This window comes from Lytechinus variegatus, chromosome 6, assembly GCF_018143015.1.
Source record: "Lytechinus variegatus isolate NC3 chromosome 6, Lvar_3.0, whole genome shotgun sequence".
Lineage (NCBI taxonomy): Eukaryota > Metazoa > Echinodermata > Echinoidea > Temnopleuroida > Toxopneustidae > Lytechinus > Lytechinus variegatus.
Window position 1 is genome coordinate 11,379,032 of NC_054745.1, and position 60,948 is coordinate 11,439,979.

The 60,948-nt window shown below is 37.6% G+C and overlaps 3 protein-coding genes and 1 long non-coding RNA gene across 4 annotated transcripts; 2 read left to right on the top strand and 2 right to left on the bottom strand.

Moving 5' to 3' along the window:
• Window positions 1-6,276: 6,276 nt before the first annotated feature.
• LOC121416997 (zinc finger protein 91-like) lies at window positions 6,277-21,084 on the bottom strand. Its single transcript, XM_041610537.1, has 3 exons — window positions 20,998-21,084; window positions 20,637-20,870; window positions 6,277-12,940 (listed from the first exon to the last, which is right to left on the bottom strand). Exon 3 carries the CDS (start codon window positions 12,915-12,917, stop codon window positions 7,725-7,727), a length of 5,193 nt encoding a protein of 1,730 aa, XP_041466471.1. The 5' UTR covers window positions 12,918-12,940; window positions 20,637-20,870; window positions 20,998-21,084; the 3' UTR covers window positions 6,277-7,724.
• A 3,145-nt stretch (window positions 21,085-24,229) lies between these two features.
• Window positions 24,230-33,442, top strand: LOC121416998. The gene is made up of 4 exons (XM_041610539.1): window positions 24,230-24,363; window positions 27,407-27,690; window positions 31,289-31,599; window positions 32,123-33,442. Exons 2-4 carry the CDS (start codon window positions 27,408-27,410, stop codon window positions 32,255-32,257), a joined length of 729 nt encoding a protein of 242 aa, XP_041466473.1. The 5' UTR covers window positions 24,230-24,363; window position 27,407; the 3' UTR covers window positions 32,258-33,442.
• Window positions 33,443-37,918: 4,476 nt separating this feature from the next.
• LOC121416999 (very-long-chain 3-oxoacyl-CoA reductase-B-like) lies at window positions 37,919-57,010 on the bottom strand. Its single transcript, XM_041610540.1, has 9 exons — window positions 56,752-57,010; window positions 55,120-55,166; window positions 54,717-54,792; window positions 53,667-53,842; window positions 51,596-51,640; window positions 45,902-45,936; window positions 44,322-44,403; window positions 42,387-42,452; window positions 37,919-40,192 (listed from the first exon to the last, which is right to left on the bottom strand). The coding sequence occupies exons 1-9, from the start codon at window positions 56,927-56,929 to the stop codon at window positions 39,929-39,931; spliced, it is 969 nt and encodes a 322-aa protein (XP_041466474.1). The 5' UTR covers window positions 56,930-57,010; the 3' UTR covers window positions 37,919-39,928.
• A 1,858-nt stretch (window positions 57,011-58,868) lies between these two features.
• Window positions 58,869-60,659, top strand: LOC121417000. The gene is made up of 2 exons (XR_005970291.1): window positions 58,869-60,191; window positions 60,398-60,659. It is a non-coding gene; the product is annotated as an uncharacterized LOC121417000 (long non-coding RNA).
• The last annotated feature ends 289 nt before the right edge of the window (window positions 60,660-60,948 follow it).

Below are 60,948 nucleotides of genomic sequence, written 5' to 3' on the forward strand. Positions count from 1 at the left end.
TTCATTACAGGGAATACTTGCCAAGAGTATCATTTCGTTTACTTGTTAAGGGTATGGTTTCACACGCCAATACTTGTTAAGGGGTGCATTTTCAGAATATGGGAATTAGGTGTTTAGGGTGCTTTTCGAGACCCCATGGTCACGCATGGTATCCACTTGTCAATGGAAGTGGCCCCCTGAGCACTGGACCGATTTCTATGATTGATTGCATTAATTATTGTGCATCGATTATTGATCCATAGTAGAAATAGGCTCCATGATCAATCGATAAGCTTCATGTGGCCCGTATTTTGAAGTCGGGTTTAATTTAAACTTGTTTAAAGTTGTGGGTTAACTATGAATAGCCAATAGTGGCATAAATCTCTTGCAGTATTATTTCAATGTATCGGCTCCCCTTTCTCTGGAATCATTCTGAACTGTTTCAGAAGGATAAATATGATAGTTTTCTTCACACCTCATGAGTAAGGCAAGAGCAAACATAAAAAACATACAATGTAAGAAAAATTTTGACATTATTTAAGCAGAGTAAGACCGTGACCCAAGTTAAACCCAACTTTAGAATACGGGCAAGTATATACCAATGCATAAGCCATTTTGTCTCTTGTAATTCTTGCAATTAAGGATTTGATTTCTTGACATCAAGAAATATGGCTTTCCACATGCCGGCTTAATTTCCGGGACCTTAAATAGCACCAACTAATTACATCTTTGAACCTGGACCCGTTGCATATAAGTTACTAATAAGGTAAATTTGCCATCCAACGGTAACTACCATGGTAATGCTGATCTCAAACCAATCAGAATCTAGGATTCCATACAAGTTATCATTGGTTGTTAAGTTACCATACTGGTAACTTTATGCAATGGAGCCCCAAATATTCCCAAATGATAGGCCAGTTGTAGAATGATTTGAATCACGACATATTGGAGTACACATTTGGAACACATATATTTTATATTGTACCGTATAGCGGGAAGACATCCACACATCTTTTCAGCATTCTCATAAAATTACAAAATATTCTCCAAACTTTTAGATAAAAAAAACCCTGGACTATCACTCTAGAGGTAATTGTTGCCAGTATTATTGGATAGCTTGTACGGCAAAGTAGGTCTACAGCGATTCAACTTCAACAACAAATATTTCCATTTTTAGAATGAATGCTTATTCTATTTATTGCGAAGCAAATACTTGAATAAACAAAGAGATCATAATCCATAATGGTTCCAGTAATACATTGACATTCCCACAGAGGCAGGGGCAGATCCAGAATTTTGAAAGAGAAGGGGCATAAATTTGGGAAAACAGGGAGCAGATGACTAGAGTTAGCTATATTAACCCATTGCCTGCTGCAACAGGATAATCCCTGTACAAATCCTATGGGAATCTCATGATCAAGTATTCCAAAGGATAAATATTTATGTTCGATAAATAATTAATCCTCAACATTTAAAGGGAGAGTGCACCCCTCAAGCCCCATCTGGATCTGCCACGGGTCTCATATTCTGGAACAGATTATAGTTTTCACATTAACTAGGAAGACCAACATCACTTGACAATAATAAATATGAAACTCACAACCTCACGAGGATTGACTGTTTATAAAATCACTGTAATACTAAAGCTCCTCGAGTTCAATGCCCCTTTAGCCCCAATAATTGTTCCAAATCTTAGTAACATTTGATGCGAATGTTGAGACAAGAAACATCTCACTATGCAAAGTTTTATATCATTGTACAAATACATGTGTTCATTTCAAGGACTAAGCTGCCCTCGTTAAGAATAGAAGCAAATTCAATAACTAATCGTAACAATGTCATAACAATCATATGATCGACTACGATATTAATGCACTTTGGCTTTTACTAAAAAGAAATGAAGCTTACAATTATCAAAATTCAGGACATTAGTATTCTTGCAGCTATTCTGAACCTCAAATTTTAACCAAAAAAATATATTCATTCATATTTAAAGGGGAATGAAACCTTTGGAATAAGTAGGCTTGTGTCGAAACAGGAAAATCAAAGAAACTGTTCAACAAAAGTTTGAGAAAAATCAGACAAATAATGAGAAAGTAATGAGCATTTGTATTGCAATCACTAATGCTAAGGATATACTCGCATTGGCAATGCGACAAGGATGTGTGATGTCACATGTGAACAACTTTCCCTTTGATGGACTATAAAATACCCCCAAAATGTCTCTTTTTGCTTGTTCTTTTGGTGATACAAATTAACTCTTTATTCATGATGTATTCTTTAAAAATCTGTATTACATGCCCTCCTATAGGAAGAATACATGATCTATTAATAGATGTGATGAAAGAGGTAATTTAAGTGAAATATATACTAATGTAATGGGGAGTTGTTCACAAGTGACATGACACATCTCTGTCGCATTGCCAATGTGAGGATCTCCATTACCAGGCATTAGTGATCGCAATATTCAAATGCTCATAACCTCCTCATTTTTTTGTCCGATTCTTCTCAAACTTTTGTTGATCTGTTTCTTTGATTTTTCTATTTTCACACAAGCTATCTTGTTCTAAAAACAGATCGTAGACAAGTCGGAAGGTGTGTGGTTGCATTTATGAAACAGATTGTAGAACACAGCTATAGTTTCACAGAAACAAGATCATACTGCACGTACAGTACTGTATAAACAAACATCACATTGTATATTTCATATTCTATACATTCATACCTGAAAGTCAATCATTTTTTGTCCGCTAAATCGAATCTCTTGAGAAGTGAGCAGTATGTCCGAGTTGGATGAATTCCGACTAATAAGTGAATAGTTTGCAAATGAATATGGGCAAGAAAGCACAAAGCTATTTTTGGCAAGGTCCCCCCCCCCCCCAAATTTTTTCAAGAATTGGAGGACAGAGAGATAGATTATCAAAGGGGGAGACAGGGTAGAATGAAGAGTGCACAGAGAGGTTGGGGATGTGTAACGTGTACTACCCCTGTAATTCAACTGAGAAATCACACATCTTGTACGTATCTCCTATGGGGAGTCTTGCTCCCCCCCCCCCCCCCCCACCCCACCCCCCATTATAATGTCCTGGTGCCCATTTCATAAAGGACTTGCAAATGTTGTGACTTTGCCATTACGGCAACTGCCATGGTAACCTTGATTTTGATTGGCTGCTGAGCCAGGTTACAATGGTAGTTGCCATATATGGCAAAGTTACAATGGTTGCAAGTCGTTTATGAAATGGACCCCTGGTGCCACGCTAGCATCAATGCGAATCCCATACAAACATGGAAAAACCCAACCAAACATGCATGGAATCAATTCTGATATTATGCCAATACCATAAGGCCTACAATGACAGTCCTAGTGAACCGCACCAGAAAGTGAACATATTATATTAAAAGTGTTTAAAAAGTTTTGGCATGTTTTTAGATATTTCAACAGCGAAGTCGGGTGATAATGTATTACATTCACTAAAGTTTGCTTCCCAGGGGGGTTCGCCGAATGTCGTAGTTTTGTTGTCTCCATAAAACACTCAATATGAAGGGGCGCATTTTGTGATAGGATTCACTAACTTATGAGCACAACTGATATCATCAGCAGAATTTGAGAGTTTCAACTTTGCAAACAATATTCCATCAAATCAATAACTTATTTCATGTTTTTTCTGTGTTGAGAGAATAATCCTTCTTTCTGGTGTTCTTTTGGGGGGGGGGTGTCATGAGGTTGCATATATTAACCTCCTCACTGTTTGGTTCTCTACGATAATTCTTGTCAAAGAAATCTGCGAACATGCCCTATTTCTTTGGGAAAGAAAAGACAGGCACAAAATAAGCTAGACTTTTGCCTCCGTTCCAGCCAAGCAATGCAGAGGTCGCAATTTTATATAGTCGCTCTTCAGTCAAATACCCGATATTTTGGGTTAGGGAGAATTATTAAAAACTTATCACATACTTCTCAAAGAGAATTCCTAGTGCTATGCAAATATTGCAATTATTTACATTCGTAATACAATTATATTCAACCTCGGTAATACATTGTTCAATCAAATTAAAAAATCATAATAATGCAACTAACAAATGGCTATAAATGCTTAATGTAACGTCATTAGATGAGTATCATAAGTACAATAAGAAAAGATTCATAAAAAATATCAGGAAACAATTATCATCATTATCGCCTTTGCTTTGTAGAAAGCAAAACATAAGCATTACCCACCTAAGGCACAATAAAAATCAACCGATTTTGCACATAATAAACTATTTAAATATATGTATATGGAATAAGAGTTGTATTTACAAGGAGTTAAATGTAATTAAATTTGAAAAAAGGCAACAATTAGTTCTTAATGAAAAATCATCAAATTCTTCAAGGTCACAAACTCACAATAAACTATGAACTCTCTTTTAGCGTGTGTCATGAGAATATAGGTTATATAAGATGAATAGTATACACTGTCAATACAGACAATGTAGGGAACAGTGATCATCATCAAATGAAAATGGCGCAAAATGTTTTTGTTATAAATGTATCAAATGTGATTAATATGAACAAGCATCATTATTTTACAGAAAATTGTCAAAAATGATCTAGGGTGGACAAGCAGGGGATTATCTTTTGTATGGGGGGGGGGGGTGATGCAACAATAGACGTTCCCGTCTTACAAAGAGTTATGATTGATCCAATCAAACGTATCTATGGAAATCTATCAGTGTCATAATCGTTTCTACAGGATATTTACAAAATGTCCTTTGTAAACAATGAACACACCAAATTCTCAAGAAATCGATGAATTTATGGATATACATTCATATTTAGATTTAAACAAAAAAATATACATGCATTCTATATGTTGACTTTGCTGGCTTTCCATAGTTGTGATTGATCGGATCAATCGCAACTCTTTAAAAGACGGGGCCCAGATTAGCAGAGAAACATCGCATTTCCACTGGTAGGATTAACAAGCATGAATTCCAATGCATCATCCACAAAACTAGAATTGGTAACCCTTATCTAATATAACCTATAATTGAACAAGAAGTTCATTGCTTCGATTCAGGTCAGTGTTTCAAAATATCCAAATTGAATTGCATAATATGTGTATTCCCTCTCAAACACTGGATCTAATATAAGATTTATTACAGAATGGTCAAAGAGGGGGAAATGCCCCTGTTCAAAAATATAAAATTAACCTCTTCATGGGAGCACACTTATTTTTCAAATCATGTATTTTTAAGATCTGGGCCCCGTCTTACAAAGAGTTCCGATTTATCCGATGAATTGCAACTATGGACGGCCAGCAGTGTCAACATGTATTATGCACGTTTGTTCAAAATATGATGTATATTCAGGCATTCATTGTTTTCTTGAAAATTCACTGTGCTTCTCTTTGTTTACAAAGGACATTGTGCCAACCTCCTATAGAAAAAATTATGACACTGATGGATTTCCATATACTTACGATTGATTGGATCAACGGTAACTCTTTGTAAGACGGGGCACTGATGTCCATGAAATATTCAGAAAAATAAAGTTCTAAATACGGGAATGACTGAACGAAGAGATCGTACACAGTTTTATCAAATAAACCCCTGATTTTTTTTTCCTCCTGAATCAGAATGCTGGGAAGCCTGAATACATTCTACTTTGAATGGGGAATGAAATCTTTGGAAGTTTTTTGAGTTTGTCTGTAAGAGAATAATCAAAGAACAAGATCAAAGAAATTCCGAGAAAAATCGGACAAATAATGAGAATGTTATGAGCATTTGAATACTGCGATCACTTATGCCATGGGGATCCTCCCATCGGCAATGAGACAAGGATGTGTGATGTCACATATGAACAACTCTTCCTGTGATGGACTATAAAATACCCCCAAAATGCCTCTTTCTTAATATGGCGATAGAAACTCTTTATCTATAATGTATTCTTTGAAAATCTGTATTACATGCCCTCCTATAAAGAATACATGATCTACAAATAGAAAAAAGGCAATTTAAGTGAAATATATACATAAGTAATGGGAAAGTTGTTCACGTGTGACATCCCACATATTTGTCGCATTGCCAACTGGAGGATCTACATTAAAATAATGATCCAAACTTCAAATGCTCATACCTTTCTTATTATTCATTCAATTTTTCTCAAACTTTCGTTGATCTGTTTCTCTGATTTTTTTTAATCTTTTTTGATCTTGTTTCAAAATTTTCATTTTCCTACAAATAGTGCCCTATCACTCCATATTCATTGCACAGGAATAACACACTAACAAAAAGTTTTTTGTAAAAATACCAGAAAAAATATAAATATTGGTGAAGGTTTGAGGCATATCCATAAAAAGATTAAGTTATTAGAATTTGATATTTGGAATTTGTGATGCCACATATGTTATGTTGAATAAAATGTGTAAATTTCTAAATATGAATGTTTTATGATGACTCATATTTTTATTTCTTTTGAGAGCAAGTGTGAAATTATTTGTCTATATACTGAATATACAAATAAAAACCATTGTCAATTTTCTGAGAAAATGACATTTCACAACATTTGTTACCACATGATACGTGGGAAAGCTGCTTGCATGTGAAGTCGCAATTCAAAAAAATAAAAATTCTAAACTTTTTTAATCCTTGATGGCCTTTCTTCAATACTTAAGCAGCATTTTTTTGTCAGGGCGAACTTCCCCTTTAAACCTTCAAAACATGTTTGGTGCTCCGGGTGAAGATGCCAATGTTTGACTTTGGCTTAAATGAATTTTTTTTACTTCAAAGCAGGAGAGAACACATATTTTTTGCTCGTGTGGCCAAATTATTTCCAAACACTCACTATTAAAACACGTTTTTATCTGTGTGCAAAATAAACCCCTAAACAAGTTTTTTTGTGGGTTTATTTACACATTTTGGCCCCTAAATAAGTTGTCACCAGAACATGACCCAGGGGAAAAAACATACCATAAACAAATTTGGCTAGTCTTAAAAAAATAAGCTTTGGACAAAAAATATACCCTAAATGCATTTGACCATGCGATTGACCACTTGACCAGTCTTTCAAAACTACACATTTTTTTTTTGAAAATCAGTGTTTTTTTTATACCCTTAACGAGTGCACATGCGGCCCTTTAAATCAGTTTTGGGGTCACGCATGTGTACAGCAATATATTTGACTTCCCCCCCCCCGATTTTTTGTCTTGAAGAAAGCTCTGACTTAGGATAATTATGCGACTTATGATCGACCAATGCAGATTGAAATGTATTTTGTCTGGGAAGAAACTAAAATTGTAATTGAACTTCTGTTTTGAAGGGAAATTCAATCATCAAAATAGGCATGGGGGGCATACAGACAAACAAATAGGGAATAGTATGAAGAGTAAAAAATATGATGAAATACCTTTCACAAAAACTCTTGTGCAGGGTTGGAACTTTTGAAATTGGGAGCATATCGACCACCAATGTCATGTGAAATTGGAGTTCAAAGTTGTGAATATAGATATTATGTAACATAATTTTGGTCTAAAAAAGAGGCTCAGATTAAGAAGATTATGCAATTTATGCAGATTGAAATGTATTATGTCTAAAAAGCAACAAAAATGCATTTGTACTTTCCTGTTTTAAAGGGGCATTCAATCAATTAAAAATGCATATTGGGGGGAAAGCATCCATACATATGAAAATAGTATGCAAAAAAAAAAATAATTAAATTATAAATAACATCGGTTTTCCTGCAACCTTTGATATTTGAAGATTTTTTTTCATGAAAAATGTGAGCGCTCATGATTATGAACTGCTTCTATTGATGTGAACACTTTAAAGCAGACTCTACAGGTAAGGAAAATTTCTGGTATCGCTGAAGCACTCTCTGACTCCTTTGGTTTTTCTGTACTGGTATTGCTAGTGGGTAGAGTGCCCTGATCCTCATCATCAAGAGTATGCGTCTCTTGATGTGCCTCAAGTTCTTTGATACTCGAAAAGGATTTATCGCAAAGCCCACAATTGTGACAAACCTTCTTTGGTTTTGAGCGATGTGAATCACCTCGTGGGGATACACCACACTCTATTTTTGCAGGGTCACGTTTCTTCTGCGGAGAGTCACGTTTCTTTTGCGGACAGTCATGTTCGTCCAAGCTCTTGCGGTTTGTAAAGAATCGGTTGCAACAAAAACACATAAAGACATGGGTATCCTCGTGTCTCCTTAGGTCGGGCCTGCTTGAAAACTCTTTGCCACATTCGGAGCATTTCCATTCAATTCTCGAGTGGCGTCCTTCATCCGATGATGATGATTGCCCAGATGTGTCTTCTGCATTGCCATGTGTCGAACCAGCATCAGAGTCTGAACCTGCTTCGTCAGACGCTGCCTCTGAGGCTTCTTGGTCTGTTGCATCTGGACTCTCACTTTGCAAATGTTCAGAGTCCATGTGCTTTTCAAGAGAGCTTTTCTTCCTGAAGGACCTTGTGCACTCGCTGCACCTGAACAATTTTGAATCTGAAGAATTCTCAGGTGAACCGGACCTGCTCTGACACAGTTGCTTACACTCACTAACATGTTTTGAGTAGTCCTCCTGCTTAAGGAATGACTTGGAACATCGAGGACATTTGCCAGCAGTGGACATTTCCACATTGGCCAGTGTGATACCAGTCAGGCTCGGATGATCACGTGTCATGTGCTCTTGTAACTTCCACATAGACGCAAATGAAATTGGGCACTTGGGACACTGGAAATAGGTATGTTCTTGGCCCTCCACCCGATGGCACATTTTCAAGTGCACAGTTAGTTCACACTTCCTAGGAAATAGTCGAGGGCACTTTTCACAGAGAAAAAAGGGCGTCTCGAGACTCCCTTCTTGGGAATTTGAGTCCTCATGTTCCTTCTGATTCTTGGACCTAATGTGCTTTCCCAACTTAATATGTGTCGTCAAGCTAAATCCAGAAGTGAACTTCTTCGGGCATTGAGGACATTGGTAAACCTCTGATGAAGCATCCAAGGGTCGCTTCTCTTGAGCTTGACTGGACTTCTTTCTTTGAATCTGGTATTTCTGATCCATCTTCTTCATGGACTGACTGGTTTCTTGGCTGGGTACCTCTGGATGTCTGTTCTTAACGTGTGCCCTCAAGGAACGTATGGATGGCAAGAACTTCAGACACGTTTTACATTGATTCATTGGATGTTTGAAAGTCATGTGCTGCAACAAACAACTTTTTCTGGTGCACACGCGAGGACACAGGGTACAATGGTAGGGTTGATACTGAGACACTGACAGGTTTGTGTTGAGAGGAACTTTTTCTGATAATGCGTGCTGTTTATTCACATGCCTCATTAAGTAAGATCTTTTAGTAAATACTTTATCACACTTTGTACACTTGTATTCAGATGGTGTATTGTTTTTCTGGTGCTTTTGTCTCATGTGTTCAGCCAAGTATCCAGGCTTCGCAAAGACTTTGTTGCATTTCTGGCAGAAATTATTCAGCTTGGTATCATCCCTAAAGACGCCCGATCTGTGCTTGAGGATAAAGTGTCTATTCGCATCGCACTTCCTGGAATATGTCTTCACACATACCTTGCACCTGTATACTGAACCTGTAGAAGATGGGTCAAGAATTGGTGTCCTGATATCTGGATGCTTTGCTCTGGTGTGCTTATACAATCCAGAGTATGTATTGTATACTGCTGAACAACTTCTGCATTTGTAACTCTTTTCCCTTTCTGGTCCTGGAGAGTTCTTGAACATTTTCCCTGGCTGGTCAGGTTTGACATGCTTTCCGATACGCATGTGTCTGGAGAGGTCTGACTTTCTATCAAATTCTGTTTTACAAATCCTGCAGACCTGCGGCTCAGGATGCTCCTGAAGGTTGTGTTTCCAGAGGTCTAGTCTGTTTGAAAAGGATTGAGAACATGTCTTGCACTTATACCAAAGTACTGAGGAGGTGACAATATCCCAATCGCTGCCTGGATGTTTCTTTTCAAAGTGCCTTTTGACGTTGGCCTTTGAAGAATATGCATTTGGGCATCTTGGGCAACTGAATTCATTTAAATTGACACCCTCAGGTCCTCTCCTGTGACTATTTGGCCACACCCCCTTCTTTGAACCTACTCTGCTCTGAGTTGCACTACTTTTGTGTTTTCCTAATTTCATGTGAATGTCCAGAGTATACTTCCCTGAGAATGTCTTTGAACAGATCTTACAACTCCAGACAGAATTTGAAGTCCTTGCGGACTGATCATCCTTGCTTTTTACCTCCTTAGGAAGTGTATGATGCTGTTGATTTGAACTATTAGAACTCATGGCTCCGTTTGATTTAACAGTGTTCAGTTTAGCCTCTGGGTGATATTGCTTGATGTGGCGTAAAAGGTACCTCTTCTGTTTAAAGACACGTGAACATATGCTGCATCGGATTACACTGTTGTTATCATGCTTTCCAAGTTTCATATGGATAGTAAGGGCATATTTACTTGAAAATATCTTTGAACAAACCTTGCAGCTCAACCTCAAATCGGAATGTGGCAATTTCAGAGACTGTCTCCTGCTCCACTCGACTGGATGCTTAATTTTGATGTGCTCACTTAAATGCTTTCTCCTCACATAGGCCTTTGGACATTTGGTACACTTGAACAACCTTGGATGGATCAGTGCCATGTGTTGACTAAGATTACGCTGAAGAACAAACACTTTAGAACAGAACTTGCATGGGAAATCTGTGCTGGTTTCAGTACCTGGCAAGTTGTCTTGTATGAGCTTAGCATGATCACCAAGTCTCGAGTGATCATGGTGACCTGGTTTGGGTATTTTCTTGCCACTGAGGACCTTGTGAGAGGGATGCTTGCTGTTCATGTGCTGTGTCAGATCAAACATTCTAGGGAACGATTTCGTACAAATCCTACAGGATAATTCCTTCAATTTCACCTCCTCAAAGGCATTTGACTTCTTTTTTAAAGTCAAACGTTTAATTGATTGTCGCCTCTTCCACTCGCTCAGATGACAGCGTTTTAAATGTTCTGTCAAACGATAGTTCTTTGAGTATGCCTTTGGACATTTTGTACATCTGAAAGGCTTTGGAGGCACTTCCGCTACAGAATCACTCTTTGCATCAAAGGCCTTTAAAGAGGCGACCATGTGTTTACCTTTCTTAATATGCCTATATAAGGAAGACTTATTTTCATATACTTTTGGACAGCTTGGGCAACGGACTCGCTTCGAACGTGACTTCTTAGTTGGTGCAAACTCCGTTTCCTTGATCAGCACTTGATGTTTTAGTTTAGTATGTCGACAAAGATCACTCTCACGAGCAAATGTCTTTGAACAAACGTTGCACTGGAATATCCTACAGGTGTAGATTAATGGCCTTTCTGCTGTGCTGTCTTGCGGTTTATGAGGCTTGTTTTCCTTCCTGTATGGTTCACTCTTACTCATTTCACAACGTTTTCTAAAATCAGTAGAATCTTGAGGATCTCTAGAGCTTGGCTGCAAGGCTGGTTTTTCAGGATGTTGCAGCAATCTATGAGATTTTGACTGCTCACAGAGTTCTCCCTTGTCGTCACTGGGGACTCTTTCACAATGTTTTCTAAAGTCAATAGATTGACGATCTCTAATGCTTGGCTGCGAGCCTGGTTTCTCAGCATGTTGCAGCAATCTATGAGATTTTGACTGCTCACAGAGTTCTTCCTTTTCGTCACTTGGGACTCTGGGGAGAGCCTTGGTTGAACTTATTCCAGTCTCCGGAGCTTTATCTTTCGAACCACCATTATGCTCTTTCAGGATGTGTGCCCTCAGGTAGTGCTGCTTCTTGTACTCTCGCTCACAATGCAGGCACCGGAAGATTAGGTTATGGCTATTCCGGTGAACCTTGAACTTTTTTATATTTGTGAAGGTCCTATCGCAAAGGTCACAGGGGTATTTGTGTTTCAGGTAATGACTTTGCAATGCTTCTATGGTAGGGTACGATTTCGCACACTCTTTACACTCAAATGCATTGGTTGAAGTATCAGGGCTGAGTAAGCGACCATCTACTTGATGAACGAGCTGATGTTGTACAAAGTCAGCTTCATTACCGAAAGCCTTTGGACACTCTGAACAATGGAAGTACATATCCCTGTCCCGCTCAAAACCAATGAATTTCCCAGCCGCAAGGTTAGGTTTAGATTTTCCCAAGGAAGAGTTCAAAGTTTTCTTGTCATTGCTACTATCAAGCAATGCTTTACTCTGGATGTCTACTGTTTTTTTTCCAATGCAATGCTTATTTTGATGAACTTTCAGGTTGCTCAATCGGGTGAATATCTTCCCGCACTCTTCACAGCTTATGTTCGAACCTCCATGGCCTTGCTCATGGTTTGACAGCGCCAACTCATTGGTGAAGGTCTTTCGGCAATGGGTGCACGCGTACACGTGTTCGGCATAGTGGGTCTCAAGCGAATCACGACTACCAAAGACAATGTTGCATTCTTCACAGACATATTCCTTCCCCTCTTCATGTATTTCTTCATGCTTCAGCAACGCAAGGTCTGAGGGGAATTCCCGAGAGCAAAACCGACAGACAAACATGTGTTTCCTCATATGGCGGGAGCGGTGGTGCTCTTGCGTGAAGACCATGCCACAGACGTCGCACTCAAACAAGGGCTTCTCCAGACTATTCAGTAATAGATTCTTCCTCGGATCCGTGGCATTTGTCGAAGACATCCCTGCCTCTTCCTCTGAGGTTGACTGAACGACAGATTCAGAAGCGGCAGGTGACCGACCGATACCCTCGTCAGACAAACCCTCTTCAGGTTCTTCATCTTCCAAAGACCTAGACGACTCAGGAACAGCGGGCAGTCCTGGTCCATCTCGGCTGGCTTCTGAAGTAGGAGTTCCATCTTCTGTCTTGACAATGGTGGGAAACAAGGAATGAGATCCACTCCCTCCGTTATATCCTTCTTCTTGATACACTGGTTCCTGCTTTATAAACCGATCCATCCCGTTTCAATTGCTGCTTCATCCTGGAAATTGAAGGGGAAAAAAAAGAGAAATGAAAATAAAGAATTGGAACTGATTAACATTATTCATACAACAAAATATCCTAACACTGCTCAACTGGTAAAATATCACTTTGTATTGTTGTATCTCTAGGACGTTCTAATTCATTGAGTATGAAAGTAATATACAACAAAAAGTTTCAATATTTTACTTTTTAGTAAAAAGTTAATTCAAGAAGCGTTACGTATGGGACAATATGTTAGATACATGTATGACATTCGTCAAAACAAAGCTAATGATGAGAGCAATGCAGTCATACCCAAAAAAATTGAAAGTAATGTTGTTTCCCCTTTTAATTATTGATTAATGAACAATATATGCAGGGTGGAGGATGATAAGGAGGAGCAAATTATCCTTGAAGCATACACAGACAACACTCACCAGTCCATGCTAACTTTTATTGATTAATGATGATAGTAGTTTACATGTAATAGATTAATTGTAACTCATTAATAATTTCAAAGTGTAATTAAGCTTTATAATTAATTATTTTAATAATCCATCTTATTTAATAGCAATATACCTGGCAATATACCTGGCTGTATGCAAGCAAAGTGTCATTTCCTAATAAGCAATGTGTAAACACTCTTGATATGGTTGCTTACAGGAAGATGTTACAGGCCTTCACGTTTATAATTTCTTGGAGCTCAATAAATCGCTCTCCTGATTTTTTTGAGGAGCTCAATTGAGCTCCTCAGAATCGCTCTCTGTGAGGAGCTCAAATCAATTCATTACAATACATGTATGATAAATTGTAGATTTTTCTTAACATTGTATGCAATAGATGTGCTATTAATTAATCTGTGGTGAAACTAGGCCTGGGTCACGTCAATATGTTTACAAGATCTCGTACGCGCTCCTGCTAAAAAAAAAAAAATTGCAAAAATTTCACATTTTACATCTTTAAATCCATGAAATGGCCTTCTTTTTCCCATAATTCCTTGAAATTACTTTGATTTTTATAGTTGAAAACTATCAGAAAAATGAAGAATATTCACCACTTTCCCGACTCTGATTTGAACTTACCTCGGTAAATATTGTAGTCCCACATGTAGACTTCCATGGTGTTGCCATGAAAATCTACATATGGGACTACATGGGACTGCAATATTTACAGAGATTAAATTAAAATCAGAGTCAGGAAAGAGATGAATATTCTTCATTTTTCTGATAGATTTCAACTAAATCAAAGTAATTTCAAGGAATTATGGAAAAAAGAAGGCTATTTCATGGATTTAAAGATGTGAAATGTGAAATTTTTTCAATTTTTTTTTTTTTTTTTTGAGGAGCGCGATTTTTTGCTCTCCCCATTTTTTTAAGGAGCGCGGTAGGAGCGCCGGCGCGATCGCGCTCCTCAAAAATGAAGGTCTGATGTTAGTAATCAGAAAGGGTTGTTTAAACAGTATAATCAATTAACAAACAATATAAACAGTAAAAATTGTGATTTCAGCATCAAGGCGATGGTTGAGAGTTACAGCAAGTTTGACGAAAGGACAATCAGATTTTATGTCTTCATGAAATTGAAAAAAATTGCATACTTTTTTTGTACACTGAAAATCAAGTTTGATGAAACAATTTTGCTTGAAATTATAGGGCTGCTATTAATTAATCAATTTAGAGACTTCATTCAGCAATGAATGCTCATGATATGGTAGTCCCCAACAGATTCCTTTGACATCCTTCTCTGTTTAGCATTGGAATCACCAAAAATATGTTGGTTTGACCCCCGGTGGCGTCACTCGCCGGCAGAGGGGGACACGTATGACCGTTACCACAAATGCAAGAAACCCCCTATTGCAGTCAATTTCAAGGACATTTTCTGAAATTTACCCCCCTATTTTCACGCAAAACAAGGACAAAATTGCGGTAAAATGGTACCTTGAAACACCCCTAATTAAAAGATTGTAAGGAAACTTTTTCCCATTTCGCAAACTTACCCCTATTTACCGTATTTCAAGGACAGGGCATTTATACCCTTTCCTCATTAGAGGAAATTGCAACACATGCGTTAGAGTGCTCAGGCCTCAAAGATGACCAAGAGCCATGTCATACTGATACAATAATCCAAAAGAACTTTATTTTTCTTGAAAAATAAGAAAAGTAGAATTCTTTGTTAAAATAAATGTAGAGTTGTCCATATTAAGATACAGAGCATCATGCGCGCGCCCTCTGCGGCTGGTGACTTGGCTACAGATTTTACTTCCCGTGATCGTTCTCCCTTTTTCCTGACCCCTATTTCCATCAGATCGAGGACGGTGAGCAACCCTATTTTCACTACTTCGAGGAGTGTTCTGTCCGCGGACGTTCCGTGAAATTGACCCCTTTTCCCGCGATTTTGTTAACGGTCATGCGGTCCCCAAGTAATATTGAGTGACCCCACCAGGGTTTGACCATGGACCTATTTGGTAATAATAATAATAATACTATAGGGTATTTATATTGCGCACATACATGTATCCACCTTGTTAGGTGCTCAAGGCGCTCCTATATTACCCGGCTAAGCTAGGCGTTCGTAGCGCACACAGCTTTTTAAGGATTTTACTTCCTACCGGTACCTATTTACCTCACCTGGGCTCGTAACACAGGGTTTGCGATGAATCGCAAATATGAAAGAACCGCACTGATTGGTCCCTGGTCAGTATTTCAAACCTAATGCGTGTGTAACATTGATATTGATTGGTCAGTTCATTTAGCGATTGATCGCTAATTTTTGTGTTACGGAGCCCTGGGTTGAGTGCAGCACATTGTGGATCAGTTTCTTGCTGAAGGAAAATATGCCATGGCTGGGATTCGAACCCACGACCCTCTGTTTTAACGTCCGAAGACTTATCCACTTGACAATTCTTGATGGAATTACACTGTACAGTAGACCTATTTGAACTACCAAAGAAATTCAAGAGGTGGGTCGCAGCTTGCTCAACAAATAAAGCACTGAAGATGCTATTGTACCAAAAATTTATGGAATAGATCTTTGCGGGAAAGATAACTTTTACGTTCTTGAAAAAAGGATCATGACGTCTTTTGATGAGGACTGTGGACAATTGCCTTGTGACTTTCATCCAACCTAGACTACTGTATTTACTTTGAACGGCATGGAGATCACACCTTTAAACCATAATGAAATGTTTACTTGATTATAAAATGATATACAAAATTACTCTCTCTATTAATGTTAAGTTGTTTGATTACATACACCAGAATCTAATACAATCATTTTGATCACGGCTAAATTCAGATGGGTCACATAAATACTACATGTAGTTTGATGCTAGATAATGCATTTCTTATGTTTTTAATTTATTTATTACGAATTCATGTGTTGATAGTTGGTTTAACCCTATCTACATGTAGGCCAGGGGGGGGGCCTCCGAGACCCCCCTCAACAATTCGCACGATATTTTTGCTGCGCAAAAAGTTTTGACTGTATCGCTCCCTGACTTTTTACTTTCAAGTCTTGCGCAACTTTTGAGACCACTTTTGCGTCACCCGGGTACGTGGTTCCGAAATTACGCAACATGTAAGTGCATGTCAGACCGAAAATTGCTCAAAAACATGATTTCGTGTACAAAGTCAATGCAAATGGTGTTTTCAACCAAATTCATTTATGCATGATTATTTTTAGTTTTGCTGGTCTAAATGTATTTATTTTATGCTTTTTATGATCACAGAAAAGTCCCCAACAAATTTCATTGAAAAAACAATGAAAAACAGAAGGTAAAAAAACAAGGAAATACATAAGAAATTGCAAAAAACAATATAATACATAAGAAAATTATTTGATATTGCAATATTTTCATGTACACTTGCTAAGAACACCACAAAGAGTTTCTATACCAAAAATGAGTACATTTGGAGCTTTATTTAGGGAGTTAGAGGAAAAAGTATGATTTTGCATACTAATTATGCATAAATTAGCTTGATAGCGATTTGCATGAAATAAAGTACTATACATTCTTGTAGATTATGTCCCAGGCAACCAGCGTGCCAATTTTCGGCGCGATTGCGCGTTCGACGGCCGAGATCTTAAGGGGGGCCTGGGAGCCCCCCCCCCAGCCATATGAACTCCCAAAATACCCCGGCCTAGATAGGGTTAAGATTTTTATTTTCTTGTATGATTTTGAGTGTTTTACATGTAAAATGCTTATTTTTATACAGATAATGCATGCAGCTGAGTGCGTTAGTGGAAACGCAGAGCACGCGAGGTTTCTTTAGATAGGTGCCGCACTGTGCACGAGCAGCTTGCGGCGAGTGCCCAGTGTGCATCATCTGAAGAAACCGAGTTTTCTCTTTAACGCATGACCGAGCAAGTGCATTATTTGTTTTATAAAATAGCAACACAGAAACAAATTTTAAAAAAGTTACAGTACAGTTTTGTTGGACTTCTCCCGCACTGGTTTGCTCGAACGTGCAATATCAATTTTCGTTGCGAACCTTTTGCACTGCCGTGCAGTGCACCAAAAGATGAATGTCATAAGACGGGTATTGGCTAATCACGATGCTTGAAATAATACACCTATCTTTACAAAATGATACAATTCTAAGATCATATTAGGAGTGAGCTATACATGGGTCAAAAATACTTTTATTTCTTATTTTAATGGCAACAGTTTTTATTCCTTGTTATGTATCTCAACATGAAATGACAATATTTTTAGTCTCGGGTCAGAGAAAAAGTGTGTAGGGCGAATATCCAAAATAGTTGCCAAAACCCCCCAAAATCGCAATTTTGACCACAACTTCTTTATTTGGTGGTCTTTTTCTCTGGTTTTGGTGTGTTCGTATGTTTTGGTGGGCAGGCAATTTGTTTTTCCTAAAATTATTATTTTTAAACCATTATTTGTAGAGTTATAAGGTGATTTTATTAAAATTTATAAATTCTTAGACCCCCTTTTCAGCCACAAAGTAGGTGTCATTGTCTTGTGGTTCTTGGATATTAGATAATACCAGTTGAACAGTAGTAAGCAGCTTCATACTATATTGCTTATATTACTCTTAACTGGGTCTTATCAAATAAAAGGGAATTCATTTATCAATAGGGGCTATACGGGGCTATACTGTATATACTACACTGCATATGCATAGACCACCATGATATACACTGTATAACAAGGCCTGTACACAGTGTCATAGAAATGAGCTCCTGAGGTTTAGAATTACATTGTGATTGTCAGCTAATAGGTAATGATATGCTGTAACACGCTTTGAGCCATTCTGGGAAATCGCTTTATAAAAATTGGCTATATTTTATTACTATTATATTGCTTTTATTCCTCTACTTTTGGTTTACAGATATTTGCGAAAAACATCTTCTTTCAAGGACAAGTCCACCCCAACAAAAAGTTGATTAGAATAAAAAGAACAAAAGCACAACACTGAGAATTTCATCAAAATAGGATGTAAAATATGAAAGTCTATACATCAGGTTGTACATCATGTCCATTAGCTGTTTTTATTCATGAGTTCCACTCTTCAAACAGTGGACTCATGAATAAAGTAGCGTATCTAACCATGGTAAAGGCGTCAATTAGGCGCACTATGACAAAAGCGCGCATCAGCATTGGACATGTTTTATACACATACCCGATATGCGGTATATTAAGCGTAATTTATGCAGGAAATCTGCATAAACCATGGACTCAACCGTGGGTTTTCAAAACCACCTTTGTGAATTTGGGCCTATAATGCTATATACGAAAAGCACCGGTTGAGGAATTCAAAAATGGCAATTTTAAAGTTGTTGGGCACACCAATACTTCTTTTTCTTTGGCTCAAAGTTTGGTATTTTTTGCCAAGATATTTTGTTCCATAACTTCTAATGCATACACCCTGTGCCATTTTCAATTTCCTATCAAAAATCTATACTTTTATATGTACAATGGGTATGAATGTCAAAGGTACAAAGGTTCAAATGAAAAATTATGCAATTTTCATGTCGCGAACACATGTCACACAAAACTGGCCCAACTCGTAACGGACGGACTAAATATGTACCTAACAAAATACTCCTTCCATAGTTTTCCTGTCGATAACTTTACAAAATAAATCAATTAGGCCTACATACAGGCTTTATGAAAAATTGGTGTTGAACAGGCCAGGGGGCTGTTTCATAAAGCTGTTCGTAAGTTAAGAGTGACTTTAAGAACGACTGGTGATCCTTTCTTAACCATCGCCAATGAATATATCATTTACCACACGAAAGGATCACCAATCATTCTTAAAGTCACTCTTAACTTAAAAACAGCTTTATGAAACGGACCCCTTAATTATTTCTTTTCTCTTTGCTCCCACTCTCTTCTCTTTTTTCTTTCCTCTATACTTGTCTCATTTCTCTTCTCTCTGCTCTTGATTTTCTCCTCAAAGACAAAGCTCATTTTACTTTAGACCAAAAGCTTTGGTCTCGGTTATGTTTGTTGTTACACTGAACTCCGTTGGCTCCACTCACCAAATACAGAGACCGAAGTTCTAGCTTGATCTGTACAGGGAACTCAATGGCCATACGCTTATGTATTAAAGGTCAAGTCCACCCCAGAAAATTGTTGATTTGAATCAATAGAGAAAAATCAAATGAACATAACGCTGGAAATTTCATCAAAATTTTCGCTTATTTTTCACAAAATAGTTCAATGCGCAACTCAGCGATATGCAAATGAGAGAGTCGATATTTCTTATTGCTTGAATAATACAATATTTCAATTTTCACGGATTTGACAAGAAGGACCAACTTAACTTAACCATAAACTGTTAAAATAATGATAATTGCACATGTTCAGGGAGAAATAAAACTTTGTTTCACTTGACAAGGAGGAGAAAATTAGAATATTTCATATTTCATATGATAATATACAAAAGAAATAGTGAGTGGGTGATGTCATCAGTCTGCCAATTTGCACACCGACCAGTATGTGCATAAAACTATATTGTGAAATTAAGCGAAACTTTGAAATTATTGTACATACGATTTTGATGAAATTTTCAGTTTTTTGCTTGTTGGATTTTTCTCCTTTTTTCAAATCAATTTTTGTTGTGGTGGACTTGTCCTTTAAGTTTGGATAAAACAGGGAAGTGCAGTTGCGTGACAGCCAAGGTAAGTCACTGTTCTTACCACTTTTAAGTTTATTTTTCCGCGTTTTGGTGCATTTGAGGCCAAAACGGTATAATAATCTGTATTTTGGTACCGGTAGTTCTTTTTATATATTTTTATGAAATACAAAAATTGACAAGCCCCGTCGGGGGGATTTTGCCTTGTTAACCCCCAAATGGTGGCAGCACGATAGCGAGCCGTCTGTGTACAAGGAAAAATTTAAAAAAATTAAAAATGTTTTTTAAAAACTCCTCGAAACAGACGGCTGCCAGCAGTCTAATTTTACTTCCCCTTTTCTTGCCTTTGAGTTTGACAGGGGGGATGAACCCAACCAAACCAACCAAACAACCCACCCCCTCCTCTCCAAGAACAAGTATAGTACAGGCCTCTATCATTTTTTATACTTACAGGTTGAAATGCCCCCCCCCCCCCTCCAAAAAAAATATATTATGTAGGCCTATGGCTAGGCGGGCCTATTATAATTTAAAATTGTCATGTCATCATCTTTTCAATCATGGCTTTCATGCATCAGTTATTTTTATGATATTAAATTGAACTGAAGTTTAGTTCAGGCTTACCGGTGACAATTCAGCATTTATTGACAACTGGCAGGACTGGACGATACACAGTCATAAGGTAAAGCCTTCTCTAAAAACCAACACAGATCCAGCGCCAGCATCTCTGTTCAGACTGTAGGCCCAATTAACTTTTACGGCGCAGCCAATGCAATGTGCACCGCACCGCTGCTCTGCAGGAACTTCGGGAACCTCGTCACGCCATAGTCCATACGGTGGAGTCGAATCGAGTCGTACCTAAAAAATAAAGAAAACATCATCATGACAATAGAAACAAAAGAGTACCATTATTCAATTCTATTGTAACGATTCATTCATAATTAGATTACCGGGTGTCATTTTAAATGATAAATAAAGAACGCACCTGAAGGCTGATTACTTGGCTTTGGAAGTCAACTTTCATGTGCCAGATGCAGTGCTAGCTCGCGCTCAGGGATCAATGCTTTGTTGCGTTGGCATATGGCGAACGATTATAAAGATGATGGCGCTATACAAAATGATGCTCGCGGGTATAATGGAGCCGAATAATATGCTCATTTTGAGGGGGCACAACATAGTAATGTGGGGAATTGTGTAAAAAGTCGCCAGCGAGCAAAGCGAGCCTGAAAAAAACATATGCCTAATAAAATCTAATTCTAATTATGTGAAAGATTTTTCAATTATATTCAGCAAAACAAAATACACTGTATTTCATTGTTTCCATTTATTTCATTACATTGCACCCAATAATTACTTTTATTTCCCCTTTTGTGTGAAACGATCAGACCACCCCCCCCCCGCCTGTACGCCTGCCCAGTGCCTTAATGTAGGAATGGTCCCTAAAGGGGGGGGGTTGAAGAGCCCCTCAATGCTTGATATCTGGGGACTGGGGCAGAGTGGCCCCCGTTAGCTTTTTTGCATAAAAATGTTGTATATGCAGTCCATTCCCCCCTCCCCCCGCTCTTTCAATCCTCGGCAGCGTGTTATTAAGCACTTTTTCTTGGGGGGGGGGGTTCTTTTCCTTTTCTTTGTTTTCTAATTTCACTTTTTGCCAAGTCCATTCTTATTTTATTTCCTGCTTTTGTCATATTTTATTTCCTTTCCCTCTCTTCCTAATCATGCTATATGTTTATTGTAGATCTATTTCGGAATGATTTGTTCTTTCTTTAAACGACTTATTCTGCAGACTGGTGCTTAAGCTTGGAGCTTGAAAGTGATGGAGGCCACCCTTTTACCCAAGAAAAAATTGTTCCTACAAAGGTATTCAGTGTCCAATGAACACTCGTTAGACTGGTCCAAAGGAAATATGGACACTGTCCATATTTCCTTTCAGAAGGACCTGTCCAGTTTTAAATTAAAATGAAAAGGAGCCGTTTCTCTTGTCTCTAGTACCTCCAATTCGGTTGACTATATTGCGATTTTGAACCTTGTTTTCAAAAGTAATTGTGAACGCACAAAATACATGTATTAAAATGATAATAACTCCGCGCGAAGCGCGGAAGCTTAAGTGTTTTATCAATTTTTCTTGCCATAAAAAGGGTCCCGAGAAAAGGGTATTCTCAAATATATATTGAAACTTTCTTTGGAAAGATCAGATTTGATTACAAACAATTTAGCATCAGTGCATATTTTTAACTCGCAAAACAGAGGAGGAGATTGGTAAAGGAAGATATTCCTCCCCGCGCAGAGCAATGAAACTCTGAATTTTCAAAGGGCGGACGTTTCATCAAATGTAGATATCTCTAATACCCAATCGTCTCTAATTCAATTGATTTTCTAAGATTATTGAACTTCATTACAAGGAAAATAGTGCGCATGAAGTTGAAACTTCTGTGATTTATTGAAATTATCTATCTATATAATAAAGGATGATTATTTTTTTTTACTTATCCTGAAGCGCTTCATTTTGAATATAAAGAAACTTAAGTGTCATTCAAAATTTCAAACTGAGGGCGCAAAACAGGACAGGAGATGAATGTATACAGGGAAATGACATGAAGTTTAATACAATTTGATAAAAAAATATTGTACTTTTTTTTATACGACACGAATTCCATACCTTCCTCTTTTTGAATTAGGAACCTGTTAATTTGCCCCCAAATTATGGTTGTTTATAGTAATGAGCTGAAAAGCGGGAGGACTGAGCTGACTTTATGGAGGTGACGGCAGAAACTGATATAAAGATTTTACCCGCTCGGAGCCGACCAGACCAGAAGTTGCGCGATCAATTGAAAAAAAAAAGATAACTTCATATATTTACTTCGGCCTAACCTTACTCAAATTCATGCCCTAATGTATACAATTTTAACTTTAACTGGCAAGAAGCACATAGCTGACGTGGAAAAACAGGGTTAGAGAAAAGGTAGGGGAACAATGGAGAACTTCAATATTGTCATTTAACCGCGCGCAGCGCGGAAGCAAAATTCATATGTGATTTTAGAGCAAGAAGAGTGAAGGAGTTTCTCTTTTGAGAAAAAAATAAAGAATAAAAAGAAAAAAAACACAAAGCTACCTTTCTTCCCTTTCCTCCCTTCCCTTTTCCTTTTCTCCTCTCTTTTTTCCTTTTTTTTTCTTTTTGGGGACGTTTTTTTTTTTTGGGGGGGGGGGGCGACCGCCCCCACCGCCCCCCTGGCTACGCACCTGGCTCATACACCCGAGAGAGTGAGCGAGCAAGAATCTTGACCATTTTGTATTTGAATTTCCAATATCATCATTAATATCATCGTCAATAATTATTATCATTTTTATTGTTATCATTATTATTATCATTATTATCACTATTATCTATTATTACCATATTTTATTTCATTTCATTTTATCATTATTGTTTATTTATTTATTTATCTATATTTAAAAAAAAAGTTTATTGGGGGGGATATAAGAAAAGAGGTGCCTCTTCATTGCACCTCATGATACCCCGCAGGTTGTGTGTGTCATCAAGTTATGTCTGGATCAATCTTTAACGTATAACCATCTCATTTTTTGATGTGTGATTTCATTCTTTTTTCTAATTTACTGTTGAATTAATTGTCAGGCACCTTGATCATTCTTTGGAGTGGATAGGTGAGCATATGATGATAACAATAATGATAATACAAACAACAAATAAATTAGAATTCGACGATCAAACGGTCAATTTTTTTCCGTATCCGAAAGACGTGACCAGGGGAGCGTTTCATCAATATTTTTGTCCGACAAGTTGTCAGATCTGACAAGTTTCTTGGTTTTTGATTGGCTGAGAAGGATTGTTATTATGGCAACTGTCGGATAAAACAGGACTTCTAAGACAAAATATCCGACAACTCGTTTCATGAAATGCTCCACAGGCTAGGGCTCGAACCTCGAACCTAATTCCAGTACCCCCCCAATACCTCATCATGAATATGGGGGTTCCCCTTATTTACTTAGTCTTAAACTAGTCAAAATTACAAATTCAAACAATTTTTTGTCAAGCAAAAATTATGAATATGATTTTTTAAAGTAAACATTCATAAAAATTGGATTTCAATATTATTGATGAGTAGAGTCTCCCACAAATTTACAGAAAATGTAAATTACATTTTTTTCAATAGAGAAAACGACTGTTCTTCTAAGTTAAGCCTTTTTACTTTTTGATCGATCGATCAATGATGTGTCATCAGTGAGGAAGTGGCAGCATTCGGAAGCGATATTTATCTCACTTAGTCCACTGAATTCCCCTTGAATTCTGACTTAATTTGCGTCTACCCGATGGATTTTAGTGAAACTTCAGGTAAGTTGATACCACCTTCGTTTGTCCTTGTCTTATATGACGTTTTGCGAAGCTGTGACTTGCACAGCTTTGATTGTGAATGTGATTCCTGGTGCATGCTGGTTGTTCAAGTCAACATGTTATTTAGTGTGTGGGACTGCACGGAATGCGGTGAAGGGGGCATGCCATAGGGCCTAGGCATTAACTGTTTTTACTGTTAGACTTAGTGGATCTGACACGACTGGATCTTCTAATCTTCTTCTTCAGGTTACATCTGCCTCCTTCAGGATTGAAGATTCTGCAGATGGGGATCGGATCTGGATGGTTTGATATACAAACACCTGGGCTCCGTAACACAAACTTTACTTTGCGATGAATTGCAAATATGAAAAAGGCAAAAAGGCAGTGTATACAGCCACACGCGTGTGTCTTTACCATCCAGCCACACGCGTGTGGTTATATCCAGAACACCTATCTGTGGATACCGCCACACGCCGCCAGTAATAACAGTAAAACACGTACCGGTATGTAGGTCTGACCGTCTATCACGATCAAATAACCTCATTTCGTCATTAAATTCTTACATTCTAAACCACTCTGATTTCTTTAAATCATTTCAATTTCATTCTCACCGTCTTCTTTCCTTGCTTTTCTTGACTTGTCTTGTTAGAAAAGGCCGCAAGTTAAATAGCAAATTTCCACACTTTTTCTACTTGTGTCGATTCTCTACTGACTCTAGGCTATGTGCGCGTACGTGCGTACGTACGAAACCCAAACTGTGTATGTCTACTACTGCGCTGCGCTAACGCTGTATGGGTCTGCCACCGCGAAGGAAGCCAGAATCGACACAAGTAGAAAAAGAGAATTTGCTGTTAAACAGACGACCGTTTGTAACAAGACAAGAAAAGCAAGGAGAGAAGACGGTGAGAATGAAATTGAAACGATCTAAGGATATCAAAGGGGTTTAGAATGTAAGAATTTAATGAAGAAATGAGGTTATTTTGATCGTGATATAGACGGTCAGACCTACATACCGGTACGTGTTTTACTGTTATTACTGGCGGCGTGTGGCGGTATCCACAGATAGGTGTTCTGGATATAACCACACGCGTGTGGCTGGATGGTAAAGACACACGCGTGTGGCTGTATACACTGCCTATGAAAAAACCGCTCTGATTGGTCCCTGGTCAATATTTTAATTAATGCGCGTGTAACATTGATAATGCTTGGTCAGTTCATTTAGCGATTGATCGCTAATCTTTGTGTTACGGAGCCCAGGTGTCATGTGTAGCTATCCCGCTCATTAAACATTTTTGTTGTTGAAATTATGATTAACAAGTTAGATTACTATGACTACCCACTCACACACTACGAGGTATGTATGTCTATGACGTATGACTATGTCCATGATTTAAATTTGAATTAATTTAATCATCAATATAGTAACTATAAGTTAGATGTTCTCCCCCAAAATTATTTTCTTTGACTTCGTATAATCATGAATTGAAGGGGAAGTTAAGAAATGTAAAAATACCATAAAGAATTATATTGCTGAACAATAACTGTATAAAAGTGTATAAATTGTTATTAATTTGAATGATAAGATGACTGAGTCAAGTCTCACTTAATTAGATCAAATTCCAGATCCAATCTACATGTATAAACATGTAAACATGGTAAACTTTTGGATTTGTGACATCATATTTTGACATATAAAACGTTAGATTTTTGCAGCTGCCCCATATATAATTGTTGTATAATAAAGTGTATGGATTTTAATTTTTTTATTGTTCATGATGACTATGGGTAGATCTTGTTTTCTCCCAGAAGCGGGTGTGAATTTCTGTGAAATTGTCCAATTTTGGAATAAACCTACTGAAGCGAAGGGAGTCTTGAGGACTCTATGATGATGTGTTTTTTAAATCCTTTGGCATATGCTTCTTCATCATTGGAATCTTGAATCCCATCCCATGTATGTATAAACGACACATGTAAACACAGATGGATTTCCCTAGGAAAACCATCTTTTTTATTAAAAATCACGTAAATGGTCGTGAATTTATTAATCTCTACACCTTCCGCCTGATGCCGAGGAAGGTTTAAAAAATAGTAAATTAAAATATTAAAAATAGAGGTTTCTTACCAGACTGATGTCATGTAGATCCCTCGATCCAAATGTACCGGTACACAACGCAAATACAATAGGGTCGTCCCTTGAACCGCTAACATACATGTAGGACGGTTAGCTATGCCGTTTGGAAGAACAATTTATAGATAAAAATGGTTATTTCACTTGATAAATAATTAGCACTATTATACTAATTTTTCATAATCACATAATAAATATTACTTGTGAAATGATAATTTTTATTTATAAATTGTTCTTCCGAATGGCAACTCTTTATGCAATAGGCCTGTGGGTGGAGAGAGAGGTAAATGTAGACAAAGTCTTGCCAAAGGACATGAGTGTTACAGTGGTTGTGAACCCCGGACTAATCAACTGAGTCATAGCACAGATCTCCACTATTTGTATTTTAGAATGACGTCACTTGACCCAACACCTCGAGATGCCTTGGAGATCAGCTATATCAGAGAGCAGCTGGATCCTTACATGTACTTGTGATTGGAGGAGGCTCGGTCTATTATCATATCCTTCCTCCACAAAAAAAACCCTGATGACTGAAGAGTCTTTTTATATTTTGTTCTAGTATCATGTCATTGGATCCTGAAACTCCTCCAGATACTTCGGACCTCAATTACATCAGTAATACCACGGTCACATTTGATCTACAACGGCCGTACGGCGAGTCGAAAACAGCCGTTTTATTCATTTTTACTAAAACCACTTATATGTATATGGAGCTGGTACAAACAAATGTTGAAATAACTGTTTTCATCTCGCTGTACGGCAGCCGTAGAACAAATGTGACCAAGGTTTAAGCAGCTCGGTTCTTACTCCTTACTTTTTTTTTGGGGGGGGGGCGAGATTAGAAACCAAGCCTTGGCAATTTTACAATACACCAATAATCCACAAGACTTTTTATCTATGAATGTTTTTTTTCAGGATGACATCACTTGACCCTAAAACTCCTTTGGATGCCTTGGAGCTGAGCTACATCAGCGAGCAGCTCGGTCCTTACGATTGGAGAAAACTCGGTCTCTACCTTGGCATCACAGAAGCTCGACTATCCAACTGGGAGATGCAGTACATGAGGAACATAGAACAGGCCGCCAGTCAGATGTTGTACACATGGCATAATAACCAGCATCCATCACAGGAACGTGGGTTGCTGATAGAGGCGCTGAATAAGACTAAGCTCAGGTGCCTTGCTGAGAAAGTCAGAACGGGTGAGGCTTGATATCAGTACTCGCTCTTACTTTTTTTTCTCCCCCCCCCCCCCCCCCCGGTCCAGAGATGCCAAGTTCAAAGACCAGCTATGCATGAGATTTTCTGTGAATCTGAGTGAGATCACAGACATTGTGTACAATGTATATGGGGATAGGCTGTGATAGTTGCATTAGACAGAGATTTGAGGGTTGAACAAGAGTCCAAAATGCATGAGTCTCACGCATAATGCGTGAAACTTGGTAGCTCTGCTGGTCTTTCCTTCCCTCCCTGTTTTTTTTATTACGTAACACAAAATATGGAGAAGGGCAATTCCACAGGTTGGTGGACATGAGCTTAAAAATTCAAATTCAATATTTTCTTGATTTTTTTTAATTTTTAAAGTCCTTCATACATGATAGTTTCAGGAACAAGAAATAAAAAGTTTATTTTCATATGTATACTTTGGAAAAAAATGGTCAGAAGTTGTGTCTTTCATTGTGTACCAAAATACAAGAAAAAAAGTGAAAAGTGAAACATGCCTTATTACCATTTGTTATTGCAACAACATACCACTTTATATATTTCTGAAGTTTAGAAGAGTCAAATTACTTAAAATACACAACCGCTTTTCAAATAAATTTGTAGTACTCATTAAAAAAATGAATATTGCAACCTGCTCAGGTGATGTAACGTGAGTAACCGAAAAAATGACTTTGTTTTCTGAGAGAAAAATTCTTCACAGTTAATTGGTGGGATTTTAAATTCTCTTCCTTCAAACAATCTTTGACACAGTGATGACTATAAAGATTATTAAAAAATACTATTTTTTTATAAAAATGATGAAGAAAAACTGTAAAGTGAGTAACTTTGTAACGTGAGTACCCATCATGTAATGTGAGTAACAAGTAAAAATTATTCAGTTCGGTAACATTTTCTGTGGGATGTCAAGTTTTAAGTGTTATGGTGAGTTGAGAAGTTATATTTGATTAATTAAAAGCAAAATGAGGGTACATCTCTTTGATGCGACTCTTTGTTCATCAAAATATCAGTGGTCATACGATTACTCAAAAAATTGAATATTAGTAGAAGTATTCACAATGCGAGAGTGCATTAGTAAGACTTGGTTTTGATTAACCAAACTTTAAAGAGTGTTCGAACAACACATTGAATGCCCTTACCTGTAACCCTATCTAGGCCGGGGTATTTTGGGAGTTGATATGGCCCGGGGGGGGGGGGCTCCCAGGCCCCCTTGAGATCTCGGCCATTGGCCGCACGATCACGCCGAAAATTTGCGTGCAGGTTGTTTTGGACATAATCTACAATATTATACAGTAATTCATTTCATGCAAAATGTTATGAAGCGATTATGCTAATTTATGCATAATTAGTAAGCGAAATCATACTTTTCCCTCCTACTCCCTAATAAAGCTCCAATTGTTCCAATTTTTGGTATAAAATCTCTTTTTGATGTTCCTAGCAATGAATTTTACACACATTATTAAATTTTTATTTACATGTGTGTTGTTAATCATACATGGACAAAATGTAACATGAGTAACCGTAACGTGAGTAACCATATTATCTGCACCCCAAGAAAAAACCATGTGTTCTTTATTTTTTTAATTATATACAAAGTTTGTCTCCCTAATATACTTCTTTGAAATGGATATAATCAACTTTCATAAAAGCCTTGTATGAGGAGACTTTTCACTTATGTCGACTTTTCATTTTATGCATGTCAAAATCATGTAACGTGAGTAACCGACACATTCCAAAGATTTGCCAGGTGCATAATAGAATTTCCCACGTTTTGTTTTTATACAAAGGAAAGTCAGACTGTGTACTTTGTTGTGATAAGGAGATGTTTAGAACTATCAATAATAATGGAGTTACAGCTCCAAGTATGAGTCAAGGTGTCTCCAAATGTAATGTGAGTAACCGTGGAATAGCCCAGAAGCTGCTTGTCTTTGATGTCATAAAGTACAAAAATGATATAATCCTCTTATTCTTTGACAATTTTTTTCCACTTTCTATTACATCCCTCTATTCCCGGCTTTAAGAGTACTCTCCCTACAACCCCTTCAAGATGATAGATAGATAATAATAATAATACCATCATGCTCATATAGCGCATATCACCTTCAAATGCGTCTCTGTGCGCTTAACTGGATATTATTACCCTGGCATTAGCCTCGCAGCCTTTTACAGCGCGATGGCATTTCTAGGAATAAGTTCTTGCCAGGTACCCATGTACCTCACCTGGGTCGAGTGCAGCACAATGTGGATGAATTTCTTGCTGAAGGAAATTACGCCATGGCTGGGATTCGAACCCACGACCCTCTGTTTCAAAGTTCGAAGACTAATCCACTGGGCTACAACGCTCCACTAGATAGATGGATAGATAGATAGATACATGTAGATAGATAGATAGCTTAGATAGATAGATACGTAGATAGATAGATATAGCTTAGATAGATAGATTGTGTTGTGGAATTCTAGAAAGAAATTTTAACTGAAAGTGAATTGTGTGTCTGGGAAATGACTAGTGTGTATCATTGTAGCATTCAATTATATAAACCCCTCAAAAAAAGTTTTGCAACTCAGTTTTGGGGGATGATATCTTTTTGGTTAATGAAGTATAAAAGATGAAACTGGTATCATTAGAAAGCTGAATTATTCTTCTTTACAATGACATGCCATTTGCTATGATTATGTAATCATGAAATATGCAATCACCCTGAACATCGAGAAAAGTCAGAATTGAATTGTTGCAAAATGCATTGATTTCTAACAAGAGTCTCCATTTCTATAGAATTTCTACCATGCAGGCGACAGTGAATGCACTCGGTCCATCCTCGAAACAATTGGAAATTCGCTATTGCAAACGACGCATTTTGCAACATTTCATGTCTAACATTGCTGCATATTTATTATGTCTGTGTATTTCATGATAACACTAGCATTACAAATGACACATGATCGCAAAGAGGAATAATCATACTTTCCAATGATACCACTTTTACATATGATGATGGCACACTAAGAAATTTATTAGCACTCAAACTTGAGTTGTGGAATTTTTTTTGAGGGGTTTACTTCAACTCCTATTCCAGCCTGTATCCCCTTGTGTGATATCTGTCATGATTTGAAGATGTTATGATTGTTTTATGTATATTGATTCATTTGTTGTATTTCATCATACGATGTAAATTTTACCCAATTCAGCCTTGGGCTGTCTTGTGATTATTAATAAATACCTTTTCAAATTCAAACTTTCACCAATGTATTCAATTATTTGTATGCTTTTATTGAAGCCAACTTATTGGAGGTGCGATAGCTCAGTCGGTAGAGCGGGGATTCGTATTCCGGTGACCTGGGTTCGATTCCCACTTGGTGCACTAGTGCCCTTTGGTAAGGCATTGCCATTAGTCCTCATTACCAGGTCCTTCGGGGAAGGACCTTAAGCCGTCGTTCCTCTGGTTGCTTGCTTACAAGCATTCATGCTTTCTTAGCAATCGGGTAAAAAATCCCCACCAATCACCTTTTTTTGTAAGGGTGAACTTGAACATCGTATGATCCTTGAATATATTATGACCTTGAATTTTTATCCCTACACAGGTGAATGTCGGCGCTCTGTTCCCCAGGGCATGAGACCGATACCTCCAGAGCCGATGAACCACCACCAACAGCAGCCCAACTACCCTCCTGCGCAGGCCTATGAACCCCTGGCTAACGTTCCCCCAGCCCAGCCCCAGCCCTACAATGCCCCAATGCCACGAGCCCCCCATCAGATGAGCCACGAAATCACTGAAATCAAGTTACGGGACCTCTCTCACAAGCTTGGTGCGGAATGGAGAATGGTGGGAACTTTCCTCGGCTTTAACAACTCGGAAATTCAAGTTATGCAAGAACAGCATCCAGTAGTAAAGGTAAGGTCTTCTTGAAGTTCTTGAATGCTAGCTTTGATCTTTGTACAGATAATGCACCAAATTATTGATTCTGTTATATAGGAACTAGGCAGGAACAGCTTTCTGTGTGATATCAACTGTAAAAATTGTTGTTCTAAAAATTGAAATTGAATTAATTTGTGCATGGAATTTATCGTTAGCCATATAATTTCTTACCCCTTCTGTAAGAAAGAAAACTCTTTTTATCATGTTCTATGAAAGAATGATGATTTTGATGATCCACAGCATTCATATTGCACTATTTTTAAAACATTCATAGGTGTAGGATATGATAAACCTTTATGGTGGAGCTGCTCACACGATGTCACAAATAAGAAAAAAAAATAATTTCCCTTAGTCTTTAATAGATTTTCACGAAACCTACTGGTACCAATATATATTTTTCTAAATTTTCTGCTTTGATTAAACACGGCAACAAGAAAACCAACCCTTATTCCTGACTTTAAAACATCACTTCCTCTTGTTCTCTGTCTTCCCTCTACAGGAATGTATATTCCAGATGTTACTTCAATGGCGAAACGTAAAGGGCGTCGAGGCTACCAAGGAGAAATTAAAGAAGGTACTGAAGCGATCGCAACGTGAAGATATAGTAGATTTTGTTGATGAGCCCGATGATTGATTCATACTTTACTGAAACATTGACCATGAGAACACTTCAAACCCTGCAATATGATATTGATAATATCGTTATCTGTTATCTTACGGAAAGCTGCTGATCTGTACATCAAAGCCTTTAGGAACGAAGGAAGGTCCGCAAGTTGCGATGGGACGATCGCACGAAAGGGCTTATGCAAGAACCGTCTTTCCATTTATTATGATGCACCATGTGAAACGCATTTTTAAAAAAGGACCGAGAGATCTACCTGCAATCATATTTCATTCGTCCGTTAAAGTAAACAAAATCTTTGTTTATAAAAAGATGGGATATCTCATGAAATTGTATGAAAATTGATTTAATAGCTAGCTAATGAATTTTATTTGTTTATCATGAATTTCAGAAATATCCTGCATACAGTGCATCATAAAACATGGGCAACACGAAAGACAGTCCTTGGAAAGACCCTTTCGTGCATTCGGCCACTGTATATTACATTATGACTGGGCGGTATGACAACAGGGATTTTTTTGCTCTGCGACAGACGGAGGGAGGGTTCAAGAACATAGAAAATGTATTGAGAATGACCGTCAAATGACAAAGAACAGCTGGGAGGTCTTTGTAGAAAATGGATGAATCAAAACAAAAGTTTTGTCTTTGACTCGGGACAAACGGCAAATTTGCAATTTTTTGTCAGCTCCGAAATTTCATCAATTTTCGTCCAAGACCTCCCATCAGTTTTATACTGTGTTGAACGATCCGGAGTCCAGACTAATTTGGTTTCCCATTGGAACATTATTATGCCAAGAAGAGGCCTGCGGGTCACAGTGATTGACTTCACTTTTCGCCTCCCAGGTACAGGTGACGCCAATGTTTTAAAGGACCCCTAGAGATAACCAGCTCATTTAACAAAATTGATTTTCTTGTCTCAAATGGTTGGTCTCTTTAGACAGGTTTTTTACTGTATCATGGCACAGATATTTTATTTAATAGACGATCCTCTATTATGACAGTGGTGTATGATATTATTATAATGACTTTATTTCTTTAAATACATTACGAGAATTCAGCCAAAAATTGGCTGAATCGAGTCACGTGAAAGCCGTTCCACGGGCAAACTCCATTTTTGTTTCTACCGCAGCTACTGCCAAAAAATGTTTGCTTGATTGGGAAAATTAAAGGCTTTTATCTCTTAGCCTCCCTTTAACAAATTTCATTTTCTCTTTTAATTTGCTATTATTATTTTTTATTATTAGTACAATGAGTTCAATGACAGAACATCACAAGACCCAGAGTTCAGTATAGCACCTGACAAAGGTCTGATCTGATGGAAAGGATCATAAATATGTTACATCAGCATAGGAAATACATGAAAGCAAGAGGATATATTCCATCGCGGAAGAGGTTTACAGTACACCATGCATGCAGTCCTGGAGGGACCGAGATGAGAAAAGTGGATTAGAATTGGAGGTGAATTGGAAGGCAAGAAAGTGGAAGTTTGAAAGTACTAGTATAGTAATCTTTCCAAATGAGTTTCGTCCTTAAAAGGACTGTAAACCAGGTGGGCGTTTCATGAAAGGACTTGTCGGACATTTTATCCGACAGTTACCATAGGAACAGTGCCTCTCAACCAACAGAATCATGGAAAGATGTCAGATCTGACAACTTGTCGGATGAAAATATTGATGAAACGCTCCCCAGAACGAGTGGAAAGCCGAGTAGTAGGCAGGCTTGAATAGATGAGAGAAGGCTGGGTTGAGACGGCAAATAGAGTGGTAGCAGGAGCAAGAGAGTAGACTCAACGTTTCGGGCAGGTTGACTACTACTCGGCTTTCCACTCCCGGTTTACAGTAGTGCTTTTAAGGACTACACTCATTTCAGAAAAGAATACTCTACTTTCAAACTTCCACTTTCTTGCCTTTTCAATTCACCTGACATTTCTATCCACTTTTCTTATCTCGGTCCTTCTTGGACTTCACACATGGTGTACTGTAAACCTCTTCTGCGATTGCTCATACCACCATCCAAACCTTCAAACATCATCAGGATATATTCTTCCTCATGACAGCCAAAATCACAGTTAAAATTTGCAAACTGGAATAACTTTGGGAGAACCATCTTTTCTAAAGTTGCCTCCAAGATCTCCCAGGATCAATATTCAAGATCATTTAGAAATACCAATATTCTACGCACTGCAAAGTAACGAGATAATGTAGAATATTGTTCATTTAGCAAAAATTAAATAGCCTTTGAAATGAAAGAAGCCCACTAAAATTCAGCAGTCACCCAAATTTTGAAAAAATAGCCCATAAATAAATGAAAAAAAAGCCCCTAAATCAAAAGTATTTCCTAATATGTTCTGATCCAAATGCTGTCATAAATGGGTTTTGAATTTCAGGTGACCGGGGGGTGGGGGGTTTCACAAAGATTTAAGTCTGACTTAAGAGTCGCACTTAAAATGCCGACTTGTATAAGATATTTACATGAAATCTTTTCGATTTATACGAGGTAGTGCGAGTCCTCTTGACATGATATGTGATCAACTGTTTTATACTGCGTGTAACTAGGCATTTAAGTATGACTTTTAAAGAGTATGTAAGTCTTACGGTACTTAAAATCTTTGTGAACCCCCCCGGTCACCTTAACACGAAGCGTATTATAATCATTAATCATATAGCCGACTTTCATGATTGATCATGTGTAATAATTCAGTCATAGCCTGTATATAATCAATAACTCTTTGTTTCAGAGAGCCCAGGCCTCATGCAAAGCTATAAACAAATACTTAAGTTGTGAAACTTATCTGCATATATTTTGTTGCTTTTTTTTTTAAATACCTGTATGTACTATGTCAGATTTTTATGCTTCATTGTACTATATTATTGACAATTGTTATGTATGTGAGTTGGTTGTATGTTGTTTGTTTTGATCAAGTCACACCATGTAATGATGAAAACATTTTTCAAATATTTAGCAGATGTTCATGTTTGTACATTATTAAAATCGATTATTATTACACAAAGTTCTCTGAGAATCACTTATGTTTTAATGTCATGACATTTAGAGATGATCCGAAAGCTTTTGACTCAGTGAAGGAGGGTACCCCTTATCATCAAATCATAGAAAAATATATTTCATATGAACACCTTTGAAAGATTGAGTGTATGACAACAGTTCATACATCATTTGTATTCTGTGTGTATAACAAGTAATTCTTGAACATGCCTTAACATCAATATTTGCTTTTTATGTGCATAAAACAAGATATACTAATACTTTAAAAAGCCTTAATCTCCTTATAAAATAAGTTTCCATACCAGCCTGGTGCAATTGGTATAAAAAAAAAACTGATTAAAAAAAAAGTGGTTTGAAAGACTGGTCAATGTTCAGTCGCGGGGTCAAACGTATTTAGGATATGTTTCTTTTTTAGAATAGCTAAATGTTTTCCCCATGCTTTTTCTTTGTTTCTTGTTTTTCCTTGTTTCAGAAAAGTGTTCGGGCCCACGAGACAAAACTTGTCTAAGGGGTGTTTGGAAATAATTTGTTCTCGCATGTGTACAGCGATACATTTGACTTTGAAGTTTATGCAACTCTAACCATATCTACATGTAGATCCATATAAAAATGATATTGTAGTAATTATTAAGACTTCTCATGAAACCGGGGGATGGGGCTGATGATCTCAACCGTCGACCGCGACGAAATTGACATGTTCATTACCCATGGCATTCTCTACGCAAAGAATTCATGGTCTTTTTAGAGCTATAATGTGAAAGGGTGAAATTTATTATTCATCATAACTGCTATCATTAGTAGGATGGTTGACTGGTGAAAAACTGTCTTCTTTTGAAACACATGCTTCTGAGCTACAGTGCCTTTTTACCAAAACTACAATGCACAAACAAATAACAAGATTATCATTTTCAATTTTCTTTTAATTTATTCCCAAATCACAAAAAATCTCATATCATTCAAGATATACATCAATCCCAATACATAACTTGATAACACTGCATTTAAGTTTAGTTGACACTACATAAAACAAATGATGCACAGTCAACGTACAATGTATATGAAAAATACATTAGTATTCCCTTACAAGAAAAGAGAATCATCTTCTCCATATTTCATCCATTAAAAACAATTATTTTAAACATTACATTAAAAAGATATCTGAAAGCATGATTCCTCATATCTTAACAAATCAGTTTGGAATTTTTCATAAATCATCCCAATTTTCATCCATGAAAAACAAATTCAACATTACTTAAAAAAAAAATCTCAATGCATGATTCTACACATAGTCTCACAAAATTGATTAAAATTTCCATTGCTCAGTAAAAATACAAAATTTAACGTGTTTTTCTTCCCCTCCTACCTAACTTCATTATTTTCCTCCTCCATTCTTCTCTTTCTTTTTCCCTATCTCCCCCTTTTCCTCCTCTATTCTTCTCTTTCTTTTTCCCTATCTCCCCCTTTTCCTCTATTCTTCTCTTCTTCCCTATCTCCCCCTTTTCCTCCTCTATTCTTCTCTTCTTCCCTATCTCCCCCTTTTCCTCCTCTATTCTCTTCTTCCCTATCTTCCCCTTTTCCTCCTCTATTCTTCTCTTCTTCCCTATCTTCCCCTTTTCCTCCTCTATTCTTCTCTTCTTCCCTATCTTCCCCTTTTCCTCCTCTATTCTTCTCTTCTTCCCTATCTTCCCCTTTTCCTCCTCTATTCTTCTCTTCTTCCCTATCTTCCCCTTTTCCTCCTCTGTTCTTCTCTTCTTCCCTATCTCCCCTTTTTCCTCCTCTATTCTTCTCTTCTTCCCTATCTTCCCCTTTTCCTCCTCTATTCTTCTCTTCTTCCCTATCTTCCCCTTTTCCTCCTCTATTCTTCTCTTCTTCCCTATCTTCCCCTTTTCCTCCTCTATTCTTCTCTTCTTCCCTATCTTCCCCTTTTCCTCCTCTATTCTTCTCTTCTTCCCTATCTCCCCTTTTTCCTCCTCTATTCTTCTCTTCTTCCCTATCTTCCCCTTTTCCTCCTCTATTCTCTTCTTCCCTATCTTCCCCTTTTCCTCCTCTATTCTTCTCTTTCTTCTTCCCTATCTCCCCCTTCTCCTCTTCCTCTTCATTCTGTTCGTTCCTCTCTTCTCCCCACCTCTTCCTCTCCTCTTTTCAAAAATGAAATCATCTCTAAAGTGTTTACATCAATTTCATTATTCTCTGTGGGCGCGTCGTGGTCTAGTGGTTCTGACTCTCGCCGTTGAACAGAGGGTTGTGGGTTCGAATCCCAGCCATGGCGTGATTTCCTTCAGCAAGAAATTTATCCACACTTTGCTGCACTCGACCCAGGTGAGGTGAATGGGTACCCGGTAGGAGTAATTCCTTGCATGCACTGAGCGCCGGTGATGGTTGCTAATAATAATAATAATAGCAGCGCTTTGTATCCTCAGGCAAAAAGCGCTTTATAAATCCAGCTATTATTATTATATTATTTGTTTAGGATTTAGTAAAATACCTCAAACCATGTACTGAAAAAAAACCCATAACATAACACCCTGTTCAAAACAATACTTACATTGATCACAAAATGAAATCTTTTAAACACATGTATTAAAAATTTCTCTCTTTAAATTTACCATTTAGTGCACCATATCTCACATTACGGTTACTTGCATGAAATGCTTGGTTTTGATTGGTTGACGTTCTGTGTTACCATGGTACCTACCATTGGATGTCAAAGTTACCATAATAGTCACTTTTATGCAACAGGGCCCAGGTTTATAATAGACATGCATATAAGCAAATTTGATATTTATTCTTGACTTACACATTTTTACCCGCATACAGACCCCTAATTTTGCCATGAATTCAACTCCATGTAATCTCTTATTTGTCTCTTCATACAGTATGCACAAGTCTTATATTGCAATCAGTCAAAGTTCTGGATAATTTGAAGTCAATTTGACGTAATATGCAAGGAAATCGACAATATCACCAAGTATAATCAGGAATTTACAATAAAAATAGAATATCAGGCACGTGAGGAAAATAATTGACAGCCGTATCACATATCACACGAGAGAAAATTTCATATTTCAATTGTGCAAACCAACATTTTCTAAACCATTATTTCTGTACTTTGTGCGCTTGAGTACAAATATACCTTCCCAAAATTTAGATATTTAATTTATGTGCCTTTTAAAAGCCTAAAAATTATTGAAAAAAAAATGAATAAAAAAATTAAATAATGATTGGATTATTTCCTTAATTTGAATAGAACTTAATAGAGTACTAGACTTGGTCTAAAAGCAGTTGGTATACATCTCAGATAGTCTGATACCGCATGGTCTTAGTCCAATTGGTCTACTCATAGCCTAATTACTGTCTGGTCTACACTTGGGGGGTGTTTCACAAAGATTTAAGCATGACTTAGGTCGCACTTAAATGTCGACGCGTACATGATATGCAACGCGCAATCTTATTGATCAATACGCAGTAGTGCGCGTCCTCTTGGCATGATCTGACCAATGCTGTCATGCCTTTTATACTGCGTGCAACTAGACATTTAAGTGCGACTCTAAGCCATACTTAAATCTTTGTGAAACACCCCCTTGGTCTAATACCCACTTCATCTTATTTTTATTTAGTCTAAAGCCAAGTTCGTCTCATTTCCACTATGTCTCATTTCATGTGGTGGTAGACCTTGTGGAAATAGACAAAATGGGTATTGCCCAACTTGGAAATAGACAAAATGGTAAGTGGGCTAAATAGTAATTAGACCAAGTGGCTGGTAGACAAACTGGTGGGTGATTCATAAAGCTACTTGTAAAGTAACATGTTCTTATATATCCTAAATGAATGACATAGGGATGCATCACCTAGCACAAGAAAGGATCGCAGTCGTGCGTAAAGTCATTCGTATCTTACGAACAGCTTTATGAAACACCCACCTGATTGTAGAAGTAGGACTGGGTCATATGAGATTAGACCAAACAGAAATTAGTCAATGTTAAAGTCTAAGTGGAACTTAGACATAATGGAATAAGGAACTGAATGGTAATTGGACCAAACGGTTGGTAGACAAACTGATTTTAGACAAACTAGACCAAGTGGGAACAAAATGGTAAGTGGGTTAAATGGTTTATATTATTTTAGACCAAACAAAAGGTAGAAAGAACGGTTGTAGACCAATTGGTAAAATAACGACTGAGAAGACAGTCATTTGGTCTTATTGAAGACTAACACGGATTAGATCAAGTGGGACAAGACCAAACAAATAGTAGACAAAGCAGTTGTAGACCAAGTGGCAATCTATCGACTAAGGGGGAGTTACAAGAAAATATTTGCAAACGTTCCATTGCCATTTTACAACTGATAGATCAATGTTAAATATATCCAATCAGATTACACTCCATGCTGCAAAAAGCAGCTCAACAATCACTCACAAATTTACGATCAATTACACAACATATGATCAATTCAGGGACCACAAGTAGACTTGCAATTGATCACAGGTTTCTTGTAACTTCCCCGAAAGATGGTGATCATTAATAGTCTTCTTCTCTGCTAGTTCTTGAACAAGAAGCAGATGAGAAATCAATCAGAAATTTACAATCAATTACAAGACATACAATTGATTTAGGGACCACAAGTAGCCTTGCAATTGATCGCAAGTTTCTTGAAACTCCCCCTCCAAAAAAAAGATGGTGATCATTTGGTCTTCTTCTCTGCTAGTTTCTTGAGGCTAACCTTCCTAATGGCATTATGTATTGACATCTGAACACTATCTAAAACCCACTCAGGGACAGACCCAACAACCCATCCCTGAAGATTGTGCATTAGACAGCCGTTGGTGCGATTCCCTGACCCTAACGCAGCGAGGGCGCTGTTCACGTACGACGTCGGGCTGGGGATGGTCATCGTCTCGCGTCTGAGCTTGCTCAGTTTGGTTGTAACGTAGAACGGCATTACGCACTACATAAAGAGACAGATTAAGAGCAGTGTATTACTGTTATGAAAAACCCCTAACAACACAAAATTACATTATCATGTTAATCATGTCCCTGGGTAAAATATGATGTTATCCTTATTATTACTACAGATGGAATTGCTTAAATATTTTATTGAAGTGGCTTCCCTTGGTAAAATATGATATTATTATCATTATTAATACAGATGGAATTGTTAAAATTGTTGTTTATGCATTTTCTTTACCTTATTCAACTTCGGGAACCCTCGGCTATCAATTTTGATTACAAACAACACAAAATCATCGCTAGAGGGTATTCATTTGTCTCGCAATCTACTATGGTCAACAAGGAAATTCGTGATCACTCTCGCAAAAAGTGTTCACTAGCTTACAAGTTCACGAGCTTTCGAGTGCCGCTGCAACTCTTTATCAAGTGACAAAGATAAAGAGTTGCAGCGGCACTCGAAAGCTCGTGAACTTGTAAGCTAGTGAACACTTTTTGCGAGAGTGATCACGAATTTCCTAGAAAGCCAGTGAACACTTTTTGCGAGAGTGATCACGAATTTCCTTGTTGATCATAGTAGATTGCGAGACGAATGAATACCCTATAGCGATTATTTCAATCCGCAATAATGAACCTATTTAGTAACACAAAATCAATTTACATTAATTAGAAGAACTATAAAAATCCTATAAATTATTAATTTTGGCTTGGAGCAGAGTTTGCGTTATATGAAATTTAATGATTAGTGGCAAGGAGTTCAGTTTTACTGACTAGTGTTATATTTCCATTACGAAAACACAAATTTAGACAGTGGTTTTTAGTTGAACTCGACTGTAAAATCATAGGCTTATAACTTTTATTCCAATCACTCTAATGCTTGCCCCCCTCAACATTTTTCACAATAAATCATTAACGCAAAAGATTCACGCCACAAAGTTTCAGGACTATTTCTCTAAAGTATCACTTTAGAAACAAAATTCATGATGCCTGGCCATGCAGTTAACAAATTACCCAACATTATGTAAGTGTGTGTCAGGCCCAAAGTTGCTCAAATATCAATTCAATTCAATTCAATAATGGTATTAAAAACATGCCTCGCAGCCAAAGGCTGAATAAAAACATGTGTACAATTTACATGAAATGATATTAAATTACTAGTACTTCTTAATACAAGAAAATAAATTGTTGAAATTAAATAAAATCATAATTGTATTGAACATAATAAATATTAAGTATACGCAAATTATAACCACTATAATGAGGCACATTGTACATGCATGAATGAAAAGTATTAACAAGGCAAAAGCAACGCCCCCACTTATGAAAATAACCAGAAATATTGTGATTTGCGAGGGCACGCAAGATAATTATATCAAAACTTCATTGTGAAATGACAGGGATGGAATAACACTTGTCATACGAGCCTTGCACGTAAACTTTAATGTTGACCTGAAAATGACCTTTGACCTTACCATGTGACCTCCGACTGCAGCATAACATGCAGGTCGCCTAAGTACATCTACCATCCAAGTTTTGTTGAAAAGTAACTTACGGTTGCGGAGTTAGGTGTCATAAGAGTCTTGCATGTAAACTTTAACGTTGACCTCAAAATGACCTTTGACCTTCCCATGTGACCTCCGACTGCAGCATAATATGCAGGTCCCCCAAGTCCATCTACCATCCAAGTTTGGTAGAAAAGTGACTTACAGTTGCGAAGTTAGGTGTCATAAGAGAGTCTTGCATGTAAACTTTAACGTTGACCTGAAAATGACCTTTGACCTTACCATGTGACCTCCGACTGCAGCATAACATGCAGGTCCCCCAAGTCCATCTACCATCCAAGTTTGGTTGAAAAGCGACTTACGGTTATGGAGTTATATGTCACTACGGTTTGTGATGGACGGACAGCGGACGCCAGACGACATTTGGATCCCTAAGTCTCGCCTTCACCTCTGGTGGGCGAGACAAAAAAGAGAAATGGGGAAGGATAAAGAAGGCATAGGGGGACAGACAGAGAAAAAGTGAGGAAGGGAAAGGAGAATTAAAAGGAGATATAGATAGAAAGTACAGAGAGAGGATTGGGCCAGAAAGATGAAGGAAGTAGTGGCGAAGATTATGTAATTTTGTGTACCAATCCAAGGGTTCATTGTGTTTCTATGATTTCTATCCAAAAGGAAACAAATCCATTATTTTACCTGTACTTGTATACCCTTAGAGCGGTATTCTACATCTATTCCTCTTGAAAAGAAATCCACAAAGGCCTGAAAAGATAAACAAACAAGTAATCCATTTTAAATATAATAATCAAGAACCGTTTGTTCAGTTTCCCCCCTTTCAAAATACAGTTTAACTGACATAAGTCATATACCTTCGTAACAGGGCTCAGCAGCCAATCATAATCAAGGTTTCCATGGTGGTTGCTATAATGGCAAAGTTACAACAGTTGCAAATCCTTTATATAAAACATATGTTATAATACCTCTTCTAAGTCAAATTGCTCCTTAGTAGTAACTGTCTATGGTCACAGAATATTTTACTCACAGTAGGCCAATTTACCCAAGCCACTATTATTGCTAAATCTGAAATACATTGCACTTTTAATAGGAGAGGTTGGTGCCCCCTCTCATGGGAAATTAATTTGTTTTATCAATAAGATAGAATGGGATGTTATTGTTCCTTTCTTTTATAACCCCCCCCCCTTCTTCCTGTATATTATCTATTTTCCTGTATTGTTTCTTGTACACTTAGTTTTGTTTGCCCTGCCATTGGCATTTGAACTTTTTATGTCAGGGTCTGGGGGGGGGGGGTGTGTTTCACAAAGATTGAAGTATGACTTAGAGTCACACTTAAGTGTCTAATTGCGTGCGGTATGAAAGACCTGACCACATTGGTCTAATCATGCAAAGGGGATCGGTGTCACTGTGTATTGATCAATAAGATTGCCCTGCATATCATGTACGCATCGGCATTTAAGTGCGACTCTGAGTCATACTTAAATTTTATGAAACAATTGGGGTTTAATTCTATTCTTACATTTGAATATTACATGTATGTGGATTTTCTTTATTTTTATAGCCTGGGGCCGTTTCATGAAGCTGTTCGTAAGTTAACCCTATCTAGGCCGGGGGGGGGCCTCGGAGGCCCCCCCCTCAACGTATCGCGCGATAATTTCGCCGAGCAAAATTTTTTGACCGCGCCGCTCGCTGACTTTTTACTTTCAAGTCTTGCGCAACTTTTGAGACCAATTTTGCGTCACCCGGGTACGTGGTTCCGAAATTACGCAACATTATGTAAGTGCATGTCAGACCAAAAATTGCTCAAAACGTGATTTTGTGTACAAAGTCAATGCAAATTGTGTTTTCAACCAAAATTCATAAATGTATGATTATTTTTAGTTTTGTTGGTCTAAATATATTTATTTTATGCTTTTTATGATCACAGAAGAGTCCCCAACAAATTTCATTGAAAAAACAATGAAAAACAAAAGGTCAAAAAACAAAGAAATACATAAGAAATTGCAAAAAACAATATAATACATAAGAAAATGATTTGATATCGCAATTTTTTTCATCTACACTTGCTAAAAACATCACAAAAAGTTTGTATACCAAAAATTAGTACATTTGGAGCTTTATTCAGGGAGTTAAAAAGGTAAAAGTATGATTTTGCATACTAATTACGCATAAATTAGCATAATCACTCAATAGCAATTCGCATGAAATAAATTACTATACAATCTTGTAGATTATGTCCCAGGCAAACCGCGTGCCAATTTTCGGCGCAATCGCGCGGTCGACGGCCGAGATCTTAAGGGGGGGCCTGGGAGGCCCCCCCCCCGGCTTTATGAACTCCCAAAATACCCCGGCCTAGATAGGGTTAAGAGCGACTTTAAGAACGACTGGTGATCCTTTCTTACGGAAAATGGGGGAGAAAATGGTATATTCATTGATGATGTTTACACGCATAAGAAAAGTTCACCAGTCATTCTGAAATTTGCTCTTAACTTACGAACAGCTTCATGAAACACCCACCTGGTTTGATGTGCTAATGATTTAATGTTTAGATTTTGCTTTTTATTGGCAAATAAAGATGAATAATGTATACCGGTAGTATAGGTTACAAAACTTTACCTTAGTAGCAGAGTAGACTGTTAGCATTGGGCTTGGATTCATTCCAGAAGCAGACGAGACATTGATGATAATACCTCTCTTCCTGCAAATAAAAAGAAAACACAGGATAAGAGTTGCCAATTGCCGTATACTATGTGATCTAACGTTGACCCAACTTTTGAATAAATTTCATTTTTTAATGAAAGTATGAAAGTTTATTTCATGTTCTTTATCGGATTGCGCGAATTGCCGTTAGGCTACAAATTGAACAACGCACAAAAAAATTGACACTTTCAGTAATCAGTGCCAATTTCCCCAACAGCAAAGTTTTGCTATTGTAAACACCCCGTGTGATGACAATATTGAGATATGCACCTCTATATGTACAAAAAAGTTTAGAAAGTACAGTTAAGCCAGGCTGACACTTGCAAGACTTTTGGCCACGATTTTGTCGTGGCAAGTCGTGCCATTTTGGGCACGAACTGGGAGGCTCCCGCACTGTTTACGACTTGTTCACGCATAGTTCACAACAGTTCACGACGAGTTCACGAATGCGTGCCCATCAGTGTCCACATTGACACAAACTGGCACGACGAGTTCACGCATAGTTCACAACAGTTCACGACGAGTTCACAAATGCGTGCCCGTCAGTGTCCACATTGACACGAACTGGCACGAGTTCATGCATAGTTTGCGCATAGTTAACGCACTTCCTGCATTGGCATGACGAGTTTGCGCAATTCGGACAGTGTCGTGCTGAACTATTCGTGAACACGACGTGAGCTGTTCGTGAACTATTCGTGACATGGCGCGCACTGCCACGCATCCTCCCGAATCGTCCCGACGAGTTCACAATGAGTTCACGAACAGTTTGCGCATAGTTCACGACCCGGTCGCTAAATTTTGTCGTGACCAAATTTTTTTAACATTTCAAAATTCTCGTCCCGACATGGCACGCAGTCACGTGTTTACGCACACTTCACACCAGTTCACGACTAGTTTGCGCACTGGCACAACTTGAGTCGTGCAAATGCGTGACACAAAATCGTGCAAGTGTCAGGCTGGCTTTAGTGATTCAAAAAGTTAGCAAGAATTTCACTTTTTTAATTTCTAAAACATAATCAGCCTAAATTATTTCCTAACATATTTCAATCAATATTTATTCACTCACTCTAACATTTCAATGTATTTTCCATGAAATAATTTGATTTTATTTTTATCTGAATGACACTATACACAGGTACATTTGCGGCTATTTGCATACTCAATGATATACATATGTCACATGACCAGAGCTTTTAGAGGTGTAAGATTCTGTTCACAAAATTCAGCAGTTTTGCACTGAATTTTAAACCAACTTTTTAAAAAATAAATCTAAAAAAACACGACTTCCAAAGATTGCTTTTCAGATGAAACTGTAACATGATGAATTCAAATGTAAAATAATAATAATAGTAATAATAATAATAATAATGATAATAATAACAACAATAAAATGCTTTGATTGTAACTTGTATACATAGGCTTACTGGCTAATAAAATAGTAGTATTTAGTGGGAGGGGGTGGTTGCTTGTATTTTTTTCTTTTTGGTTTGTCTTACCTTTCCACCATAGCAGGAAGAACAAGATTGGTCATCTATAAACAAAACAAAAATGAATAAAGATAAGACAATTAAAAGATAACGTTATGGTTTATAATAAGCTTTTTGGTGACTGAATGATTTTGCTATTCATAACAAGTGTTGCTTGCATTGACTACAATGTACAATCAATTGTAAAAATAGAGCGTACAATAAATCGCCAACCTTTGTGTTACAGGCCCCAGACTACATTAACAGATTATTAACATGTAGTAGCATGTGTCTCCTTAGCATTGATTGACCAATGCGGTGCAGCCTTTTCTATCTCACTCAACCGAGAATATACGAGCGATACAAAGTCAGATTTAAATGTTTGTAAAATACCCCCCCCCCCCCCCCGGTAATAATTACCAAGAGCTCTTGTGTGTAGTCATGTCTATGCGCATTGTTGTCACTTTACATAACTCCAAGCTGAATTAAGTAATTGTTTTTTGAGAAATGAGTATCTTTTTTTCAGATTCAGATAGCTATACAGCAATCACCAATCTGATGGTATATTTATATAATAAACAAGCTCTCCTATCCTGATTCAAGTTAACAAATGCTACAAGCTAATAGAAATCCTTGCATCTGATTGGTTAAGAGTAAATTATAAAGTGTCTATCAATGACTACACTCTTCATGAAATTCTTCCCTAGATGCCATTCAGATGAAAGAGCAGAAAAGGAAGCTTCACATTGCCAATTTAAGGATAATAGAAAGATTAAATGAGAACAAAGTTTGAAATTTAATATTTATTTTATGAGTAATTTGGAGGGAGAGATTACAGGAGATCCCGCCCGTGCATGCGCAGTCATCATTCAAAGCATCAAATATGACTCCTGATAAAACAGCAAGAAAGATTAAACTAAGATGAGAACAAGTTAGAGCTAATTTTGCCCTTGAGTAATGGGAGGGAGTGGGGGGCCTGTAATCTCTCCCTCCAAATTACTCATAAAATAAATATTAAATTTCAAACTTTGTTCTCATTTAATCTTTCTATTTTATTTCGTAATTCTCCTGGAGAAATTACAGGAGATTTCAAAGCTCAGGAGGCATATTTGATACCAAAATTACACCAAGTCACAACCCTGGTGTGAACACAACATAAGCTCTACAACCGAGTATGAGGCACTGCCTAACAAGGAGGCTGAGAAGTCACTTTTCTGATCCAAAGCGTATGATAGAGTTGTTAAAAGTTTTCTCATTAGTCTATCCAGCCTGTCTGAGATAATAGCAGCGATGGGAACTTCTGACCTCTCAGCTTCTGACACCGACGCAGCCCTCGTGGATTGCGCCTTATAGAAATCAGTGTCTACCCCAGCTGCAGCTAGATTTACTCGTTTCCAAAGGGAAATGGTTTGATATAAATTAACTTATCCTCACATGAGGCTTCTGACAGCTGATAAAAAGGAACTTTTTATGATCCACTCAGACGTTCTGTTCTTCGAATATAATGTTTTAGATAATCAAGAACACACATTCGCTTATCTAGAGGGTATAAGCTTCCAATGTCATATCTTCATATGCCCTGGTCTGTCTTGTTCAGTAGTTGACCAAAGCAAAACGTAGCTCCACTACTAGTATCCTTAAGAGTCATATGCTCAATGTTTAACTGATGAAGCGACTGCACCCGCTGCGCTGAGGTTAGTGCCAAGAGGGTGACAATTTTCAGGCTCAAGAGCTTGAGGCTAAGGGTTCTCTCGGGTGCTGGCTTCCTTAAATGGTTCAACACTAATTTAACATCCCAGATATGTTAGTGTACCTGGGTTTGGGTGGTCGAAGTTGAAAGGTTCCTTTCATAAAGTGGTGCACTAATGAATGAGTTCCCACTGTTAAAGGACCATCTAAAACTAAAAATTTAGACAAGGTGCTTCTGTAGTGTTCAAGGTACTATAACCAGCTCGGTGTTCATATAAATTTGTAAAGAACTCCAATTAATGTCTTAATGATTGAACATAACTCCAACCTTTGTCTAAATAAAGTTTTTCCATTTTCTTATGTAGATACAGCGCATAGGGACATGCTATGCTATATGCGCTTTACAAGAATTGAGCATTATTATTATTATTGATTTTTAGTAGAGTCTCTCCGTGAAGACCTTATGATCTCTGTGGTCTTTTTATTCAGTCTCTTGAAATGTTTCCGGAGATCCTGCAACATAATAGATCAATGTGATCTCAAAAGGGGTGAAATTTGAGAAGGGTAAAGTTAGTAACCCTTTCCTCCTCTTGAATTCTACAGGTTTCCCTATAATTTGGAGCAAGGAAAACCGAAATTGTGAGGGCCAATATGGGACAACTAGTAAGCCCGTATATCCTTGTCATTCAGAAATTTCTGCAAGCAACTTGGCATGAGACAAAATACGTGGGAAGACATAAAAATTCAACTTGGCCCAGTTTAGAAAAAAAAAATGTATCAACCAAGAATGCACTAGGATCGGGTTGCCAAGAGACATACCTAGGCAATTGATTATTTAGTCGAGATGCAGATAAGTCAATATCTGGTGAGCCAAAGTAAGGAGCATATTGGTTAAAAGCTTGTTTATCCAGTGTCCACTCTGTCCTATCATTGAATTTACGAGACAGCTTGTCAGCTACTACATTTAGCTTGCCTGGAATATAAGAAATAGACAGCCAAATATTTCTCTCTAAACACCATTTACAGATTGCATTTGCAATTTCATTACAACTACATGATCTATGCGTAGTAGGATATGGTATTTTTCATAGATGTACAAAAGGACTTTAGTCCGAAAAAGGCTGCCAGTAATTCAAGATAATCAATCTCACTATTCTGAGCTTTGACAAGCTCCTCGGCATTCCATCGCCCACCTTTAATTTACTAGAATTTAGCTCTATACATGTAGTTTCCCATTCCGAACAGCTTGCATCGGAGTACACCTCCAGGTCCGGTTCTTTACTCTCAAAGACGAGTATACAATGTGCAGGTTTGCTATCCACCATTCAAGATCGTACCGAGCTGCCTGCGAGAGTTGAATGGGTCTATCAAAATGACCTTTGTTAATTTTCAGTGCTACAATTTTGTCAAATTCCAAAGCCCGATAGAAAAGAGGGCCATATTGGACAGCAGGGAATGATGGTACAATTTTCCCAATTGTTCTGGAGACTGCTCTAATACTAGGCAAGTTAGTTTGGAGGAGGCCTATAGGCAACACTTTTTAACTTCATTTACCTTGTCAGAAGGGAGTGTAATGGACATATTCACTGAATTAAGGGCCAATCCAAGGAAAGTAATTTCCTGTAATGGTTTGAGTACCAACTTATCAGGGTGAATAATAAACCTAAGCTCTGATAAAAGGCCAACCGTGGCATCAATTGCCTTCTGTAATGGTGTTGTCATGATAACCCACTAAGATGTGGTTTGCTTGGTGCAGTGTGGCAAACACTGGTTTCAAAATTTTGGTAAAGAGCCGTGGTGCAGTACTCAAACCATTTGGTAAACATGTAAATTGAAAAGGCGTGTCTTGCCAAATAAATCTTAAGTACTTTCTATCTGAAGGGTGAACTGGGACCGAAAAGTAAGCATCCCGGAGGTCCACTGAGGCAAGAAAACAATTTTTCTGACATTGTGTTGCTGTATGTATGCTATCCATCTTAAAATGCTGACAGCCATACTTTTTCAGGTCAGAAAGATCCAGAATAACTCTTAATTGGCCCAGTATTTTTCTTGGGCCGAATAAAAATGTTGGACACGAACTCTCCATTCTCATGGGAGCATTGTTCAATCACCTTTTCCTCAAGTAAGTGTATAATTTCTTGATTTGAATTACTTCAACTGTTCTGATATGAAAACAGTGTGGGGTAGTGAACGGTATGGTTTAATAGATAAATTTTCAAACTCTAATTTACCCTTCAACAGCTGATAAGATGACGTGATCAGAAGTAATATTTTCCAATTGTTTACAAAATGCCTCATTCGGCCACCAATAGGAAACTTTGAATAATCATTGAGTTAACTCGTCTCTTCAGTAGAAGTAGTTACTTTGTTTTCTTCCAAGATGCACCCTGCTTTGGGGGGAAAGGGGCTGTTGAGAGGCATTCTGCTCTGCGAGCCTGGGTTCTGCCACTGGTCATGACCCTTGTTCTTGTGTCGTTTCCACTGGGGATGCCCTAAAAAAGGACCCTCTGGTTGCCTGACCACAAATCATGTTGGGCTGATTGAGCCCATCCAGATTCACGAGTACTGGTTTTATTCCTAGCATATGGGTGATATGTGTGAGACTTGAATTGCTTGTCCTTCAATTGGCCTCTCATCATCCCTGCAGCTGCCCACTCAGGTCTTTCACTTGCTTAGCAAGATCATCTCCAAATAAGAACTTGCCCACTTGGGAAGATTTGCACAATGGTGTAAATTTCATATTCATATCAGGTCTGATAAGACGTTTCCTTGTGCAATTTAGCTCAAAATTGGTATTGCTGAGCAAAGCGAGGCAATCTTGTTGAGCTTCAGAAATATTCTCTGGGTCTAAAGATTGCATGAATGCTGTCAAACCTCTGGTTAGTGAACGTTGAATTTTTTGTAGTTGCAGGTTTCTTTGTCTAGTTAGGCCTACTTGTTTTAGTTTGTCCCAAATGGGAGCATTAACTCTTGGCATATCGACCAAGGTTATCAATTGCCGTGCCCCTTCTCTTGGGGCTGGGCAAACTTAGCGGCTAATGCCGGTATGCCTGGGCCTTAATTGGCCCACATCACATTCACCTTCCCCACTCTCGAAATCTGGAGCTTGTGAATTGTCATCATTGACATTGGTCACATGGACCTGACCTGCGTGGAACTGTATTTAAGAATTCTGATCATCATAACCATTATTATCATCGTAAAAAGACAGCCTCAGAATACTATCTTGATAATGGCTGACCTATGCCTGGGGAGTAACTGGCTCCCTGACTGGTTAAAAGCGATTCTAATTTAGTCTCTCCTCAAACTCAGAGTTTGAAGTTGAGGGGGAAGGTTTATTCTTTTTGGGCTTGGCTTTGTTGGTGTCATATCGGTTCCTATGCCCGAAGAGCCCGACGGAGATTTAATATCTCCTTTATCTTTATGTTTTTGACAATTTTATTGGGCTTGGCTTTCAATAGTGCCATATCGGTACCTATGCCCGAAAAGCCCGACGGAGATTCAATCATATCTCCTTTATCATGAAGTTATCTATAACTGTATTCGACGAAGTCGAATACGAAGACTGTTGATGCGACGCTGGTTGCTGGCTCGTGGAACGGGTCCCTGCGCCCGGCTTCGCCGGCGTCTGGCCCGGTGGAGAAACCGCACTCCGCTGCGACTGAGTCGCCGGCGGGCTGGTACCCACATTCAAGAAATCACGATTCATAATCGTATTTTCGTCATGAAGTACTCCAACTCGAACCCAATGTCGATATCAGAAGGAGGTTGTAATAGAAAAGAGCTCTAGCGCATAATTTCCAGCAACCAACTCGAAGAAGGGGAAGAAAAAGCAATTTTTATCTTACCCCAAATGGCGGAATATGACTGCCAAATCAATGCTGCGAACGTAATGACTGCGCATGCGCGGGCGGGATCTCCTGTAATTTCTCCAGGAGAATTACGAAATAAAACAAGATTTATACATTAATATCTCTGAATTTAAAAGTAAATTTACACATATTTATAAAAAAATAAATAATTTTTCATACATACCATTACAACAGAAAGGCAGTTGATATTGATGATGTTGGGAAGAAACTTTAAATGAAAATAACAAAAAACAAAATGACATCACTATCTCAAATAACTGAATGGGGAGGGTCTACAAGTAATATTGACACTTGTATACATCAAAAGATTTTCCGCTGATTTGCCTGATTTTAAATGTAAGCTGAAATGTACAATCTGTAATCACTTTAACCACATACATTAGAAGTTAATTGTGCAGAATGGGGCATGATTAGGCTATTAAGCAAAAAAAAAAATAATTTAGAAGTACCGGGTAAACAAATGCAATCCTCGGCCTCATGGAAAGACCTAGACTGAATACTGATGAATTATAAACCCCTCAAAAAAAATTCCACAACTCAAGTTTGAGTGCTAATAAATTTCTTAGTGTGCCATCATCATATGTAAAAGTGGTATCATTGGAAAGCATGATTATTCCTCTTTACGATCATGTGTCATTTGTAATGCTAGTGTTATCATGAAATACACAGACATGATAAATATGCAGCAATGTAAAAAATGAAATGTTGCAAAAATTTGTTGCCATGTCATGTTTGAGTTCTGCAACTCAAACTGCAAGTTTGAGTGCTAATAAATTTCTTAATGTGCCATCATCATGTGTAAAAGTGATATCTTTAGAAAGCATGATTATTCTCCTTTACAATCATGTGTCATTTGTAATGCTAGTGTTATCATGAAATACACAGACATGATAATACGCAGCAATGTTAGACATGAAATGTTGCAAAATGCGTCGTTTGCAATAGCGAATTTCCAATTGTTTCGAGGATGGACCGAGTGCATTCACTGTCACCTGCATCATGTGCATGGTGGAAATTCTATAGAAATGGAGACTCTTGTTGGAAATCAATGCATTTTGCAACATTTCACTTCTGACTTTTCTCGATGTTCAGGGTGATTGCATATTCCATGATTACATAATCACAGCAAATGGCATGTCATTGTAAAGACAAATAATTCAGCTTTCCAATGATACCAGTTTCATCTTTTATACTTCATTAACCAAAAAGATATCATCCCCCAAAACCGAGTTGCAAAACTTTTTTTGAGGGGTTTAGAAGTTTCATGAGAAATCAAACTTGATTATACATTACTGACAAACAATGGAAATATTTGACACTTCAAACATTAAAGTACAAATGATGCACACATCCCCCTTTTGTGAAAATAAGTGAAATAATACAGACATTATAACTTCATAATGTTACATCAATTTAAATAAAGACTTTCTTATTTTAATTCCAATATTAATAAAATTTCCGAGGTCAAACTTGCGTGATATTTCTCTATTCGTTTATTCAAATTTTTTCGCTGTTGGGGTCATCAATATCAGTAGCTGGATAGAGCTACAACACACTCGTTTTAGGCCACTAAAAAGTAGTCAAAGGTCAAGCACGCACAAAGTTCCACAATTTTTCTCTTGCATCTGCGTATGTGCGTTGTTTCTTATGGGTTTTGTTATGGCCCCATATACTGCTAATTGTGCCATGGTGTACCTTTTCTGTAGCTGCAAGGTTGTGTGTAGAGCAGCATACAAGCTCTATCCAGCTTTTTTACACTGTGTCCCACAAAAAAAGTTCATGACACTTTAAATGAGTGTAATGTGAAAGTTACCAAATCATATTGTATATAATTTTATTATCACAAACCAGCATCTATTTTATATAACTGATATAAATTTCAAGTGATATGGTCCACTGAACAGAGAAATATGAGCGTTCTTTCAACACTCATCAGAAAACCTCTCAATCCAAGTTTCGTTATTACGTTGAATAAAGTATGTGTCCAATTATGTCCTCATTCACTCTTTGATTTATTTCCTTTTTGAGAGTTTGTGCCCACAACTTTTGGGGAAATGCTTATATTTAAAGAATAAAGGCATTAGAAAATTGGCATATCTTAAATCAAACATAAAAATCATACTTCAATAACTACAAGGAAATTAATTCAACAGTATTCTTATTTCACAATCTCATCTTGAAAAGTTTTTTTTTTCATCTCGTTTGCACATGTGTTTACATTTTTTTTACATTACCTTCTCTGAATCGGCGAGTTCACAAAAGTACTGAGGGAAGCTGTATGACATGCCAACGTTGTTAACCAAGACTCCTATGTCTAGTCCATTTAGCTGGTCTCCGATAGAGGGATACATGTCTGCCGCACTGGTGAAATCAACGGCAAATGTCTTTGTTTCCACCTTATACTTTTGCTCTGAGCATTAAGGGAGGGAAGATAAGGATAAAAGGATGGAAATGAGTGTTTTAAGGCTTGGTCCCAGTGCACTTACGGATGCACAGAGGAAGTAAAATGGAAAAGAATCTTGCCATCCATTGGAAAATGTTATGTATCCGTTGTGAACTCTTTGCATACGTGTTTCATACACTCTATATCCATCGAGCGTCCGTCCTTGGTGATTTCATTGTTCGCCCATTGTCTGGAGGGGATAAAAATGGATGGAGCCACCCCAAAATGTTGTTTGCACGCTGTATCCGTTATGAGTAGGTTTTGTGTCCGTCGGCCAGTTGGACCAGGCTTTTAAGCAGCAAGAGAACCACCAAGGGTTTGAATAATCAAACACTTTCACTATCATGCTTCTCTGCTCAAGATGGGGGGTAATTATGCTGCATAATGTGCATTACTGTAGAGAGCAAGGATACTTCTGAATTTTACTATAAATATTGTCTTATTCTTTACTACAACCGACATCGCCTACATAAGCACTATAACTATCACTGTCATCATAATCATCACCATTATCTTCATCATCATCACCACCACCATCATCATCATTATCACCACCACCATCATCATTATCATCATCATTACCATCATCACCATCATCATCACCACCATCATTATCATCACCATCATCACCACCATTACCATCATTATCATCACCACCATCATCATCACCATCATCATCACCATCACCATCATCACCATCATAATCATCACCACCACCACCATCATCATCACCACCATTACCATCATTATCATCACCATCATCACCGTTACCATCATTATCATCACCCTCATCATTATCATTATCATCATGATTCATGATCATCATCATCATCTATCTTACCGATCTGAGTTGCAACATCCTTGAGTTTGTCTGCAGATCTGCTCAGCAGAAAGACGTTGAGACCCTTAGCTGCAAGCTGAAATATAAATAAAAAGTTGATGAAATGACTTTTACCAAGAGACCTATAACATGCAATTAAATATTCATCCTGCATCACACATGCCTACTTTATGACATCCTTCCATAGCAGGGACATCTGAACAACTTGCATCAGCTTACTAATATTTTTGTGATTTGTATTCTTGGTATATGTGACAATATACACTTATCATTGATTGCATTCATACTTTCTTCAAAATAATGACCATTTAAGCCAATCAGACATGCAGTTCTTGACAAACTTTTAAATTCAAGTTAAAAGACTTTCGAATAATGTATTTGCAAGGAACTTTTTTCTACTAACCTGTTCGGCATAAGCTTTGCCAATACCATCAGTAGCTCCTGTCACAACTATTTAGACAAAAAGAAAGAATGAATGGGTTTTTTTCAAAATTCAAACTGCTGTTTGACAGTCATATAAATGCCAATTCTAGCAACAAATATCAAGATGATTTTGATCGAGAACCCCTTTAACCCTTTCCTTCTTTAAAACAGTGTTTGATGATGTGGCCTTCTAATCTAAAAAAAATAATATAGAGGCAGCAGCAAACCTAATACACTGGTTGTGTTTCTATTTGTTTTAAGTGAAATGGCTGCCCAAGGGGTGTATCTAGGAATTACTACCAAGTAGAGGGGGGGGGGGGGCACTAAAAAAATAATGAAAAAATGTAACACCATCCAAGGGAGGCATTTTTCCTTGCACTATTTCATTTGTCAAAAAAACCCAGAGATTTCCCAAAATTAAGTTTTCCTAACGTTAGAATACCAATTCACCCTTTTGACAAGTTTTTTTCTTGGAATAAATAAGGATGGCAATGCAATGTTTGGCTTATTGTTTTGATTATATTTTTCCAAATTAGCAATAGAGACTGTTGAATGACAATTTTCTTGCAACTTTCGTTTTACTTTCCACCAATAGAGGGTCTACACAATCATGATCCCTCAGTTCAAGTTATGAATGAAAAATAAATCACAACTAGATCTACATGGAAATAAGTATTTTTGACAAAAAAGCGACATTATAAAGATTTTTAAAAGCGTGCATTGTGTACAGCATAGATCTACATGGCAGGTTGGATCATTCCTTGGTAAAATGATTGTAGCTTTTTACCAACCATCTTCGACCATAACCGAACGCGCCCATCATACGCATGAGAAAGTGTTTTTGTGGGCAGCGGCATGTAATGAATATGATTGAATTCATGAAAAGTGTTTGGTAATCATGTCCTGGTTGCATAGGCGGCAGAAGAGGGGGGGGGGGGGATGGGAGGTCCTGTCCCCCCTAAATTTGAGGTGGGGGACACACCCCCTAAAATTTTGGTTGATAACTTTTTTTTGCTTGTCAATTTTCTTTCCTGCGTCCCCCCCCTAAATTCAGGTGGACCCCCTAAAGTCTCACTTCCTCTCCGGTGTCTTTTTCGTTCTTTCCTTCCATCATTTTTTTTGTTCTCTCCTCCCTTTCTATTTTTCCTTCTAATTTTTTCCCTTCCCCCTCCTTCCCATTTTCGTTCTTTCAAAGAATGAAGGAAACATTTCTTTCCTTTCTCTTTCTTTCCTTTCTCTCCTTTGTCTTTCACACATTTATTCATCTTTGCTTCCTTTCTTTTTATATTCATTACAAAGAATGACAGAAAACTTTCTTTATCTTTCTTTCATCCTTCTTTTATTATAATTTTTTTCTTTTATCCTTCATTTTCTTTCCTTCTCAATTCATCTCTTTTCTTTCTCTCCATTCTTTTGTTCATTTTTTCAAGAGTCTAAACACTGTGTGTGGGCTTCTTTGATTTCTTTGTTTGTCGATTGTCCCGTATTTCATTTTGTGAAATCTGGTCACCCTGGGTTGCACAGGAAGTTGCAGTGAACAAGTGTCCAGACCCGGCCATCCATCCCCAGCCGCTAGCGCACGGTGCACCACCCCGTCGTCCCCGATACTCACCCGCCCACTTTCCATGCCGTTTGGGATTTGTAGCGAGGCCCAGCGGTCTCGCCAAAACAAACGTCTTGACATTCTTCAATATCGACAATAAAACCCTCAAGGATTTGTAAGCAACTGCAATGAACCCGATGACTGCAAATATATTAACGACAACAGCAGGAGGCTCAAAATCACTCATTTTGTGTGGTATATCGGTGGGACAAGCGAGAAATTGAGAAGAGGACCCTTGCACTGTCTGCAGTCAAACGTAGAGGGCATTCAAATTCGAACTTTTTATTTGAACAACATCGTAATAAAAATTGTCCTTTTTGAGGGGGTAGAAAAAGTTTGCCCAATGGGGATCGATGTGTATGCCTTACACAGTAAAAACACTGTTTAAGATTTTATACAACGCTGTTTACTATATGAACATTACAGTATTTGTTTAACCGTTTAAACAATCATGTTTAATTTATTGACAATTAGATATTGAAAATTAAACTTTGTTGCTTAAGATTTAAAAAGTTGTTTAATCTGTTCAAACAATTACTGTAAGGTTCACATAGTAAACAGCATAGTTTAATTTTTTTTTACTGTGTACATGCATCAGAAAATCTGAAATTGCAAGTGAGCAAAATCAAACATTCACAAGATTTGTCTCTTTTCGTGGTTTCAGAGGGAGAAAGTTAAAGCTTCATTTTTCATATAGCAAAATTTCCAAAATAAACAATAAATCATCAAATTATTTTTCTATTGCCAACACTCTGGAAATTTGGTGATCAAATGGAACGGATACCGAATCGAGGAGCCCATTGATTGATCTCACATTCTCAATGCAAAATTTCAGAAACTGTCCTATATCTCACTTAATTGGCAAAAGGAAAAAAAAACAATAATGCTGATTACCAGCTAATCACTGATTGAATTCTTACCTTTTGTTGTTGAAACACACTGTCCAGATATTACCAAGTGGTTCTGTCTTCCATGATTCTGTCTCCTCCAAGAGCCATTATTCCTCCCTCTTACCAAGAAGCTATAGTTGCACCTCAATCAAAGCTGTGAGCATCAGGGCGTCGGGGCAGTTGCCTGGCCCCATCAATTTTGAAAACTTACGTTTTTTTAACTGAAAGTTTTCACAAATTCCCCTAGTGTGCACAAAATCCTTCAATTTCACTTTAAAAAATGCGACAAAAAAAAAAGACAGGTGCAATGATATACTTGCTCTTGCAACTTTTGCTCAATCTGGCTTTCTTATCTCAGAAGGCAATAGAGTCAGTGTCACAAATGTAATAAGAGTTTTTGGTTCACAATAATGTCAAGATAAGGATTATGAAATATATTTGATTTTGGAGATTAGGATTTATGTTTGGCTTTACGTGCAGATTTTCCATCAGAGCAATTGTTGCCAGAGCAAACTTCATGGAACCAGTACCTGTCCACGGAGGATTACTGGGGTGCTGAGCATTGTCACAGCACCCCCAGTAACAACAACTGGCCAGGTCCATGCGTGGAACCCTTCCATGGGGATATGTGTGATCCTGTCCCGGGATCCAGTCATTTATCAACTCTCTGCAGTTCCTTTGTGATTCAGCCAATCACTTTTAAGTTAAACACGTGCCCATGAAGGACATGTGCAATAACTTGGGAAGTTTGTTTAATCCAGTCTCAATTTAGTTGGTCTTTCTTTTTGCCATTTTGGGGGATTAATTCAGAATCAGAAACCAATTGATGTGAGGGGTTATAGCCTCTCTGTGAAGGTAGGCTATGCAAAAATATTGTTCATTTTGACTCAGTGGAATTTGTATAGTGCCAGTGTTGATATATGATCAGTTTATTTTGGAGCTCAGTTTATATAATCTATTCATTCAGTCAGTCCTTTATCCATCCATCCATCCATCTTTTCATCCATCCATCCTTCCATCCATTCAAGCATTCATTCATTCAAGCATTGATTCATTAATTAATTAAAATCAATGAATGAATTCATTCATTCTTTTTGGAGGGAGGGGACCTTTCACCATTCTGCTATTTAATTTAATTCTTCACCAAAATCATGATAAAAAAGAATCGGCTTCCCAAGCAACACACAGCAAAGTCATGACACACAAATCAAAACCACAAAAACAACAAAATTTCTTTTTCTTCAAAATACTCTTATTTACAAATAACCTCCAAATCGCGGAGCTCATATTAAAAAAAGAAAATCGCAAAAAAAAGTTTGGACATACAAAAAAGTGACAAGCATTTTTCATTTGAACAATGTTACAGAGCATTTAGCCTACATACAAACATACAATCACATACACTATCATTATACAAGATAATTACTAATGTTCTACACAATTTGACATTAAATCTACATTGTACAATATTTAAATAGCATTGTAAGAAAAAAATACTTAACTTAGTCCACTTTTCTTTCCCAAACATATCAATAAATGTTCAGCATTCTCCTAACAGGGAATTCCCCATCATGTATATAATACAATAAACTGTAGATGAAACCGTTTGATTCATTTCTACACGTGTAAATTTATTCACACGTTACAGTGGGAATCAGTCCCACCGTTTGCTTCCTTAAATTGGCAATGCTCAATTGGTCAATTACATTTCATAATCACACTCCAATTTTCATGAATGTGAACTCTTCAAACAAAATACCTGTAAAGAAACCCCAATTGAATCTACATATTGTTACAGTGGGAATCAGTCCCACCGTTCGCTTCCTTAAATTGGCAATGCTCAATTGGTCAATTACATTTCATAATCACACTCCAATTTTCATGAATGTGCACTCTTCAAACAAAATACCTGTAAAGAAACCCCAATTGAATCTACATATTATTACAGTGGGAATCAGTCCCACCGTTCGCTTCCTTAAATTGGCAATGCTCATTTGGTCAATTACATTTCATAATCACACTCCAATTTTCAAGAATGTGAATTCTACAGAGAGAAATCCCTGATTGAATCTACACTGAACTTCTTCAAGGGATTCATCTAAACAAATTAGGTCTATGAACCTCACCTTATGGTTTGAATTTACATCCCTGATTTTCTTGTTACATTACCATGAAAATTAGACTATTATCACTCCAAAGCCAGCCTATTCCTATTGTTTAAATCTATTTGATAGTCCAAGTGGCTGATGAAGGACGCCCCCCCCCTCCCTCCTCCGGGAAAAGTAGAAAAATTTGATATTTTTGTTAGAAAGGCCACCTGAAGCATGTAAAGAAAAATTTGCCCCCCCCCTCCTAGTAACATCAAGTAGTCTGATGGGTTACACTTCATAATTCCGAAGGTTCTTTATTCCGAAGGTTCGTAATTCCAAAACACGTAAATTGCCTATACCTCGATTTTCGTTAATCCGAAAACGTAAAAGGGTTCGTTAATCCGAACATTTGTGGCGTCATTCCAAAGGTTTGATATTCCAAAACGAAATAAGGTTTGATGTTCCGAAGGTTCGTTAATCCGAAAACGAAATAAGGTTCGTTGTTCCCAAGGTTCGTTAGTCCGAAAACGAAATAAGGTTTGTTAATCATTTAGTTTTCGGACGAACGAACGAACTTTCGGAATTACGAACCTCATTTCGTTTTCGGATTAATGAACCTTCGGAATTACGAACCTAATTTCGTTTTCGGACTAACGAACCTTCGGAATAACGAAGCTTCGGAATTACGAATGTATGCGGTCTGATGAACTTTTTTGTGCTTTCATCATATTTTCTCCTCCACAGGGAAAAGTCAGAAATGTGGTATGACTTTTGACCTCCTTATTGAAATTTTGGTTTCATTCTACCCAATCGGGGCACAAAATTTATCAAGCATCGACTACAATGTATAATCAATCATAAAATCAAGCATACAATCAATCGCGTACCTTTGTGTTACAGGACACAGGCTGTCCATGATGATTAATGCAATTTATTGTAAAAAAAACGCTCTATAATCAAGCGCTAATTATTGTATCTTGTTCTTCCCAATATTAAATACAAATTACTGGAGAAAAAAATTATGACACTAATGGATTTCCATATAGTTGAGATTGATCGGATCAATTGTAACTCTTTGAAAGACGGGTCCCAGTTGTGGTCACAATATCAAATGAGTTTAAGACCTCAATCTAATAACCATCCCCAAGCATCTGTTACTACTGTGCCTATGGAAACTGCAAGCAATTGTGTAATTGATGAGAAATGACTGGGGTATTACAGAAACC

Excerpts from the sequence above, each read along its gene's own strand:
- LOC121416997 (XM_041610537.1), bottom strand. The coding sequence starts at position 12,917 with ATGGATCGGTTTATAAAGCAGGAACCAGTGTATCAAGAAGAAGGATAT.
- LOC121416998 (XM_041610539.1), top strand. The coding sequence starts at position 27,408 with ATGACATCACTTGACCCTAAAACTCCTTTGGATGCCTTGGAGCTGAGC. Across the intron at positions 27,691-31,288 it reads TGCTGAGAAAGTCAGAACGG|GTGAATGTCGGCGCTCTGTT; the intron begins GTGAGGCTTGAT and ends ATCCCTACACAG. Across the intron at positions 31,600-32,122 it reads AACAGCATCCAGTAGTAAAG|GAATGTATATTCCAGATGTT; the intron begins GTAAGGTCTTCT and ends TTCCCTCTACAG.
- LOC121416999 (XM_041610540.1), bottom strand. The coding sequence starts at position 56,929 with ATGAGTGATTTTGAGCCTCCTGCTGTTGTCGTTAATATATTTGCAGTC. Across the intron at positions 55,167-56,751 it reads ACGGCATGGAAAGTGGGCGG|TTGTGACAGGAGCTACTGAT; the intron begins GTGAGTATCGGG and ends TTGTCTAAATAG. Across the intron at positions 42,453-44,321 it reads CAGTCTACTCTGCTACTAAG|GCCTTTGTGGATTTCTTTTC; the intron begins GTAAAGTTTTGT and ends TTATCTTTTCAG.